At 50.2% G+C, this 67418-nt stretch overlaps 6 protein-coding genes and 1 long non-coding RNA gene across 10 annotated transcripts; 4 read left to right on the forward strand and 3 right to left on the reverse strand.

Annotated features, from left to right (window-relative positions):
* The first annotated feature begins 7156 nt into the window (after positions 1-7156).
* On the forward strand, positions 7157-13437 carry Mapk3 (mitogen-activated protein kinase 3). The gene is made up of 9 exons (XM_028775154.1): positions 7157-7410; positions 8325-8507; positions 10639-10828; positions 10997-11113; positions 11340-11454; positions 11806-11937; positions 12104-12213; positions 12293-12447; positions 12844-13437. Exons 1-8 carry the CDS (start codon positions 7238-7240, stop codon positions 12413-12415), a joined length of 1143 nt encoding a protein of 380 aa, XP_028630987.1. The 5' UTR covers positions 7157-7237; the 3' UTR covers positions 12416-12447; positions 12844-13437.
* A 130-nt stretch (positions 13438-13567) lies between these two features.
* Positions 13568-22018, forward strand: Gdpd3 (glycerophosphodiester phosphodiesterase domain containing 3). The gene is made up of 10 exons (XM_028775204.1): positions 13568-14231; positions 14527-14569; positions 14802-14937; positions 15018-15063; positions 15183-15301; positions 15379-15468; positions 16181-16314; positions 19004-19063; positions 19180-19231; positions 21821-22018. The coding sequence occupies exons 1-10, from the start codon at positions 14093-14095 to the stop codon at positions 21962-21964; spliced, it is 963 nt and encodes a 320-aa protein (XP_028631037.1). The 5' UTR covers positions 13568-14092; the 3' UTR covers positions 21965-22018.
* LOC114627414 lies at positions 20610-23030 on the reverse strand. Its single transcript, XR_003712364.1, has 3 exons — positions 22923-23030; positions 22765-22827; positions 20610-20808 (listed from the first exon to the last, which is right to left on the reverse strand). It is a non-coding gene; the product is annotated as an uncharacterized LOC114627414 (long non-coding RNA).
* A 171-nt stretch (positions 23031-23201) lies between these two features.
* Positions 23202-26715, forward strand: Ypel3 (yippee like 3). Of its 3 annotated transcripts, none has more exons than XM_028775151.1 (5): positions 23202-23430; positions 23990-24172; positions 24273-24316; positions 24530-24638; positions 26228-26715. In XM_028775151.1, exons 2-5 carry the CDS (start codon positions 24056-24058, stop codon positions 26315-26317), a joined length of 360 nt encoding a protein of 119 aa, XP_028630984.1. In that variant the 5' UTR covers positions 23202-23430; positions 23990-24055; the 3' UTR covers positions 26318-26715. The 3 variants fall into 3 exon arrangements, with proteins under 3 accessions (XP_028630984.1, XP_028630983.1, XP_028630982.1); XM_028775150.1 differs by having other exon boundaries at positions 23208-23330; XM_028775149.1 differs by lacking the exon at positions 23202-23430 and adding an exon at positions 23818-23836.
* A 974-nt stretch (positions 26716-27689) lies between these two features.
* Tbx6 (T-box 6) lies at positions 27690-31622 on the forward strand. The gene is made up of 8 exons (XM_028775152.1): positions 27690-27826; positions 27915-28149; positions 29071-29338; positions 29431-29577; positions 29656-29726; positions 30592-30665; positions 30746-30929; positions 31010-31622. The coding sequence occupies exons 1-8, from the start codon at positions 27709-27711 to the stop codon at positions 31221-31223; spliced, it is 1311 nt and encodes a 436-aa protein (XP_028630985.1). The 5' UTR covers positions 27690-27708; the 3' UTR covers positions 31224-31622.
* A 298-nt stretch (positions 31623-31920) lies between these two features.
* On the reverse strand, positions 31921-38556 carry Ppp4c (protein phosphatase 4 catalytic subunit). The gene is made up of 9 exons (XM_028775153.1): positions 38429-38556; positions 38068-38229; positions 35091-35142; positions 34462-34512; positions 34204-34305; positions 33515-33688; positions 33294-33420; positions 32436-32625; positions 31921-32356 (listed from the first exon to the last, which is right to left on the reverse strand). The coding sequence occupies exons 2-9, from the start codon at positions 38163-38165 to the stop codon at positions 32227-32229; spliced, it is 924 nt and encodes a 307-aa protein (XP_028630986.1). The 5' UTR covers positions 38166-38229; positions 38429-38556; the 3' UTR covers positions 31921-32226.
* A 2889-nt stretch (positions 38557-41445) lies between these two features.
* On the reverse strand, positions 41446-46715 carry Aldoa (aldolase, fructose-bisphosphate A). 2 transcript variants are annotated; one of them, XM_028775130.1, is made up of 9 exons: positions 46557-46715; positions 43882-44020; positions 43580-43791; positions 43092-43146; positions 42838-42998; positions 42416-42499; positions 42149-42323; positions 41814-42013; positions 41446-41729 (listed from the first exon to the last, which is right to left on the reverse strand). In XM_028775130.1, exons 2-9 carry the CDS (start codon positions 43991-43993, stop codon positions 41634-41636), a joined length of 1095 nt encoding a protein of 364 aa, XP_028630963.1. In that variant the 5' UTR covers positions 43994-44020; positions 46557-46715; the 3' UTR covers positions 41446-41633. The 2 variants fall into 2 exon arrangements, with proteins under 2 accessions (XP_028630963.1, XP_028630961.1); XM_028775128.1 differs by lacking the exon at positions 46557-46715 and adding an exon at positions 45293-45497.
* Positions 46716-67418: the final 20703 nt, after the last annotated feature.

Here is a 67418-nt window from a genome sequence, read left to right on the forward strand (position 1 = left end):
ATGTATATACAATTAAAAATAAAATAAGAAGGCTGGTTATGGTGGTGCAGGCCTTTAATTCTAGCACTAATGTCAGGTGGTTCACAACTCCCCATGACTCCAGCTTCAGGGCACCAAACACCCTCTCCTGGGCTCCGCAGGCATCTGCGCACATGTGGCATTCACTCACACAGACACACACACTACACATCCATGCATAAGTAATATAACATTGGTGGTTCTGGAGAGATGGCTCAGTGACTAAGAGCACTGGCTCCTCTTGCAGAGGACCTGGGTTTTGTTCCCAACACCACATGGTTGCTCACAACCACATACACACACACAGAGCCAAAACACTCTGTCTTGGTTACTTTACTATCGCTGTGATAGACCTAACTGACCAAGGCAACTCATAAAAGCAAGCCTTTTATACGCCCCAATTTGGGGCTTACAGTTTCAGTGGGTTAGAGTTCATAGCTGTAATGGCAGGGAGTATGGCAGCAATCAGGAAGCCATGATTCTAGAACAATAATGAGAGCTCACATCTTAAGACACAACCAGGAGCAGGAGAAGGAGAGAGGGAGAGGAAGTGGGAGAGAGAAAGGGAGGGGAGAGGAGGGAGCAAAAGAAGGGAAGAGGAGGGGTAGAGGAGAAGAGGGGAGAAGGGGAGGAGAGAGGGAGAGGGAGAGGCACTCAGAATGAAGCGAGTCTTTTGAAACCTCAAAGCCCACCCCCAGTGACACACTTCCTTCAACAAGGACACACCTTTTCATCCTCTCAAACAACCCTGACAACTGGGGACCAGTTATTAAAATCTATGTGTCTATGGGGACCATTCCTTTTCAGATCACCACTCTTACCCATGAGCCGCTGGAGAACACAATTCCCAAGTCCTTTTGTTCTCTGTAACTCAGTGTCTGCTTTCCCCCAGCTAAGAGTGAGTGTCATCCTTCATTTGGCTGGTGGGAGGATTGTAGGAGATGATATACATGAAGGTGACTGGTGGAGAGTAGATGTTCAGTCTACCTTAATTAATTTTGAGACAGGGTCATTTTATGTAGTCCTGACTGTCTTGGGACTCTCTGTGCAAACCAGTATGTCCTGGAACTCACAGAGAACTGCCTGCCTCTGCCTCTCAATTGCTGAAATTAAAGGTGACCACCACTATTTTAGTTAAGTATTGATCTGTAAAGGAGTCTGAGAAATTCCAAAATCCCAGCCCGAGCCTTGAGGGAAATTCCAATCTCAGCCACTAGGGGGAGAGCGCAGTCGCGCTCCCTTATCCAGAAGCCTGAGAGTGGTGGCATGAGCCGCCCATCTCTCCAACCTTGAAGCACAGGGGAACTCACTCGGCTCAAGAAACCTCACTTAAAGCGGGACCCCATGGTGCTTTCTGAGTTACTATATTCTCCTGCTGTAGCAATACGATCTGGCAAAAGTCCCTCCAGGGCTTTCAGTACTTCCTGAGGAGCATCCAAAGTCGGCCTGAAGCTAAGATCTTCATCAGTCTGGCCTGCCTCATTAGGGCTATCCTGGACCTCCCATGGATCCTTTTCTGCAGCTGCCAGACAAGACAAGCTCCCGCCTCTATCCCTTGACATATGCTCTTCCCTTTCTTCGACGTCCTTTCTCCATCTCCAGCTTCTGCAACCTCACTGATGTTTCAGTGACTAAAGGCCACCTCCACAGCCTTAAATCTCAGCACTTCGGAGGCAGAGGCAGGCAAGGCAGATCTCTGTGAGTGAGTTTGAAGCCAGCGTGGTCTACAGAATGAGTCCAGGACAGCCAAGGCTACATAAAGAAACTCTGCCTCTAAAAGCCAAAACAAATAAATAAAACAATAAAATAAAAGGCCACCTCCTCAATTCTCCTGAAAGTGACCTTGGCCCCTTCCTCCCCCAGCTTTTGGGGGTTTACTTTTGATATATTTCCTCCTTATATGACCCAACCTGGCCTTGAACCTGCCTCAGTCTCCTAAGTGCTGTGTTTATAGGCGTTTGCCACCACATCTGGCATCATGAAGTTTTAATCCAGCCAGTCTGGCTGCAGCAAGTTCCAGGTCTTCAGTAAGAGCCTGTACTATGCAGCAATCTTCCATCAGCCTAGCTTAGAATGTTGTTCAAAATGCCATATAATTAAGCCTATCAAAGCAATTACCAAAGAAGTCATCGATCTAATCTGTACTTCTTAAACATTTAGTGACTTGGGAGCTCTAGGGAATCAGTAGCTCAGCCTCATTGACCTGAGCTACATACAGTGCTTGGCCATAGGTCTAACTCTAAACACTCATGAGTTCGATTGTCTCTTGACCCGTAATTGTAATTCCCACGAGCACTTTCTCCCAATACCCTAGGGAGAAAGAAGACAAGCCTAGGCTCTGTGTGTCTGTGAGGCTTCCAGATCACACAGTTCTGGAAAATGGGGTGGGATAGCAGCGTCTGAGTGCGTCTTCCACGTGAGCTATCTATGGTTCTGAGACAGTATGGTATCTGAGAGAGTCTCTGTGTGAAAAGACATCATCTTACAGTAGTGGCCCCTCCTTGACTCAAGTTAGCAAACTTAATTCTCAGACTCCCCATATGTTAAATGATTGATTCATTTAAAAGTGCAAAGCTGGGAGAGATGGCTCAGCAGTTAAAAGCATGTAATGCTCACCCAAAGGGTCTGAGTTACCAGTACCCATATTGGGTGGCTCACAACCAACTGTATGTAACCCCAGCTTCAGGAGATCCAATACCTTCCAGCACCTGTACTCATGTATACATACACACTGAGAGACAAAACTTAAGAGCAATATATTTTTTTTTCCAAGACAGGGTTTCTCTGCACAACCCTGGCTGTCCTGGAGCTGCTCTGTAGACCAGGCTGGCCTCAAACTGTCTCCTAAGAGCTGGGATTAAAGTAGTGCAGCAGTACTACCCATCAATCAATCAATCAATTAAAAGTCACTGCAGCAGGCCAAGCATCAGAAGATTCTTGAGCCATGTTGTTCAATGTGAATCAATGGCTATTGACTTTGTGACCATGGTCATTTCTGTGTCTGTGAAGTTCACCACACGGACTACTGAGCAGTTAAAACTTAGCTAGTGCAACCAGGAAACTGGATTCTTTGAGACGGTGTCTGACTCTGTAGGTCAGACTCCATCTCTGCACCCTCTTGCTTCAGCCTCCAGAGTGTGGGCATTGTGTCATGTGTCACCACACCCAGCACTTTCCTCTTTAGCAGAATCTAAGGAGAAGGCAAAGGGTGTCTCCAAGGCAGAAGGGAGATGCGGAGGAGGGAAAGGCAAGAAGCTACCCAACCATGAGCAGCCCCCAAGCATCTCGGAAGCTGGCGCTGTGAGGACCACTGCCTGGGACCACTTCCCAGATGAAACACATCAACTGAACAGTTCCAGGCAGGGATGGGGCAAGAATCTTGGAAGTCAGATGACTTCTGGGGGATGCTTACTGAGTGTCCAAGTTATGGATAAAACACCATGCACAAAAGCAAGTTGGGGAGGAAAGGGTTTATTTGGCTTATACTTCTACATTGTAGTCCATTACTAAAGGAAGTCAGAACGGGAACTCAAACAGGGCTAGAACCTGGAGGCAGGAGCTGAAGCAGAGGCCTTTGAGGGGAGCTGCTTACTGGCTTGCTCCTTATGGCTTGCTTGCTTAGCCTGCTTCCTTATACAACTCAGGAGCGACTGCCCAGGGGTGCCCCAACCACAGTGGGCTAGACCCTTCCCCATCAACCACTAATTAAGAAAGCACCCTACAGCCAGATCTTGTGGGGGCATTTTCTCAATTGAGGTTTCCTCCTTTCAAACGTAGTGCTTGTGTCAAGTTGACAAAACTAGCTAGCAACTGAGTTATTAAAGACTGAAGATGGAAAAGGAAAAATAAGTAAACTTTTTTTTTTTTTTTTTTTTTTTTTTTTTGGTTTTTCGAGACAGGGTTTCTCTGTATAGACCTGGCTGTCCTGGAACTCACTCTGTAGACCAGGCTGGCCTCGAACTCAGAAATCTGCCTGCCTCTGCCTCCCAAGTGCTGGGATTAAAGGCGTGCACCACCACCACCCGGCATGGAGGCATTTTCTTACCCGAGGTTCCCTCCTCTCAAATGACAATAGCTTGTGTGCCTGCATGGTGTAGAGTCATGAGTCACGCAGGAGCGCCTGCCTGCACGGTATAGAGCCATGTAGTCCATTGATTGCTCAGGGGCCAGGGCAGGTCCAAATCCTGCGAGTGCTGCTGGTTACTGAGATGCTTGGTTCTGGATTCTCTGACTTTCCAGATCTGATGACACCACCACCACTCTAGCCTTGCTAAGCATACAGATCCCACCATAGCCCACAGGGTCAAACCCTGGTATGAATTTTGGACTTAACTGGGTATGAGGTTACAGGTCTGTAAGCACAGCACCTTCATACACATGCACGTGCAACACAGACACACAAACATGAAATAACAGAACACGTTTTAAAAATGTTTAGCATTCATATGACAGGCACTGGAAGTACAGTAATGAACACTATATGATCCCTGAGCATCCATCCACAAGAACCAGATGAAACCTAGACTGTGGGGTTTCTGTGGTACAGAATCAAAGGGGTGATTTTCATTTTATTTATGTATTTAGAGACAGGATCTTGGAGAGATGGCTCAGTGACCAAGAAGCTGCTCTTCCAGAGGTCCTGAGTTCAGTTCCCAACAACCACATGCTGCTTATAGTCATCTGTAATGTGATCCAATGCCCTCTTCTGCTAGGCAGGCAGACAGAACCGTCATATACATAAAATATATGAACAAACCTTTAGAGACAGGATCTCACCATATAGCCCAGGCTAGCCTCAAACCGACAGTCATCCTACCTTGGCCTTCTAAGTGAACACAGGATTCTAGTTGTTTTTGTCAAATCTAATTGTTTTATTACGTAAATACTGTGTCTGGGTGTGCCTGAGTGTATATAAGTGCATCAAGTGTGTGAGGAGCCCTCGAGGGTCAGAAGATGAAGCTGAATCCCCTGGAACTAGATGGTTGTGAGCTGCCACGTTGATGCTGGGAACTGAACCTGGATCTTCTGCAGAAGCTCTTATCCTCTGAACCATCTTTTCAGATTCTCAAATGCAAACTTAAAAATTACATTTTCAGCCGGGCGGTGGTGGCGCACGCCTTTAATCCCAGCACTTGGGAGGCAGAGGCAGGTGGATTTCTGAGTTTGAGAGTTCGAGGCTAACCTGAGTGAGTTCCAGGACAGCCAGGGCTACACAGAGAAACCCTGTCTCGAAAAACCAAACCAAAAAAAAAAAAATTACATTTTCAGTGCTGGGGAGATGCGTTAGCATTGAAGATCACATACTGCTCTTCCAGCAGACCCAAATTTCATTCCCGGCACCTAGATCCTAGATCAGGTGGCTCACAACTGCTTAGAACTCTATCTAACTCCAGAGGGTCTGACTCCTCCGGCCTCGGTGGGTACCTGTACTCATGTGCACATACCTATAGACAGACGCACACATAATTTTTTTTAAAGTTTATTTATTTATTATATGTAAATACACTGTAGCTGTCTTCAGACACACCAGAAGAGGGCATCAGATTCCATTACAGATGGTTGTGAGCCACCATGTGATTGCTGGGATTTGAACTCAGGACCTCCAGAAGAGCAGTCGGTACTCTTAACCGCTGAGCCATCTCACCAGCCCCCCACATAATTTTTAAAATTATATTTTATTTATTTTGTGTGTGAATCTGTATGTATCCACCTTCATGCTATAGCATACGTGTGTTGGCTGGAGGATAACCTGCAGGAACTAATTCTCTACTTCCATGTGTTGATCCCAGGGATCCAACTCAGATCCCCAGGCTTGTTCAGCAAGCATCTTTACCTACCCAGCCATCTTACTGGCAAAGATCCAGGGTGTTGATATTGCTGTTTGGGGTGTGTGTGTGTGTGTGTGTGTGTGTGTGTGTGTGTGTGTATAATGGAGAGAGAAAAGCTGACAGTGCATTTTAATTGATTTAGTTACCTCTGTTCACAGCCACCACCCCTTCCCACCTTCTCCTGTGAAGTGGGCTGTGTTGCATGTCCTCTGGGCAATAAGGCAGAGGGCATGTACAACACTGGGACCTCAGAACACACCTGAGCCCAGCTCCAGGCCTGCTTCTTCACACTGGAGTCAGGGCTGACTTCACAGCTTCCTAGTGCTGCCTGCCGTCCACCCTTCAGATTGCTTCCTCATTATAAAATGTAAGATGTGCTCCCCCAACACCACAGGGTGGCTCAGTGGATGTGGGCACTTCCTACCAAGTCTGAGCCTGAGTTGGATACCTGGGACTCACGTGGTGGAAGGAATCAGAAGTCCTCTGACCTCCACACGGTCTCTGTGACATACTCATGCCTCAACACACAAAATTAATAATAATGTGGCAAATAAATAAGAAATTTTGGAATCTGGGCATGGTGATACTGTCTTTAATCCCAACACTGGAGAGTTATGTTGAGGCCAGCCTGGTCTATGTAGTGAGTTCCATGACAGCCAGTTCTGTGTCAAGAGACCCTCTTAAAAAAGAAAGAAAGAATCCCAGCACTTGGGAGGCAGAGGCAGGCAGATTTCTGAGTTCAAGGCCAGCCTGGTCTACAGAGTGAGTTCCAGGACAGCCAGAGCTACACAGAGAAACCCTGTCTCAAAAAAAAAAACAAAAAAAAAAAAAAAGAAAGAAAAAAAAGAAAGAAAAAGGAAAAGGAAGAGAGAGAGGGAGAGAGAGAGAAAAAAGGAAGGAGGTGTGGCTCAGTGATAGGATGCTTGCCTAGCATCCTGAATCTGCATGATGGCTCAGGCCTAAAAGCAGAAGAATGTGTTCAAGGCCAACCTCCACCACATAGAGCCTTTGTGGCTAGCCTAGATTACCACTGTCTGTCTAAATGAAACAAAAGGTGAGAGGCAGGTCTCCAAAGGTTAACTGTGAGACATAGGTGGGTTCCCTTAGCATCACTGAGGGCCACTGGTCCCTGGGGGCTGCAGAACTCTCTTGGCCGACTAAAGTACCCTAGTGGCCATAACTGGGAAGGAACAGCGTAACTAGGCGGGAAAGCCGGGCGCGCGCCCAGAAGACCACGTGACGTCGCGGGCCCGCGCAGGCTCGCCGGGCAGGCGCGGGGGCGGGGCGCGCGGGGGCGGGGGCGGAGCCTGGCGCGCGGCCCCGCGGTGACAGGGCGGTAGGGAGGGGCGGGGCCGCGGGCGGGGCAGCGGGGGGAGGCGGGAGGAGTGGAGATGGCGGCGGCGGCGGCGGCTCCGGGGGGCGGGGGCGGGGAGCCCAGGGGAACTGCTGGGGTCGTCCCGGTGGTCCCGGGAGAAGTGGAGGTGGTGAAGGGGCAGCCATTCGACGTGGGCCCACGCTACACGCAGCTGCAGTACATCGGCGAGGGCGCGTACGGCATGGTCAGGTGAGGGGGCGTCCCGGGAGGGGGCTTCAGAGCAGGGACAGCAGGTGCGTGCCCGGGACATGGGGGCCCGGGGAGTGTCGCAGGGGAGGGATAGTGGAGTGACTTCTGGGGGACCAGGAGCTACTTTCTCTGGGGAGGGGGGTTGGAGGCTTTGAAGCCACCTTGTATTGTTAAGGGAGGAGCACCTGGGGGACCCTAGAGATACAGGTGGAGCTAAGAGGATGAGTATTCTTGGTGTAGGGGGAGTGAGGGCCCCATAAGCAGGTAGTGGGAGCCTTGGTTCCCCCTGATGAGGCTGTGACAGAGTTTGAGAGAGAAGAGCAAAGCTCAGGGTGGGGCAAACCTTTGCACCTCTGCCCCTAGCAAGGCTAGGGGTCCAAAGTAGGGAGGGGTCTCTAGAATGTGCCTTATTTTGTGGGATACGTGTTTGTGAGTTCTCGCTGCCTAACTGTGTGCTCCTGGCCTTTGTTCCTATGGGAACAGCTCTGACCCAGGAACCTCACAGGGAGACCTGCCTGCCCCTCCTTATCTCTTTTCTCCTGTCCCATTCCTGAATCCTCTAGGCTTCATCTTTCTCCATTTAACTCCTATCGGCTGGACCTGCCGTGGATTGAAAGAGTCCAGCTTGGGAAAGGGGAGGAGGGTGGGGGCAACTAGAATGTAAGAGGGTCCAGGAGAAAGGAAGTCAGTGAGTGGCCACTCTCTTCCTCTGTTTGTGAAGTCACTGAAAGGCTGCCTGGCTGGTCCCCAGCTTTTCCCCTGGAGATTCCAGGCCTTCACAGCAGGAAGGAGCCAGCATTGTTTACACTTGGCCTGAACCCTCTCCTGCTCTCTCCCGTCCCTGCCAAGGCCTGGGTGGGGCCACGAGGCCTGGATTCCCCCTTTGTAAGGCCACATCTCTCTGGCCCTCTCAGCTCAGCTTATGACCACGTGCGCAAGACCAGAGTGGCTATCAAGAAGATCAGCCCCTTCGAGCATCAAACCTACTGTCAGCGCACGCTGAGGGAAATCCAGATCTTGCTGCGATTCCGCCATGAGAATGTCATAGGCATCCGAGACATCCTCAGAGCGCCGACCCTGGAAGCCATGCGGGATGTGTATCCTTCCTTCACTTTAGCCAAAGCCTCAGAGCTAGGCTAGGGAGCTTGGCTTTGCTTTCTGTTGTCATCTTTTGTACCACCCTCCAAAAAAAAAAAAAAAAAAAAAAAAAAAAACCCCAGAAAATAAATTTAGCAGAGAGTCTACAGAACATAAGAGCACACTGGCAGGCCTTGGATCCTGGTCTGTTGCAGCCAAGTGGAGTGGCCTTGAACACATCCTTTTCTGCTCTGTGCCCCAGTATGGTGTGTGGGGAGGGAGAATGCTGGGCTAAATGATCTCTATGGGAGCTTTGTCTTCTGACATCTGCAGTTCTGTGACATGACCCAGTCTCTGCCCACAGCCCGTTCTTGCTCAACAGACTCACGATTCTTTCTTTAGAGACCTCACACTGGATGGAAAGCAAAGAGGAAAACCAGTATTGGACAGGCCTAGTGCTTTGATTCTAATTCAACCTTCTGACTTCTCTGTGTGATGAGCTTTACCACGTCCATTTTAAAGATGAGGAAACTGAGGCTCTTCTGTTAAGTTTTGTGGTGCCTTCTCAGGGGGTGGGCAGTACTTTCTCCAACATGGAGGGGGCTTTCAAACCACCTTGTATTATTAAGAGGGGGAACCTGAGGACCTAGAGTCACAGGGCAGAGCCATGCCTTTGCACTCCTGCCCCTGGCTAGGCCAGGGTCTCAAGCAAAGATGAGGGGCTCTGAGGGTCTTCCTATATAAGAAAGCCTAAATTCAGCTGTTCCTGTTTGTTGCTTCCTCTTCTCCCCTAGTTGGCTTTCTTGGAGCCTTCCCACTTTTCTGAGAGCCCCACCCTTATTACCTGTGGACTTGTACCTTGACCAGGGAGGGTAGTCCAGCCCTTGTTGCCCTTGCTTGACACTGCTTTCCTAGTTCAGACATCCAGTTCATTGTCCACATCTACTTCCTGCTTGGCTCCATTGTTAGCAGACGGTAGCACCCATGGCCTCTTCCCTACCCACCCCTCCCAATCCCAGGATTTGTTCTGCAGTCTCTGCAACTCTGACCACAGGAAATCGACACACTCCTGTCTTGCTGCGTGACCTTCAGCAGGTCTCTGTGTCCTAGACTTACCCATTTATAAAACAGCAGGGTTGGTCCATGTGTGTATATCTGCATGTGCTTGTTCTCTCTTTTTGAGAAAGGGCCTCACTATGTAGACCAGGCTAGCCCTGAACTTACAGAGATCCAATTGCCATTGCCTCCGGGGTGCCACCAGCCCCAGTTCACATGTCTTCTGTAAAAGACTGTTCAGACTTAGTTTTTTGAGAAAGTGTCACTGTGTATTCCTGGTTGGCCTCAGGCTATCTTTGTAGACCAGGCTGATTTTAAACTTCTAGGCAGTCCTCTGGCCCCTGCCTCTCAAGTGCTGAGATTATAGGAGTGAGGTCCTCTGCCCAGCTCCTGACTACTCTTCTAAAGATAAACCAGATGACATTTGTTTATGTTTAATCTTTGTTTTATCTTCAAGTATAAAAGGACTCTCAGTTCTCCACCTTCTGGTGTATGGTCAAGTGCTCTGTAGGAACACACTGCTGGGGAGTGTCTCCTCACTCTCCTGGCACGAATCATCCCCATAAGGCAGGCATTTATTTTTAAGCAAACAGTTACTGTGTGCCAGATGGTATTCGTGCGTTATCTCGTTTAACCCACTCTACGGCCGCATGGCTCTGCATGGAGTAACAACAGTGCTTCTTGTTTGCCGAGCGCTCTCCGCAAGCATCTTCTGCTCACAGCCACCCTCTGAAGAACACTTACTCTCCCTGTGTGTCAGACCAGGAGACCGAGGCTTGGACAGGTTAAGGACACGGGGCTGTGGAGGGAGCATGGGGACTTCGGGCATGAGTGGGTTAACTCGGAGCTCCTGCTCTTCCCACATTCTCCCACTACCCTCCCACTACCTTCCACAGCACCCTCATTTGCTCAGTAGGGAAACTGAGGGCCCAGAATAGATGTGCCTTGCACACTGTCAGCTCCAAGCCTTGTGAAGCGCATGAGGCCAAGGGACCCTAGCTGGAAGGAGTACCACAGCTCCTGGTCAGAGCCTGTTTTCCTTAACGAAGTGTCTCCTACTTCCCCCGACTCGGGGGTCTCTGGAGCCATCCTCAGTTACATCGTTCAGGACCTCATGGAGACAGACCTGTACAAGCTGCTTAAGAGCCAGCAGCTGAGCAATGACCACATCTGCTACTTCCTCTACCAGATCCTCCGGGGCCTCAAGTACATACACTCAGCCAATGTGCTGCACCGGGACCTGAAGCCCTCCAATCTGCTTATCAACACCACCTGCGACCTTAAGGTCAGAGGTTAAATGCCAGCCTCTCTCCTCTTCCCTGGTTGTGGGGCCTGTGGGTGGCCAGCAAAAGCAACCTTGGAACTTAGCAAGCAAGAACAGAATAGGCAGGGCAGGGCCACCTCCTAGCCTGTGGAGGCCTTGAGCCCTTCAGTGGCCTGGGTTTGATTCCAGATCTGTGATTTTGGCCTGGCCCGGATTGCTGACCCTGAACATGACCACACTGGCTTTCTGACCGAGTACGTGGCCACACGATGGTACCGAGCCCCAGAGATCATGCTTAACTCCAAGGTAGGAGAGTTACTCACGTCTGCAAGGGAGTCCTAGAGCCATCTCTGGGCCTTGGCACAATACCTCCAGCCCTTGGGCTCTAGGAAGATGTAGAGGTAGAGTTTTCCTAGCCTCTGTCCTCTGCCCTGTGCTGTGTTAGATCTAAGTTGGATATAGTGCATGTCCCAAATACCAGGAATGAGCCTGATGAGGCTGGCCGGGGAGCTCAGCACACTCTCCTCCCCAGGGCTACACCAAATCCATTGACATCTGGTCTGTGGGCTGCATTCTGGCTGAGATGCTCTCCAACCGGCCTATCTTCCCTGGCAAGCACTACCTGGACCAGCTCAACCACATTCTAGGTGAAAGGGCCTGTCTGTCTGAGAGGGTTGGAGGTTAGCTTATCAGAGGTGACGTTTCTGGAGGGTGAGAATTGGGTACCACATGTGGAGCCTCCCCAGCATCTCATGGTATTTCTTCCCATTTGAAAGCTGGGAAAAGCAAGGCTAAGCCCTATACCTGAGGAAGACTGGAGCGAGAATCTGAGTCCAGGGCTCCCTGGTTCTCAGCTCTTTGCTCTTCGTCACTTCCTGGAGTGGGTAGGTGGGCAGGTATGGTGGCACGTGGCTGAGCTTGGGATCCTGTGCTTGCTTCCTGACCTGTTCCCAGAAAGAGGACTTGACTTCTCACCAAGACAACTGGTTTATCCACAGGTATCCTGGGTTCTCCATCCCAGGAGGACCTTAACTGTATCATCAACATGAAGGCCCGAAACTACCTACAGTCTCTGCCCTCGAAAACCAAGGTGGCTTGGGCCAAGCTTTTTCCCAAATCTGACTCCAAAGGTGAGTGAGACAAAGACAAAAGGCCTGGGGTAGGCTAAAGCCCAGCGACAAAGAAGAGTGTGTGCCCTTACCTCCTGCCTCAGTAGACAGGCCCTGGGCACTGGACAGGGGATGTCCATGGAAGTCCTTTAGCCTTCCCCTGACTGCTGCCCCTGCCTCGCCTTAGCTCTTGATCTGCTGGACCGGATGTTGACCTTTAACCCGAACAAGCGCATCACAGTCGAGGAAGCTCTGGCTCACCCTTACCTGGAGCAGTACTATGATCCCACAGATGAGGTAGGCTGGCCACCAGCGGCTGCGAGGGGGGTTAGTATCTCAAGTGTCTAGCCTGTACCTTACTGTCCTTGCCCCCTAGCCAGTGGCTGAGGAGCCGTTCACCTTTGACATGGAGCTGGATGATCTCCCCAAGGAGCGGCTGAAGGAGCTGATCTTCCAAGAGACAGCCCGCTTCCAGCCAGGGGCATCAGAGGGCCCCTAACAAGAACAGAAACCCCTGTCCTTTTGGACCTGGTGAGTGGCTCCCAATGCCCCTGCACAGCCACATCCTAGTCAGAGGCTGCCCAGCCTGGGTGCTTCATCATCTGTGCACGTGTGTGGTAGCAACAAAGGGCCAGGGCCTGCCACTCATGTGTGACCGAGCATCCTCCAGCCCCATAAGTTTCCCTCTTGTCAGCATCACTGGAGACCCAAGGGTGAGGGACCCGCCCCTTGTGAGGAGCCATCCGGCCTTGGGGGCAGAGTGTACCATGATGACTTTGAGGGGAACCTGTAATCACCGTAACACTTGGTGGCTGCTCTTATTAGCTGCAGATAAAGAAGCCAAGAGCCACAGAACTCGACAGACCAGTGGCACTGGGGTCAAGGCTCACCCAGCTGACAGTTCTTTCCGTCGGCTTCTGTTTTCAGGTCCTGCTCCTACTTCCTCCTTCTCTGCAGATTGTTAGAAAATGAACTTTGCTCAACCCAGACCCCGGCAGCCCAGGCTGGACCACGGGTGGGCCTGGCCATCTTCTCTCACTTTGCTGGGGTCTCCTGCTTCAAGCAGGCTTCTCCCACTCCAATCCCCTGTCCCATCTCCCCATGGCCCGAGTGATGAGGTGGCCCCAGAGCTGATCTCTGCTGCTGTGTCTTTATCTACACTTGCTAGCCCCGGCTCTGGTAGACCGTTCTGGAATGGAAGGGCTATGAGCGCCCTAGGCTCTGTTCTACAGAGGGGTGGAGGGCACTGAGTAGGGACTCGGGCTAAGCTCTGTCCTACTTATCTTGTTGGAACCCCACCCCATTTTCCCTGACAGAACATTCCTAAGTTTCAAGGGCTAGTTTCCCTGAGGAGCCAGGCCCAGGCCTAACCCTCTCCCTCTCAAGCTGCCACATGTAACGCCCTTGCTGCTTCTGTGTGTGGGTGATTGGATGTGGAGGTGGGGCCCGTGGAGAGCCGGTGCCCCTCCCCACCTCCCGTGCCTGTATCTAATATATAAATACAGAGATGTGTATACGGATGACCCTGCCTCTGTCTGTGTGTGCCGACACGACCCCAGCACTCTACACTCACAACCGCCACCCCCCTCCAGTTGTGGCTTTACAGGACCCTGGTAGTCTTTGGCTCCAGCTGGCCAGGCATGAGGTTGGGTTCTAAGGAGTGCCAGTTCCCTGGGAAGGGGTCAGTTTCCCTTTAGTCACTGTCTTCCCTAACAGCTTCCTGTTTAGCTGCCTGGAGTGATTTGGGGTGACTCAGGGGTACCTTACACAACCCCAGATTCCTGGGAAGTGGCAAAGGTAGTAAGTTACAGATCCTGTCCACAAACACCTATGGGAGGCAGAGAAATCTAAAAACTAGAGGGTGGGGCTGCTTAATCCCCCCCACACACACATGGTCGAGAACAGAAGGGGGTGTTGAGATCTGTGAAAGGTCTCTGAATGTGAAACCCAGGGCTGCCTGCCTCAGTTCCGGTGCGTAGCCCCAGCTCTGGGCCATACTGCAGTCTGGCCATGTTCCAGCAGCACCCAGCAGGCTCAGCAGGTCCATGGGCGTGGCACTGCCCAGTGGTGGAGCCAGCCTACACTGGCTCAGCAGGCAGGCTCGGCCCGGGCATCAGATCCCTTTGGGACTGGGAAGGCTGTGCTTTTGACAGAAGCCTGCTGCGGAGCCAGGGCTATGATCCCCCTCCTGTACTTTGTTCTGCCCACCCTGGGCAGTTACATCATGCTCTCCATCTTCTTCCTGCGCCGACCTCATCTGCTGCACACACCCAGAGCTCCTGTCTTCCCTATCTGCCTGGCTGCCCACCGTGGAGGTGAGCTGAGTCAGGGAGTGAGAAGGGATGGAATCCATTTAGGGGGGAAGGAGCCTAACAAGACAGGTGCCATGGTGGGCAGCCCGTCGTTGAGGCGTAGGGCACTAGTGAATGTTGAAAAGCGAGGTGAGCAGAGTCACACGGGTTCTGGAGGGTGTGTGACAGGGAAGAAGAGGCTGGTTCAACTGATTGGAAGAGAGGAAACCTAAAGCAAGTGGGAGGCCATCGAGAAGAAAGGTAGGTAGACAGGAAGGTCAAGCCAGGTCCCAGGGACCCACACAAACTGCTTCCACAGGGTCTGGGGAGCGGCTGGAAAACACCATGGAGGCAGTAGAAAAGTGAGTCCGAGCCCCAGCAAGCTCCATGTAAGGTTGTGGGGTTATAGGTTGTACTCTGCAGGGCAACCAGGGATACTACTTAATCAATTCGTAAATTGGGTATCTGGAAGCCCCTGGAACTGTGTAGGTGGGTTCACATGTCTCATCATAAATTCTGTGCCAATATTTCTCCTCCACTACATGCCCTGGTCCTTCTTGTGTCCTCTTCCCCCACCAACCTTTGCTCCCATAGTTCCATGGCCCAGCGAGCAGATCTCTTGGAATTTGACTGCCAGCTCACCCGAGATGGTGTGGTGGTAGTGTCACACGACAAGAACCTGTCCCGCCAGTCAGGCCTAAATAAGGATGTGAACACCCTGGCCTTTGAGGTGAGCTTTGCAGCCCCTCATACTGAGAGCTGCATGACTTATACACATGCACCCTGATGACGCTTCTCTGTTCTCCACAGGAACTGCCCCTCTACAAGGAAGAACTGGAGATTTACTTCTCGCCGGGTAAGATGTTTGTAGCCACCATTGTACTGCCTAGCCACCTTCTCATGTACTCTCATTAAACCCCTCCCTCTAGCCTGTTTATCCTACTCTGACCCAAGTTTTTGTGACCCCCTGCCTAGGCCATTTTGCCCACGGGTCAGACCGGCACATGATTAGTTTGGAGGATGTATTCCAGAAATTTCCTAGGACTCCCATGAGCTTGGAGATCAAAGAAAAAAATGAAGAACTCATTCACAAGGTAGTACTGTAGCCCAGCAGGTGAGGGCAGGGTCAAGAGAGGCCTGGCTTCTCTTACTCCCCTTCTCCCCATCCTAGGTAGCCAACCTGACCAGGCACTTTGACCGGAGCGAGATTACTATTTGGGCTTCAGAGAAGAGCTCAGTCATGAAGAGATGCAAGGCTGCTGTGAGTCCCTCTTTCTCTGCCATGGGGTTAGAAGCCACCTTAGCCCAAGGAGGACCCCAGGAAGAAGCCTTCAGCACAGTCCCAAAGAGCAGGATTGGAAAAGTCAGACATGTGACTGTGTACTGGCATGGCAATGCCATGAGGACTGCTCTGGGAAACCTGCAGTACTGGCACTGCTGGTCAGGTGTTTGGTACTGTGACAGGCTTCAGGCCATACCTTATGGCTCATTGTTTCAGAGATTTTAACCCATATCACTTTGGCCTCATAGCTAGAGGTCAAGAGAGCACGAGAAGGAGGCCTCCTCATTAATTAGGAAGCAGAAATAACACCTGGACTCGTTTTTCCTCCTTCCCTATTGTCATGGGCCTGAGAGGTGGGAAGAGGAGAATAGATACCAGTTTGGAAGCAGATGCCAGGCTGCTTCTTCCCCTACGAGCCCTTCCCAGCATAGGGAGAAGCTGCTGCCCGCGTTCTGGGTGGGTCTCCACCCCTAGCTGAGTTTGTGGAAACGTCCTCAGGTATGCCCACAGGTACTTCCCCAAACTCCTAGGTACTACTTCCTAAGCCAATCGAATGAACAGAATTAACCATTGTACTGTTCAAGGTGTGACTGCGATGTCCAGCCCTGACCCTTTTGGTGAGTACCACCTCTCTGCTGTCTCGGGTGCAGACAGACAGCTCTACCTTCTCACCTCTCCCCCTGCCTCCCAGAATCCTGAGATGCCCATGGCCTTCACAATATGGCGATCATTCTGGATATTGGTGTTCTACTACCTGGGGCTGCTGCCTTTTGTCTCCATCCCTGAGAAGTTTTTCTTCTGTTTCCTGCCCACCATCATCAACAGGTACCAGTGAGATGGGGCGTAGAACCTCCCTGTTCAGGCTACATTGCCCAGGATTTGTGTGCCAGTGACCCGGGACCCCCAGTTCCCTAATTTCCTCAGAGCCCTCAAGGTTCTTTAAATAGTGTGTGTGTGTGTGTGTGTGTGCGCGCGCGCGCGCGTGCACACGCGCATTTGTACACCACATGTGTACAGTTCACTACAGAGTCCAGAAGAGAGTGTCAGATACCCCGGAACTAGAGTTACAGGTGGTTGTGAATCACCCAAGAAGAATACTTAGAACCAAATTCAGGTCCTCTTAAAGACCAGCAAGTTCTTAACCACTGAGCCATCTCTCCAATCCCAAAGCCCTTTAAATAGGATAGTGACTTCTTTTTTATTTTGTTTTGTCTAATTGAGACAGAATTTCATGTATCTTAAACTGGCCTGAAACAAAGTAGCTGAGAAAGACATTGAATTTTTAATCCTCCTGCCTCTACCAGGTTTTATTCAGTGCTAGAAGCGGAACCTAGGGTTTTGTAGGGTTTTGTGTATGCTGGGACACAATTTGTTATAGAGGGTGTGTGTGTGTGTGTGTGTGTGTGTGTGTGTGTGTGTGTGTGTGTGTGTATGGATGCCAGAGACAACATTCTTTCTGCCTTTAGGTAGGTTCCAGGGATTGGATTCAAGTTGCTGGGCTTTCATGGCAAGGACCTTTATCCACTAAGCCACTGGTTCTTAACCTGTGGGTCAAGACCCCTATGGGGGTTGAACAACCCTTTCACAGGGGTTGTCTAAGACCACTGGAAAACACAATGCTTATAGTTCATAACAGCAAAATTATAGTTGTAAAGTAACAATGACAATAATTTTATTGTCCTTGGAGTTGGGGGGTCACCACAGTGTAAGGAACTATATGAAAGGGTGACAGCATTTGGACGGTTGAGAACCACTGCACTAACCATGGAGAAGGCCTGATTTTAGTTTTTGAGACAAGGGTCTCATATATAGGCCTCAAACCCTCAATCCTCCTGCTTCTGCCTTCCCAGTGCTGGAATCATGGGCCTCCACCACTATAGTTCTTGCCTGGCATTTATGAACACTAAGGGGTTTGTGACATCACCACCAACAACAGCAATAACAACGTGCAGGCTAATATATATAATGCTATGCAGCTTTAGAACAAATTCATCCAAACCCTTAATGGAAAACCTCTCTGGTCAGTGCAGTTGTTGGTTTGTTTTTTTGTTTTGTTTGTTTTGTTTTTGTTTTTGTTGTTGTTTTGGTTTTTTGTTTGTTTGTTTTTTGAGACAGGTTTTCTCTGTGTAGCCCTGGCTGTCCTGGAACTCACTCTGTAGACCAGGCTGGCCTCGAACTCAGAAATCTTCCTGCCTCTGCCTCCCAAGTGCTGGGATTAAAGGTGTGCGCCACCACTGCCTGGCCAGTGCAGTTGTAATAGGACAATAATGAGGGTAGGTCAGCCTTGAAAAGAAACCTGACTTGCCTGAGTCAGGCCCTGGGGGAACAGCCAGGCTCTCTCACTCTAAGGTGACTTAGCCCACCCTACACTAGCCCTGTTAACAAAATAACTGTAGGAAGATACTTTCTTAGCTTGGGCCTGCCTCCTCCCTTTCCTTTCTGACAATGTCTCCTTGACTGTCCCCAAAGCCCTGGTTCTACTATGTGATTTTCAGGAGAGCTAGCCAGCCCCGCAGCCCCGCAGCCCCGCAGCCCCGCAGCCCCGCAGCCCCGCAGCCCCGCAGCCCCAAAGCTTTGTTTGCAGTAGTTTACACAGGGCTAAAGATTTTCACATATTGTGGAATATTTAACCTTTACCTTACAATGCCCCTTCCAGAAGGTAGAGCCGTGATCTCTCCCCCACCCCCCATTAGTATCAGAGATGCAGGGTTTCTGTGATTTGCCCAAGGTTACCCAGCTGAAAATACAGAGCCTGGGCACACTCCAAAATCAAAAATCATCCCTAGAATGGGATAAGTTGTGACATGTCGTCAACCTAGTAAGCCCTGTCTCATCTGAAAAAGCTGGCCAAATTTGGACACCACGGCACACTCCTGTAATCCCAGCACTCATGAGAGGGTGAGGCTAGAGAGTTGCAAGTTCTGGACCAACCTCTGCTATTCTTAAAAACCTACCCTTGGCAGGGCAGTGGTGGTGCATGCCTTTAATCCCAGCCCTCAGGAGGCAGAGGCAGGAGGATCTCTTTAAGTTTGAGAGTTCCAAGACAGCCAGGGCTACACAAAGAAATCCTGTCTTGAAAAGCTAAAAAATTAAAAAAAAACAAAAAACAAAAAAACAACTCACCCAGACTCAACCAGGAGGACCTCTGTGATATCTAGCTCTGATATCGAGCTGGTCACAGATATGGTTTTGACCTCCAGTGTGTTCCAGTGTCTAAGCCTCAGATCCTTGCCCTTAAGATGGGAAGAGAGATAAGCTCTGAGACCAAGGACTCGGGACACAGTCAGCTCTCACGAGGGTTGCATTTTCTCTCTAGGCACCTGCAGAGCTCCTTCAGGCTAGGCCAGCGTTAAGGAGTCATTACCACCACATGCCTCTGCCCCCCACCACAGAGAGGGAGGGAGGGAGGGAGGGAGGGAGGGAGGGAGGGAGGGAGGGAGGGAGGGAAGAAGAAGAGAGAGAGAGAGAGAGAGAGAGAGAGAGAAGGAGCTGACTCTGCCCCTTCTCTCCACAGGACTTATTTCCCATTTTCCTGTGGATGGATGAACAAACTGTCGGCTACAGTTACAAAATGGTAAGGTGGACAGGGCTGCTGGGTAGAGGGTCCACATGGGGACCTGCCACCACCCTTCTCCTTTGTCCTCTTTCATCACTGTATCATCGCCTTTGATGTCCCCATCCGTCCTCCAGGATCATCATGAGGAAAAGTCTGATCCGACACTTGCAGGACAGAGGGGTGCAGGTGAGGACTCAGCCGGTAGAATGTTGGGATGACGATGGTTCTTGGGGAGAGAAAGAACATCGGAGGCTGGCATCCACAGGCTAAAGCTTGGAGGAACAAGAGGCTGGGCTCAGAGAAACTGGGCAGATTCCCTAGGCTGAGGGCAGTGAAGGTCAGTTAGGCCCATTGGCCTCATGTGTAATAGGACCATGACCTTAGGGAGGGAAGCTTTTGAAAGTCTACCACCTGATCCAGATAAATTCACTGAGTGAAGTCCTGGATGTACAACATGGAGACTGAGGGGTGGTAGGTAGACAACAAGTGTCCTTAAGAGCCTGATACTGCCACGGACAGGAGTCAGACTTGGGTGACAGCAATGGGGACAGATGGAAGGGTTAACTCAGAGAAAGGCTTTGTCTACTACCTGTGTCTGGCATTGCTGAGGAAGAAGGACAGAGAGGTTTTTTCTTCCCAGCCCTCTCACACCTCTGATCTCCACATGTTTAAAGACTGGACCTTCATTTGTTCAACTAAGACATCCAGAGATCCTAAGGCAGGCATGGTTGGTTGACTCTGCTCGGCCCAGGGGGAGTGGCACTATTAGGAGATGTGGCCTTGTGGAGGAAGTCAGCACTATGGAGTTGGCTTTGAGGTCCTATGCTCAAGGGCTGCCCAGTGTGGAATGAGACACCCTGGATGATAATGGACTGAACCTATGACACCGTAAGCCAGCCCCAATTAAGAGTTGCCTTGGCCATGGCGTCTCTTCACAGCAATGGAAACTCAAACTGAGATACCATGCCAGCCAGGTGCAGCAGCCCATACATGTGATACTTGGGAAACAGAGGCAGGAAGATAGTGGGTTCTAAACCAGTTTGGACTGAGTTACACTCCCTGCCTCAAAACAACAAAGATAAAACAAACAAGGAAGACAATAAAATGATTCAGTGGCTAAAGGCTTCTGCCATCAACCTGATGACCTAAGAGCTGTCCTCTGGCCCACAAACTTGGTGTGATGTGCACTCGCCCCCTCATAAATAAATAAAATCAAATTGTTAAAAAATAGAAGCCAATGGCTGGGGATGTGGCTCATTTGGTAGAATACTTGCCTAGCAGCCCCAAAGCCCTGGGTTCAGTAACCAGCACACACAAACACACACACACACACACACACACACACACACACACACACACACACGGAATGGGATGGGAGAGATGGCTCAGCAGTTAAGAGCATTTGCTGCTCTTCTAGAGTGTCCACGTTTGGTTCCCAGCACCCATAATCACTGGCTTACAATCATTCATAACTCCAGCTCCAGGGGATCAGATGTCTTAGCAGACATCTGTTGGCACCCGACGTATATGTGGTAAACAGAAATACATGTAGACACATCACTCATCCCTATCAAACAAACACATACATTTTTATTTTTAAAATAAATACAAATAAATTGTAAAAAGAACAATAGTAAAGGGGGGGAAAAAACAGGTGTAGTGCTATATACCCGTAACCTGAGCACTAGACATGGAAACAGGACAGAAGTCCAAGGTCATCATCGGCTAGAGAGAGTGCGAGGCCAACTTGGTTACATGAGACCCTAAGAGAGAAGAGAAAAGAAGAGGGGAAGGAAGGGAGACGAGAAGAGACCGTAAGAAGTTATAAAGTAATTAGTAATGGGCTTTTTAGTACCTAACTTTAAAAATATATTACATGTGTTTGTGTGTGTGTACACCGGGTGGGGCACACCCCACACTGTGCTTGGAGAGGTCACAGGGTGTGTGTGTTGTAGGGATCAGGGATCTTCTACCTTGTAGATTCTGGGGACCTATCTCAGGTCCTCAGGTGACTTTACCTGCTGAGTCATGTCACTGGCCCTTGTTTGTGTTTTTGTTCGATTTGTTTTGTAGTACTAGGAATCAAACCCAGGGCTTTGCACTTAAGTAGCCAGGACTAAACCATTGAGCAACAGCCCCAGTTCCTGGATTGTTTGTGACAGGTCTCATATAGCCCAGGCTGGCCCTTGAACTCCCTATGTAACACAAGATATCTTTGAATTCCTTTCCCTTCTATCTCTTGCCTCTCGTTGCTATAAAAACAATCATGCCCCACCACAGTGCTACTTTACCTTTGTTTTTAATAGAATTTCTTGTTTCTTTTGAGACAAAGTTTCACTGTGTAACTCTAGCTGGCCTGAAATTTACTATACAGACTTAGGCTAGATCTCCCAGAGATCCACCCACCTCTGCATCCTGAGTTCTGAGACAGTTCAACTGCAAGTTCATGTAGTTACATGATGTATGTATTTATTTTTGAGGCAGGGTCTTGCTATATAACCCTGGCTGGCTGCTACTCTGTGTAGCTCAGATGGCTTCCCAAGTGCAGAGTTACAAACATGCATGGCCACACTTAGCTCTAAGATCATATATTTAGGTTTTGACAGTAGCTGTGCTTAATAACCAATTTGGAAATTTCTAAAAAGATAACCATCAGCTCCAGGACACCACTGCTGGGAAATCTGTGCAGAAGGAGGGGCTGCCACCTCCTGGATGTTAAAGGAAGCTTTGGGTTGGTGTTTGGAAACTAACCTGTCCCTTGTTTTCCCTGTTCAGGTACTATTTTGGTGCCTTAATGAAGAATCAGATTTTGAAGTGGCCTTCAACTTGGGAGTCAATGGTGTCATGACTGATTACCCCACAGCCCTGAGACACTACCTGGACAAGCAGAAAGGAAGAGACCCAGCCTCCTCAGTCTGAAGCCCTGTCCTTTCTTTCTCTTAAGAAAAATAAATATTTTCTTGTCAAAACATAGTTCATCTTTAGATTCCTAGAACATCTTTCACCTCAGCACTTGGAAGGCAGAGGCAGGTGGATTTCTATGAGTTATATTCCAGGGCTACAAAGTGAGACCCTGCCCACTGACACCCCTCCAAAAAGAAGCCTGGGGGCCTAAGTAGGCTGGCCCACTTGTTCCACTACATTCCAGACCCAGTGGAGTGGCACCACACCCTGTGCCAGCTTGGCCTCCACTCTGAAGCATGCTAACCAAGTGCCCGAGACTCTAGAGATCTTGAGATGAGTGGTTTTCCTGAAACCATTAAGAGACCCAGACACACAAAGGACTTGATTTTCCTCATGTTACTGATGTTGGTCACCTTATACACTGAACTGCAGCAGGCAGGCATGGGTGAGCTCACAGGCTCCCCCACTGTACCTGCTGTCCTCTTTCTGATCTCCAACACTGGGTCCTAATTCATTTAATGAATATTTCCAATGCAGTACTTTTCAAGCCTACTGGTTACTGAGACTCTGCAGTGAACTCAAGTCTAGGTATACCAGACATGAGTTTAAACAGACATTTTCACTGGGGTCAGACCTACAGAAACCTGGAGGCCAGGCATACCAGAGGATGCCTGGAGCAGATGACGCTCAGCCGTAGAGATTTTTAAAGCCTTGGTTCCTGGGAGTCTAGTAGCAAAAGGACACCTTTAGCTCTTCCTTTCTAACAATCTGTCCACGTGCTTGGGAAAAGTGAGAATTCCAACTTTAACTCTTACCATCTGGATAATCTCTGGAGAGGATCTCTTCTCCAAGCCTCAGAACCTGGTCAAATGGAGAAACTACAGGATTGTGAGATAGTGGTCAGTGGATAAACGAAGACAATTACGACGAGATTTCTCAGGGGTTTGTATACAGACAACACCCTCCTACTAACCCCACGCCAGGTTAGGATCCTTGTCTCTTCCAGGACCAGAGATAGCAGAGCACCAGAGGTGCAATCGGGCCGAGTTAGCCTCTGGGTTAGGCTGCGAGTCGCAGCCGCATTTCCGGGCGAGCTGGCTAGCGGGAGCCGGGAGGAGGGGGAAGGGCAGCCCAGCCTCTGCTGGCCGCCGTATGACGCGCCCCCTCATTTGCATGCGGCACTCCGATTGGCTACGGCGGCCGCCGGGACAGGAGGCCGGCCCCCTCCCCCTCCCGCCGCAGCCGCGGCAGCAGCTGGTCTCGGTGTAAACAAGTCGAGGCGGCTGCGAACCGGGCCGGGGGGGACGGCGCCCATCAGGAGCGCCCCCCACTCCCAGGCCAGGCCACCCCGCGGACCGGGCCCTCCACGCGCCCAGGCGAGGTGAGGCCTGGACCGACGTCTCTGCGCGTCGCCCCGCGCCCCCGCCCCGCAAGCGAGGACTGCCCCTTCCCCCGCGCACGCCCCCATCCCCTCGCCCCAGGTGAGCCCCGGGGTCTCAGGTAAGGCTTGGCGATGCAGGTAAGATTCCCCTCAGCGGAGATGAGGCTCAGCGCCTGCAGGTAAAAACCCCTCTACCCCCTAGGGGACCCTCTTCCTTTGGGGAGGCCTCCTGCCTCCTCCAGGTGAGAGACCCTTTCCCCAAGCGAATTCCATATACCCCACATTTGCCCTATCACTAGTCCAAATAGGGTCCCAAGGACAAGTCAGTTTCTTATCCCCCCCCATAATCCCCCAAAACTGAAAACTGGCAGCCCATCCACTCTGAAGCCCCTTCTTCCTGTTTCAGATGCCAGCTCAGCAAGGGTGAGGCCAGAAGCAGGTGGGTGACTCACCTAGAGCTCCTCCTAGCCTCAGTTTACCCGCTGATGCAACCTGAGGCCTCCTCAGTGAGTCAAAACTGAGATGACTCTGGTCCCTGGTGAGACTGCTGGCTCTAGGGAAAGGAGAGAGCAGCCAAGTGTGACAGAGTCCCCATAGTTCTGGGCTTGTCTACATGTGTGTGATCTTGGTCCTGACAGTCCACCTCTCCTTCCTGGCAGGCACTGGGCTCCCTCTGCTCCCCGTGGACCGCTCCCCGCGTGGGGCCACTGCCCTTGGCCCCCGCCATGGTGCGGATTTCAAAGCCCAAGACATTTCAGGCCTACTTGGATGATTGTCACCGGAGGTATAGCTGTGCCCACTGCCGTGCTCACCTGGCCAACCACGACGACCTCATCTCCAAGGTAAGCAGGCCACATTTTTAGTCCAGAATGGCAATGGGCTGCCTGGCAACTCCCCACCAATAGCCCTAACCCCTCCTCTCGTCTCCCCACTACCCTCCAGTCCTTCCAGGGCAGTCAGGGGCGTGCCTACCTCTTCAACTCTGTGTGAGTATTCATCTCCTTCCTTTCTTTTCCTGACCTCTGTTGTGACCTGTGACCCCTGGCATCATGCCGATGATATTCCCAGAGTCCCTTGTTTCAGACAGAAAGCCATCATCAGGCTCCTCTTAGAGGCTAAGATCAGACACTGAACATACTAGCTAGAGGGGGGTCTCTGTGCTGCTGAGACCCTCCCTGGGACTACCTTTGTTCCCACAGGGTGAATGTGGGTTGCGGGCCAGCAGAAGAGCGGGTGCTGCTGACAGGTCTTCATGCTGTCGCTGACATCCATTGCGAGAACTGCAAGACCACTTTGGGCTGGAAATATGTGAGTTTGTGATCTCTTAACCTAGGCTGGCCTTTGACCTAACCTCATCCCTTCTTCCTTGAAAGCATATACCTTTGCCTTTCAGAGTACCAGTGACCCAGCATACCTGTTTTTCCCCCCAGTGACTGGTGTCTGTCCATTGCATTCTGCAGGGCTTTGAGGTTGTTCCTCTTCCCTCAGAGGATTAGCACCCCTATCTTAGATGATTAGTAGCAAATAGAATCATCATTTATTGAATGCTTATCTGCCATGCATGTTAACACACGGCATATAGTCTCTTAAATCATTACAACTCTTCTGGTGGCAGACTCTATTACAGAAGACAAGGAGTCTGGGACATTTGTCCAAGATCACACAACTAAGACTCTGTAGCAGTGTGGAAATTAGGTCCCCAGGTCTTTGCACAGTTCCTGTAGCTTCTGATGCTCTCTAGCATCTGGTTTCACAATCTCAAGTCTCATTTCCTTACCTGGCATGGGAGCATAAAGCCACTACCTGGCACAGAAGATCATTATGAGGCTCAGATTACATTTAGCAAAGTTGTTCCGTATACATGTGGAGAATGTATTAGGGAATTGGCCATTTGGCTTGTCTCTAGGAGCTGGATGCCCCAGGAAGAGACAGAGAGTCCTAACCTGACTTTACCTCTGACCCTGCCACAGATTTGCTGTGTGTCTCTGGACAGGTGGCTTGGCCCCTCTGAAACTCCTACAAATATAGCCTAGACCAGAGGTTAAAAACTCAAATGTCAGCAGTGTGTGGAGCTGCACACCTTTATTATTTTTTTATTTTTTGAGACAGAGTTTTTCTGTATAGCCTGGGCTGTCCTGGAATTCACGCTGTAAACCAGGCTGGCCTCGAACTCAGAAATCCACCTGCCTCTGCCTCCCAGGTGCTGGGATTAAAGGCGTGCGCCACCACTGCCCAGCAGCTGCACACCTTTAATCTCAACACTGAGGAAGCAGGGGCAGGTGATCTCTGAGTTCTAGGCCAGCCTAGTGAGCTCCAGGACACCCAGGGCTATGTAGACCCTGTCTCAAATTAAAACAAAATCTGTCAAATGGCTAGAAGGCCAAGCAGATACTGTGGGCTTATAAATGAGTAGCATAGATTTACGGCTGAGAAAGCAGGCTGGTGCAAAATGGAGTGAGCATGTATATCTATCACTTAGCTGTACGTTTTATTGTATTTTTTTAATGTGGTGCTTGTGTTGAATCCAGGCCCTCCCACATGCTAAACATCCCCAATCCCTAAAGTTGTTTATATGAAGTTCTCTGCTATCTAAACAAAACTGCTTGTAGGCTGAAATGGCCCTTAGGCCACCAGTTTGTAATCCCTGGACTGTGAAATCTTGTAGGTACTTCCATATCCTCCCTATTGGAGCTGTCATTAATTTTCAGAAATACCCATGATTCAAAGTTCTCTCTATTCCCAGGGAGAAACAGGCCTGCCAGTTGTGTTTGGACAGGTAGCTGAGCTTCCCCGGGCCACAGTGTTTTCATATATAAAACAAGACCGGTCATTTCCAAACCCCACTGCTTAGCAGTAAGAGTCTTGTCTGTGACTGGCAGCCCTTTCTCTCCTTTCAGGAGCAAGCCTTTGAGAGCAGCCAGAAATACAAAGAGGGGAAGTACATCATCGAACTCAACCACATGATCAAAGACAACGGCTGGGACTGACCTAGCTCCTGACGCATGTGGCTTCAGCCTGGCCTGGCCGCCAGGGGGAGCCACTGGTCTCGCTTCTCCTTAAGGGAGCTCTGGACCCTCAGGGTCCCCACAGGGGAAGGATCCAGCTCCTGTACATATATTTTATTGCATGCACTGTGACCTTGGGGGGAGACAAGGAGGGGGATTGTACCCCCCCCCCCCGCACCTCCCTGCGATCTGACTGGCTTGGATCTCATTTTTTAACCCCTTCCTGTCTTGCCTGTCCCATAGATATGGCCTGTGTGCTGCTCTCATGGCCCCGGTGCACCATCTTTCTGTGAATCTCTCCCACTGGATCCCTCTTACCTGCAACGTGTCTGTTCTTGTTCTGTAGCGTTTGTAAATAATAAAACAATGGAATGGAGACAGCCCCTGGCTCACATGGAATACAGAAAGGGGACCTGGAATACAAGTTCCTTCCCTATAGATGGGTTCCATTCAGAGCCTCAGCAGGAGGAATGGAGTAGGAACAGTAGACCAAATTGGTCTAGACCCCGACTTCTTGCCTGTGTTTGTCTTGGTGTTAGTGCCTTAGGGGGCAAGCATCAGGAAAGACCACCAATTCTCTGGCTTTGCCGGCCTGGTCTGAACTACAATTCCCAGGGACCCCAACACAGCTTGCCTGTGGCCTTTACGTGCGACTGGCGCAGTGCCTACTGGGAAATGTAGTTGAAGTGGTCTCGGCTTAAGACCTTGCGCCTTGCACGAAGTACCACAGACTTGTAGCTGTGCACGCCCCTCAACTTTTGAGACTTGGAGGAAGCTTTTTATTCTATAAACCCGGGAGGACTCTAAGCTTTAGTCGTCTGCTGCGGTCTCTTGAAGATGCCCAGTGTCTGTCGTATCAGCTCAGACACCAACCCTGCACTTGTCCTCGCGTTCACTTAGAAAGGCTAGTCCTTCAAGTGAAGAAAAGGGAGGGGTCACCTTCCAGAAAGTCTGGGGCTTTAGGGTCTAACCCGGGATCCTAGGCTCGGTGCCAGGATCCAGGTCCCACCCCTGCCCCCTAGCCGGTCTGCCCCCACCGTGGGAACAGAGACCAGCTGGCCGGAAGCGCCAAACTGCGTCCCTGTCTTAGCCCTAGGGATCAATCAGGCCGAGGAGTTAATTATGTAATGAGGGGGTAGGGGGTCGGGACTAGTGAAGCCGCGAGGGAGAGGGGAGGGTACCCAGGTATCCGGCCTCCTCTTGGACCCCTTCGAGGCCCCAGGGGTCTCCATTCCAACCCACCTCCAGGGCCCCAAGGAGGGGAGGGGCTGTGATCTCTGGTTTGGAAGGGGCTGTGCTGTAAGCTATAAAGGGGGCATCCCTTAGACCCCGGTTTCTAGCAACCGGGACACAAGGCCAGAAGAAACTACAACATGTACCATCCACGAGAGTTGTACCCCTCTCTGGGGACTGGCTACCGTCTGGGACACCCCCAGCCTGGGGCAGACTCCACCTTCCCACCTGCCCTGACAGAGGGCTACCGCTACCCTGGTGAGCGGTTGGATTGGCTCTGGGTAAGGGGCAGGAAACTGGGAATATGTGGCCCTCCCCTGGATCCTCATTCTTCCCACATCTCCAGATTTGGATACTTCTAAACTGGATTGCTTCCTCTCTGGGATTGAGGCAGCTCCCCACACTCTGGCTGCACCCCCTCCTTTGCCCCTTCTCCCGTCTGCTCTGGGCCCTGAGACAGCACCGCCACCCCCAGAGGCCCTTCACTCGCTTCCTGGGGTCAGCCTGAGCTTGGAGAACCAGGAACTGTGGAAGGAATTCAGCGCTGTGGGGACAGAGATGATCATCACCAAGGCTGGCAGGTGAGGGATGGCCAAGTCAGCTTTTAGAAAAGATAGAATCCCTGGGGACAGAGCTAGGTTTAGGGGCCTCTCCAGGGCTAGTATAACCCAGACAGCAGAATCTAACTATGGCCTGACACTATCTGTGACCCTGGGTGAACAGGAGTTACACTGTGTCGAGGTTCAAGGATCAGTCTGGAGAGTTTGTGACTGGGTTTAGGAGCGGTTCTATCAAGGGTCAAAGAGGTCAGTCTGGTTGGGTTGTAGGTTGGCATGTGGCCTAACTCAGAAACAGACAGACTATGAGAAGGATCAAGGACCAGTCAGTGACCATTGTCAGGAGAATCTGTCCAGAATCAGGGTCAGTATGTGGCTAAGTCCCAGCTCACCCTCTAAGAAGGTGAATGCTCAACGTGTGAGCTCTGGCAAGGTCTCTAAAGCCTGAACCCCAGGATAAATCCTGTCCCCAGGGCCCGGCACCTATTATTTCTGAAGAAAGTTAGTCTTCGCAGCCACAGGGGTCAGTGCTGCACCAAGGCAGGGAGCGGGAGGCTCCTAAGGCTTCAGGAAGAAAATAGTCACCATTGTCTCTGTAAATAGAGTTACAGGGGACAGGGAGCAGGAGCCTGGACAGGAAGTGGCAAGGGCTCTGAGACAGGCTTGCACCTTGTTGTAACTAGAATAGGGAGTAAAGAAGCAAGTGTGGAGGAGATTAACCTGCTGTGCCTGTCAGATCCTCAAACCTGTCTGTTCCTTTTGCCCATCTGTAAAATGGAATAAACCTTCCAGCTCTTAGCCTCTGTGTTGGAAAACCTAATCACACCTCTCTGGCTTTACTGTGCCAAAATTGAGGTGCCTGTTGCTAGTTTCTTTGCTGGTGCTGGGTTCACCCGTGGTAGTGGGTAGCTCCAGGCCTCTCTTCCCTCTCCATCCCCTGTGCAGGCGCATGTTCCCTGCTTGCCGAGTATCAGTCACTGGCCTGGACCCAGAGGCCCGCTACTTGTTCCTTCTGGATGTGATTCCAGTGGATGGGGCCCGATACCGCTGGCAAGGCCAGCACTGGGAGCCCAGTGGCAAGGCTGAGCCCCGCCTACCTGACCGTGTCTACATTCACCCCGATTCTCCTGCCACCGGTGCCCACTGGATGCGGCAACCCGTATCCTTCCATCGTGTTAAGCTCACCAACAGCACACTGGACCCCCATGGCCACGTGAGGCCCGGGCTGGGACCCCTTGATAGGGTTTTAGGGTGGTACTGGGAGGAAGGTGAAGGCTGGGAGTCACCTCATTTCTTCCCTCCCAGCTGATCTTGCACTCCATGCACAAGTACCAGCCACGTATCCACCTGGTGAGAGCCACCCAACTTTGCAGCCAACATTGGGGGGGTGTGGCCTCCTTCCGATTTCCTGAGACCACATTCATCTCTGTGACAGCCTACCAGAACCCTAGGGTGAGTGACCTTGCTTGAGGGAGGGGCAGTACCTGTAGCTCAGGCTACAGGGGCTTTGACCTGGATGTGTGTCCTCAGATCACACAGCTGAAGATCGCAGCCAATCCCTTTGCCAAAGGTTTCCGAGAAAATGGCAGAAACTGTAAGAGGTGGGCACCATTCATTCAGTGAGTGTTTACTAATTCCTGTGTGCCAGGCACTGTGCCAGGTTACCAGGAACATGAGGGTGAGTAAAACCATGTATCCACTTCTGATTCAACAAATACTTAAACTTGCTCAGTCCTCATACAATTGACAGACTAGTCGGCAAGAGAGACCTGTAAGATTCTAATGAGCAATAAGGTATGAAAAAGGTGGCAAGGCTGGAGGGAAATAGTGGAGAAAAGGCACCCGAGGACAATTGACAAAGACCTTTAGGAAGGGGAGGGGAAGGCTGGTGTCTGGAAAAACACAAGTGCAAAGGCCCTGAGGCAGAAGTGTCCTAAAGTGAGAGTGAAGGGAAGGCAGATAATTGCTTTCCAAGGAAGGACTTGGGCATCTGTTCTGAGTACAACCCAAGAGCTGACCTAGCCCTGGGAGAGCTTCTAGTCTATCCCAAAACAGTTACTGGTTCACTAGCTCAAATATAGAATGAGTTGTGAAGGCCATGAGGGAGGTGTGTGATGCCACAGAAGGTCAGGGAGCCCTTCCTGGAAGAAGTAAAGATTGTCAGGTGCAGAAATGCTGTGAGGCAGCCATGAAATTGGGCAGATATTGGACCTTGCTGCTGGGAAGGTGCTTTCTCAGATTCTAAATACCCAAGGAGGAAAGAAAGCACTGAAGAACCAAGTTCCAACTCTGAGAGGAACCTCAGCTCTGCTGCTTTTTAGTGGCTTCTCTGGTCCTCAGTTGCTTATCTGTAAAATGGGTATAATATAGGACCTGCCCGCAGGGTGCCTGGGAGGGTGAAATGCCTAGCACCTGGTAAGTACTATCAGTGCCATCATCACATCATAATCATCATCCATTCCCCAGGGAGCGGGATGCCCGTGTGAAGAGGAAACTTCGGGGCCCAGAGCCAGTAGCCACAGAGGCCTGTGGGAGTGAGGGTGAGTGCTGTCCTGGTGGCATGGGGCCAAACCTGAGACATGGAGCCCCCCCAGCCAACCTGTGCTTTTCGTCTCCTCAGATACGCCAGGGGGTCCCTGTGACTCCACCCTGGGTGGGGACATTCGGGACTCAGATCCAGAACAGGCTCCAACCCCCCGGGAAGCTGCTTCTGCCTCAGCTCCCCCATGTGGGGGCCCCAGTGCTGAGGCCTACCTCCTGCACCCTGCAGCTTTTCATGGGGCCCCCAGTCACCTACCAGCCAGGTAAAGTGGGCAAAGGCAGAGGGCTGGGTGCTCTAGGAGGGGGTGGCCCTGTTCCGTTCTTATACCTCTCTCCTGACTAGGACACCTCGCTTTCCCGAGGCTCCAGATCCTGGGCGTCCAGCTCCCTACTCAGCTGCATTCCTGGACCTACAGCCTGGACCAGGGGGTTCCACCTGTCAGGCAGCTCCACCTGTACCGTCCTTTGCCCCACACTTCATTCAAGGGGGCCCCTTTGCTCTACCATACCCAGGACCTGGGGGTTATCTGGACATGGGAGCCAAGCCAATGTACTGAGCCATCATGTAGTACGCCAAGATGGCCTATGCCATCTTCCCTTGATCCTCCAGCTCCCTTCCCCCAGCCTGGTAGCATCTGCATTGAAGTGGCAGCCCCCTCCCCCCCACCAAATGGCTAGCTTGGGCCTCTCTCTACCCTTTAGTTCACACCTTGATTTCACTCCACCCCCTCTGGCTTCAAAGCTCAGGCAAGGCGGCTCTGAGTCCAGCTGGGGCCAGCTTCCCCTCAGCTCTCACCTCAGTGCGAATGGAGGGAGACTCTGCCTGGCCAAATGGGGCCCCAGCCAAGTACCCCCACCTCCTGGGGGCCTCGTCACTAGTGTAAGCCACACCAATTTGTTCTCAGGATCAGAGTATTTTTGTTAATAAAACTCCAAAGACATGAGTGCTCAGGAAACTTGAGCTAATGGTGTTGGCCCTGGGCGGGGCTGGGGAGCCACAGCTTTAAGGTCCAGATGCTTGCCCCTGTGGATAGGAAGGAGCCTGCTCTGGGCATGTCCCCTTCAACAAGATGGATTAGTCTCCTCACAGTGGTTGCTTTAAGAATCAAGGCTTGTCCAGGAACCTAGATTTTAAGCAACACTAAGAAAGCCTTTGGGAAAGATGAGCAGATGGAGCCTGAGAACTCTGGGCCATGGACAAGCAGGGCAGGTCTCCATGTCTACCTCAATCAAACCTGACAGAAACCCTAAGACTATTTTTCTTCTTTTATTAGAATTTTTTTCTTTTTTTCTCAAAATGTTTTATCTAAAAACAAAACAAAAAAAAAAGAGAGAAATAAAAGAAAAAAGAAAAAGGAAAAAAGAAAAACAAAAAATGACTGGAAACTTCATGGATCAAGTGGGAGAAAGGAGAGGAAGCCAGGAGCTAAGGCTCCAACCTCTCCAGAGCAAGTCCGCACCCTGGGGCAAGCAAAGCCAGGCAGCCCCTCATACCCAGCCTCCGTCTGGGCAGAGGGCAGTCACAGTGGTCCAAGGGCCAGAGGGGCTGGGGCCAAGGAGTCACAGGAAATAGTCGGCCACTGGCTTTTTGGAGGGGATACCACGTGTCTCTTGGGGTGCAGCCTCGAAGATGATGAAATCTTTCTGGAGGTGCTCATCCAGTTCTAAGATGGCTGCCACATTGCCACAGCTGGATTTAAGAAAAGCACAGTTAGCAATGGCTGGCCCAGATACCTACCCTCACCCGGCTCCCAGCCCTGCCAGCTCACCGGTAGCAGTAATTAGGCGCTGACCACACAGTAAGCACGGTCTCATTGAAGTGCCACTTGTAACCTTCCATCACCAATTGGTGGGCACGGCAGATCATATCAATGTCATTGGCTGCATTGAACTGGGCGACCACGTCACTGCCAAACAGGTAGCCTGCCCCACGGGGGCTCACTCCCCAGCCTGTTGTGTCTGAGACAAGACAAGGACAGTGTGTGGGCTCCTCTGGTTGTCTACTATACTACAGAATTAAAAGCCTGTGCATCTTTCCTCATCAAGCAGAGGCTTGTTGTAGGGGATCCTGGGAGACAGGATAGCAAATGCTAGAGCAGAGACGCTCCAAGGAGAAAAATGCCCAGAGTACCACTGTGATCAAGGTGTTTCCTGGCAATAAGGTCATTTTCTGCCACATGGGGCAGTCTGGACTAACACTGATGGAACTGGAGGGTATGCTTAGGACTGGTACTCGGAAAGCCTGGCTTTAAATCTTTATTCTGCCCCAACTAGAGGGGAATAATAGGGGCCATCATTCTAGGAGACTGGTCTCACCTCCCAAGAAGCTACTGTCAAGGTCTATGACCTTTCCTACCCAGGGAGCCAATGATTTCACCCTGAACAGACCCCCTGAGCCATGAATACTCATGAGCCAACCTACTGTAGTAGGCCTCAGAACAGCATCATCCATGGTTCCTGCTCCTTATAGAGCATCCAGTCACGAAGGAGAAAGGCTAGGGCCAGTGTGGACCAACCTTGCTTTCCTCTCCCCAAACTACCCTGGCCTGGCTCTTCTTCCTTCATACACTTGCTTAAATCCAGTCTCCACAAGCTAAAAGTAAAGCCAGCTCAGGTATTGCCCTTACCTTCAGGGTCAGACCACAGGAGGTCACACATGGGTCCATCATGGGGTACCTCTTGCTTTCGGTCAATTGTCCGGATCTGGTCCAAGGTCTGGATGGAAGGGGAAAGACCTCCATGCACACAGAAGATCTACAAGGGAAAGTGATATTAGAGAAAGGGAGGTGGAAGCCCAGAGACCCAACACTGCCCCACCCACCCCTAAGGAGATCCACAGCCAACCTACCTTGCCATCAATGATGGCAGACAGGCTGAGGTAGTCAAAGATCTCAGTACAGTAGCGCCATACAGTCACCGAACCGTATTTCCGTAAGCACTCATCATAGAATCCATAGACCTGGGTAATCTGGCGACTCTCATGATTGCCCCGGATCAAAGTGATTCGGTCAGGATATCGAACCTGGGGGAGCATCAAGCCAGGGCTGATTCTAGTCTGTTTCCCACTTAACCCCTCCCAAGTGTCTACTAGCCTCACTCAGCCCTCACCATGATCAGTGTAGCCCAGACTCTCGCTGTCTCTTACACAATCATGGCGTCCCTGCCTCACAGGCTCGGGGGCTTTTTCTAGAGCTGCACTATAAGACTAACGATTCCTCTCACCGGCAGACGGCCACACAGTCTCCGGCTCCAATCCTTAGCGCCCCATCCCCACCCTACTGTGGCCCCTCACCAATGAACTTTCCCAGTTTACTCAATTTCTGCTGCTTCCTGAGCACACGGCCTGTCTACTTCCCAGAACTCACATCACCGCCTCTTCTCAAGGGCTCAGGAGACGGCCCCACTCATGGCAGCAGTCATGACCAGCCCCGCCAAGCACACAGTCCACAGCCACAGCAAAGTTCCAAGGTGACAGGAAAGGTGATGAGGGCAGCGAGCAGTGCCAAGGCTCGGGCTCCAGGGGCCAAGGGTCCTCACCTTAAGAGCCAGCAGGAGGAGGAAGGTTTCAACACTGTAGAAACCACGGTCCACAAAGTCTCCCATGAAGAGGTAGTTGGTCTCAGGGACATCGCCACCTACCTGGGAGGAGGGATATGGCTCTGCTTGGCCCCAAACTATCTCTCCTCCCACTGCAAGGCCAAAGAGCTGAGCCCCTTCTGTCACCCAAAGCCCGTGCAGCCTAAGGCCTAACTTCCAATCACCCCCAGTTTACAGGCCCAGTGTTCCCTGACTCACTCTGAACAGCTCCTTGAGGTCATAGAATTGTCCATGGATGTCACCGCATACCTGGAAAAAATGCATGTGGATTGTCAGAGTGGACAAAGGCATAAAGAGGCCTTTGTTCCTAGAGACTACCCTTCAAAATACCTGTTACTTTCCGTGCCAGCCAAGGCTGTATTACTCCACCTCAGGATTACAGTTCCACCCTCTAGCCCCAAGTGACCCTGTTCTGGAGTCATCTATCAGCCCACTCTGCTCTGGTGCAGGAGATGTGTTTCTTGGGAGATGCACAGCTTCAGAAGACTGGCTTCATCTCTGTTTGCCCATGAGCCCAGCAGAGTTACCAGCATACAGGCAAGACTCACTTACCAAATCAAATTCTCCTGCCTTAGCTATGAACATCACCATGGTATATCAAAACTCCTACAGCATCCCTTCTTTCCTTATAGTCAGGAGGCTAAACCCATGGTCTCGAACACATCAGGAAAGCATCTGACCACTAAACTGCAACTTCTGCCCACCATCTAATTCTTGTATCAAGGCTCACCTGAAGACTGAGGAGAGCAGAGACAGGGGAAGGAGGGTTCTAGCCTCTCATAAATTCAGGACCAAGTCAGAGGCTCCAGGGGACACAGAGTACTCACTGTGACTGGCGAGTCCACCCTCTGCACGTTGCTCTCTTCTACCAAGATCTCTCTGGAGACAGGAGAAGACCAGGGTCACCACAGCCAGGCCAGCCCAGCCCAATTCCTGACCTTTTTTGGAGGGAGGGAGGACATGAGGTAGTCCTTGAACCTCCATGGGACAGGAGGAAGTATGCACTGTCCCCATGATTTTGGTCAAAAAGCACTGACCTCTGCCACTCCACACCTCAACATTCAACACCTGCTCATGGCTCCTTGTTGCCAACTGAACAGAGTACAAGTTCTCACCCACCTTTCCCTGGTTAAGCCCCTCCAAGCAGGCTGGGACATTTGCAGCCTAGACTCTCCCTGTGGTTCCTTCTCATGAGTACAGCACATATTCCTGAAAGGGAGATCCCTTTCCCTCAGAATGCTGAGCTCTGACCTCACTCCCTTCTCCCACACTATCCACAGTAAGGCCGAGGTCTAGGGCATGATGATTCCCAGATGGATCTTCAAAGGGTTGTGCTGTCCCTTCCTTGTCAGCATTAAATTTTATTTATTTGTTCTGGAGACATAGCCTCATTATGTATCCTCGGCTAGTCTGGATGTGTAAACTTGATGTGTAAACCAGGTTAGTCTCAAGCTCAAGAAATCTGCCTGTCCGTGTCTGCCTCGTGTATGCAGGGATTAAAGGACTGTAGCACTGTAACAGGATCTGGTGTAGCTTTTTGCTACTCTGTGGGTTCTTCTAACAGTATCTTCTCTGGCTTAGCTCAGAAGAGCACTGTGGCCGGGCGGTGGTGGCGCACTCCTTTAATCCCAGTACTTGGGAGGCAGAGGCAGGCGGATTTCTGAATTCAAGAGTTCGAGGCTAGCCTGGTCTACAGAGTGAGTTTCAGGACAGCCAGGGCTACACAGAGAAACACTGTCTTGAAAAACCAAACCAAACCAAAAAAAAAAAAAAAGAAGAAGAAGACGAAGAACACTGTCTTTCCTAACCCTACTCCTACGGTGATTTTCCCAAACACTGCCTTCTAGAACATCGACAGGATCAAGTTGGAAACTTGCTGAACCTGGGAATCCAATTTCCAGAGGAGCAATGCCAGCCGCTCTCATAGACCTCAAATCAATACCAGGAACACACACATGGAATGTGAGCACTTGGTAGGTAAGGCAGAAAGATCAAGATTATGCTTGGCTATATAGAAGGTTCAAGGACAGCCTAAGATGTGTGTTCCTGTTTAATAAGCAAAACCTGAAACAGTCAGGCATAACGGCATGGTGACTGCAGCAAAGGAGTCCACACTCCAGACCAGCCTAAGAGACAGTGAGATCCTGTCTCCAAAACAAAAGCCCCAAACCAAACAGGGCTAGGGATATAGCCTAGCAAGAGAAAGTAAACTAGGACAGCAGCTGTCACATCCTCAATGGTAACCTGCATCAAGTCACTGGTATCCAGAAGTCATGGCTTCCTACTCTGTAAAAAGAAAGCATCACTTGAGAGACAGAGACAGATGGATCTCTGTGAATTCAAGGCCAGCTGGGACTACATGGGAGGAGAGACAGACAGACAGGCACACACACATATACTCTCCTAACATCACAGGACTGGTGGGGAAGAGTGAGGACCAGGTTACTGTCCATTCAACAGGGTGGAAGTCACACTGAAACAATTTCCAGATGAGGCAGGTAATCAGCCTCAATGCTGCCTACATATTTACTCCCTGCTTGAATATTCCTTCTCACTGTGCTCTGTCAGCTGGTCAAGAGTGCATCCTTCAAGGTCTACCCTTTCTTAGAAGTACCTTGGTCACCCAAGGGTGGTAGCACATGTCTTCAATCCCAGCACTTGGGAGTCAGGGGCAAGTGGGTCTCTGAGTTCAAGGCCAGCCTGGTCTACAGTTCCAGGACAGTCAGGTCTACACAGAGAAACCCAACCCTGTCTCAGAAAAGAAAGAAAGAAAAAACAAAAAAACAAAAAACAAACAGCAAAGCTTCAGCTAGCTTCAATCTTTAAATACACCATTATTGCCCTTCCCACCATAAAGATACCATCTCATGGCTTACAGTACCCAAACATCATGCTAAATTCACTTCCAGCTCAGATTCACTGAATGCTCACAACCATTTTACTAACTCCTAGACACATTAAAACCACCACCACACAAAGTGGCAGAGCTCAGATTCAAACTCACAGTCACTGAACCCCCAAACGGGGATCCTGACTTACAACCTCCTCCATCTTTCCATATCCACAGCATGCTTAACTCTTTTTTAGGTTCAATTCCTGAGCCCTTGAGTCTGACACAGCGGCCTTGACCTAGATAAGGGTGACCCTAAACCCCTCACTCTCCTCTTCGACCAAGTGCTTGGGATTAGAAGTATGTTGAGGCTGTGGGTTTGTTTGTTTGTTTGTTTGTTTTGTAAATCTTCCTTCTGAAACTCATGTTCTATTCTAGCTTATTGTTTTTCTTAGGACCCTAACTGAACAGGAAAGTGGCTCGACTCCATCTTCCAGATTCATAACTAAAAGGATCCGTATTCAGAGAACTGGCTTCAGGTTCCATTCCTTCCTTGCTGGTGATTTTGAACAATTGGAGTCCTTGTTTTGTTAAAGTGGACACAAAACCACTTTCGCTCTTAAGGACTGATGGGATGGAGAGACTTTCGCAAGTCACGTTTTGTTTTCTGGCCTTGAATCAGCTCATTCTTCAAGAGCTATCCCAGAAACTCAGTCCCTAAAAGAAACTTTCTCTTTCACCCCAGCAGGGCAAACCGCTTTCCCTGAGTTTCCGAGAACTTCCTGCCACTCACTCTTACTCCACTAGAAACACACACGTACAGCCGACCCCGTGGTTCCTGGTGGGAAGTGGCTCTCGAGACATCTCTCCGGGGACGCTTCCGGGATAGGGCAAGCCCTAAGTTCTCGACTGAGTTTGCCCAGCCGAAACCCCTGGGCGACGAGTTGGCCTCCCTCCTGCGGGCCTGCGCTCACCTGGCCTTAGCACACAGAGCCTTGACTTCGCTCTCTTTGATAAGCTCGCAGCGCCGCAGCTGCTCGATCTGCCGGTCCAGGTCGCTGATTTCCGCCATGGCCCACCCCCCGGCGCGGGTCAGAGTCGGGGCCGCCGCCCCCTCCGGACCGCACAGGGGTCTCCTGGGAAAAGCGAAGGCGAGCCCGCCAATCAGAGGGTCCGTGCGGGAGGGGGGACTCGATTCTGGGACCGCCCCCCCCTCCCCTCACGGCGGTCCAGGACCCTCCGCGTCCCGCTGCCCTGGCCGCACCCCGCCAACTCCCGTCGAACCCCGCGGGCCCGCGCTAAGGACGGTGGCCTAGAGGGGCCTCGGACAATTACCGCCGCTAAGACTCCGGCTGAGTCTCTCCGACTCCCCACTTCCCTCCGCTTTGGGCCTCCGCCACCACCGCCGCTTCTACTTCCGGCCTCGCCGCGGAAGCAAAGGGAAACCAGTTCTCTCGCGCGCCGGAAGTGACATACAAGTCACGCCTCTCTCGAGGCGCCCGGAAGGAGCCGGAAGTGGGCGGGCGAAGTAGGTTGGAGGTAAGTATAGCTGTGCTTCAGTTTTGTACGCCCGGTGACGTGAGCTGCGGTAGGCTTCTCATCGCACATTACACTTTTCCCTTGGCTGCTTTCTGTCCTGCTTCTATTACAGATCTCACGGATAAAACTACCTTGTCATCATTGCCTCTCCGGTGTTTAGAATAAGGCCAAGCATTGCAGACATGCATAAGTAGTTGTTCAATGAATGGGCCTATCCTACTCCACATTTGTTGCCACGGTCCCATAGAAACCTTGACATGGAGGAGCTCCGAACCTGGGCCAGACATGGTGCCACACCCTATTTGTAATCCCAGAACTCAGGAGCCTAAGGCTGGATTGTGGATTCTAGGCTGTCAAAGCCACAGAGCAAACAGGGAAAAAAAGAACACCAAAACTCACCAAGATGGCATATCTGATAAAAGAACTTGACATGTCACCAAGTCCGACTGGCTTGATTTGGATCGACAGGACCCATATGGTGATGATAGAAAACACACAGACGATTAAATCTAATTGGAAAAAAAGATAAGTGCCCACTCTCTGGACCTTGTTTTCGACTCCTGTAATTTCAAAATAGTTGATGTTTTTGACAGGGTTTCACCATAGCTCAAAATAGCCCAGATGTTAAGCAACCACACCCAGCATTACTTCCTATTGCCTGAACATACTCCTTGAAGGTGGCAATGGGTTCAAAGGCTAGCTTGCTCACAGTTGAAAGCTGAAAGTCTGGAGTTTTTCAGTTAAGGCGAAAATATGAATCCAGGAAAAGTGGTTTTCAAGTCTGGCTTTCACCTTTATTGTTGCTGAAACTCAAAGCAACACAAACACTAAGACTCGACACTCCCCAAGTTTAGTGCATGCACTCTGCTTCTGCCTCCTTTCTCTTCGACTTTTGCTGTAGGCAGAGCAGGTTATTAATCTTTCTTCTACACACCATACTCCTCTTTTTCAGTACTCTATTGTCCCTCTCAATTTTAAACAATTTTTATGTGCCCTAAGATTGTCTTATAGTGGATGGGAGAGATGGCTTAGTGGTTAGCAGACTGCTTTTCAGCCGACCACCTGGGTTCAATTCCCACCACCCACATGGCTGCTCACAACTTTAACTTCTGTTCCGGGGGTCCAACACTTCCACACAAACATACATTCAGCTAAAATAGCAATGTACATAAAATAGAAATAAATTTTTGCCGGGCATTGGTGGCACATTCCTTTAATCCCAGCACTTGGGAGGCAGAGGCAGGCGGATTTCTGAGTTCGAGAGTTCGAGGCCAGCCTGGCCTACAGAGAGTTCCAGGACAGCCAGGGCTACACAGAGAAACCCTGTCTCGAAAAACCAAAAAAAAAAAAAAAAAATTTTTTTAAAGAGATTGTTTCACAGAAGGGAGTAATAGCACATGCCTTTCATCCCAGTACTTGGGAAGCAGAGGAAGGCAGATCAGAATTCGAGACCAGTGTGGTCTACACAATTCCAGAAAGCAAGGCTACAAAAGTGATAAGCAGAAAGGCCAAAGTTTGTTTCCCCAAACACTAGGGATTTAATCTTCTCCTGAAGTGCTGGGAGGAAACCAGAGCCGTATAAAGTGCTCAGCCACTGAGCTTTGTCCCCAGCCTGAGCTTTGATTACTGGCCATACATGGAAATATTCAGACAGTAGAGAGAGACTATGCTTGGATACTCCTAGTATAAGTCAATTCTATCCAGATCACTGAAAACTAAAGTGTAAAAGATGTTTAGGAAGGAAAACAAAACAGAAAGGACAGAAGGCAGGAAACAGGAAATGGTTAAGATCAAACAAGTTCCTATTAATCTCCAGCAGCACTATACAGGTATATAGGGGCCAGAGAGAGAACTCAGTATAGAGTACTTACTGCCTTCCAGAGAACCTACACGACTCACAACCATGAGAAACCTGGCACTCTGCCACTGAATTACAGTCCCCAGCTCTCAGTCCTTAGGGTTTTCTATCTTGCTAAAAAGTATTTGATGCCTTCCTTTTGGCCTTCAAGGGCATCAGACACTGTATACAAACATACATTTATGCAGAACAATTTGAAAGCACAACCACACTCAGTGTAAGGTGGCAAGAACAGATGGCCATTGGCTTGGTGTGTTGCTCATTCTGTCAAGGATCCGTCAGTTCTCATGGAACCTGAGAGTTCTGCAGCTGAGCTGTGTGCATACCTATGCCAATGCAGGAGAGGATTCTGGATTTTCCAAAAGGCTCCATATTCCCAAAAGAGCATAAAGGTGTTAATTGTATTTCCTGTTACAATGGGAAAACAGCTGCATAAATTTAAAGTAATAGTAGACTTCACCCTTGGCAAGGTAAGAACGCCAGTTAGGAATGTGAGGGCTGGGGCTGCCTCGCAGAGGCCTAGAGCCCTTGCCTAGCATTCATGAAGTCCTTGGTTGGATCCCAGCCTGGTTTAGATTGGGCACGGCACCCTACTGTAATTCCAGCACTCGGGACGTAGAGGCAGAATATTAGGTGTTCAAAGTTACCTTCAATTAGATGTGTTCAGAACATCTCACAATACTCTGCCTTTCTCAAAGCTCTGGTCAAAAAACATATACTGACCAATAAAACCTTCCTCCAGCTTTCATGTCTGCGTGACACCCCCAGAGTGAGTTTACGTGCTCTTTGCTGTTTATTATTGAACCAAAAAAGTTTGTGAACCCTAAAAAAATAAAAAAACAAACAAAAACAATCCTTCCTCCATCCTTTTACTGCCCAGGAAGAAGGAACCTCAAGTACGGCTCTTTGCTCAGGCCCTCCCTCCCCTATACCCTACAAGGAATGAACAACAGACTCCCCCTTAAATAGTTGTTTATTGGCAGTGGACTGGAAGGGATGGCAGATTTAGCATTCACAGACAACACCGCACGCACGAGGGCAGCAAGAGTGATGGGAAAGAGGCTGAAGGCCCCTCTTCAGTAGCAAGTGGGTAGGTAGGCAGGGGCCTGGAGTGTTGATGGAGCAGCCTTAGATCAGCTCTGGTTAGTAGGCATGGTTAGAGATGAAGAGAGATTCACTGGCTGCGGCTCCAGACTGGCCACTTGGGGTATACTTTCCTTGACAAGCGAGGCTGTTGGCCTAAAGGGAAGAGGAGTCAGAGGAATTCTCTTCTGACTGCCCCCCACCCCTGCCCAGGCCCCTGTTCACACTTCCACGCCTTACCAGGGCTCGCTTGATATACTCCTCCTGGGCTGCCTTCAGGTTCTCCTTCTTCCCACCCCAGGCCTTCAGAGCAGAAGCCTGCAGGGCTCGGCCATAGGAGAAAGTCAAGGCCCACGGCTTCAGCAGGGGACACTTGTTGATAGCGTTGAGGTTGATGGATGCCTCTTCCTCACTCTGCCCTCCAGACAGGAAAGTGACCCCTGGGAACAAGTGCACAGGAAAGGGTGCTTGCATTAGATGCAGGGCAGGACAGGGCTGCGACAAGCTACCCTGGACACAGTCAAATGTGACGGCACATCCACTTCACCAGGCCAAGATGAGGGAGTGGGCCTCACCAGGGACAGCAGGGGGCACTGTGCGACGAAGGGCTGTGACCGTTGCCATGGCAATCTCCTCATTGGAAAATTTCTGAGTGCAAGCATGGCCAGGGGTGACCATGTTGGGCTTCAGCAATGTGCCTTCCAGGTAGACATGGTGGTCACTCAGAGCCTTATAGACAGCCGCCAGTACCTGGAACACAGCAGGAGAAGGTGGAAAATCAGGGACTACCTCAGTGGGGCCAGCCCACCACATTACCCTGACCAAGTAGATGGGCAACCTACCTTCTCAGTTACATACTGGCAGCGCTTCAAGTCATGGTCCCCATCAGGGAGGATTTCAGGCTCCACAATGGGTACAATGCCATTCTGTGGGAAGGACAAGATAATGAGGCCTCCTGACCAGGAACCTCACCTACAGCTCTACCACCATTAGCCATGAACTTATCTTGATGATGGTGATGGGAATGAAGCATCAAAGGCCTTAGCAGGTTACAAGGACAAGCAAACCTATCAGATTTACCCATACACCTATTCCCACCCCTGCTTTGCAGAGTGGCCTCCACTCAATAGCCTGATGCATAGTGGGTATCGAGAACAGTTGCTCTGGGGGAGGTAGATATCCTGGCAGATGGACAAAAAGCTAGCCCACACTGCACCAAATGTGTTAGGAAATGGCCTACTGCCGGCCTGTAGTCCAGTCCCACCTGCTGGCAGATGCTGGCATAACGGGCCAGAACATTGGCATTTTCCATGATGGCAAGGGCCGAGGGAGTATGTTCCCCAATCTTTAGCACACAGCGCCACTTGGCAAAGTCAGCGCCATCCTTCTTATACTGGGCACAGCGTTCAGACAGCCCATCCAGCCCTGCAGAGGAGGAACACAGTGAAGTTTGTGAGCAGACTCACTCTGGAACGCTGGTGAGCTGGTGGAGAAGGGAAGGAGGCAGATGATTCTTACCTTGGGTAGTGGTCTCGCCATTGGTTCCTGCCAGGGGCACTACACCCTTATCTACCTGCCAGGGAGGACAGCAGTCAGCCTGCGGCCCTTTGCTCCTCTACCCAGCCCCAACCTCATCCCTCACTACAGCCTCTCATGGCCTGCAAATATTTTTACGAGGAAAGATACGTGTATTATTTGAGAGGAATGTTAGCTGGACTAGAGGGACCTGGTGCTACCTCTCCCCCAAGAAAACCATTTCACTTTCTGACTTTAGTTTTTCATCCACAGATGTGGATCACATCTTAGAATCACAGGGGGACCATTAAATTATAACAGAGCACTTGCATAACAAGAGTTCCATCCCAAACACTGATTCTGCAAGCACACCCGCACTAAGTCAACCATACCTAAGTCTCTAGGCCTGCTAGCCCAATGTTCACCCCTCCCTACTAATCCTTTTCTCCAGATCCATCTCTAATCTTACACCCCAGAGCCCCTCCCCTTACCTTAATGCCCACAACACCACCCTTGGACTTGATAACTTGGGGGAAGGGACGTCCATCATCTGCCTTCTGGTACAGTGTCTCGTGGAAGAGGATCACCCCCCCAATGCAGGGATTCACACGGTCATCGGCCGTCAGCAGCAGCTGGCGGTAGAAGCGCCTGTTCTCCTCTGTGTTCTCAGTGCCAATGGACTGCAGGCGCTTGGCGATGCTTCCTGAAGGGAGGGTCATGTGGGAAGATAAGGGATCAGTCGACTACCTCCAACCTCGGGCCCTCCTCCCCCTTTTTTCTGCCTGTACCGCACCAGTGGACTCATCTGCAGCCAGGATGCCCTTGCCCGGAGCCACAATTCGGTGAGCGATGTCAGACAGCTCCTTCTTCTGCTCCGGGGTCAGTGCTGGGTATGGGTAGGGCATGGTGCCAGTGGTAGTGGCAGCACTTTCCTGGGTGAGGAAGACAGACAGGGACAAGTGTTTAATTGGGCCATCCTATGGTCTCCCCAGGTAACAAAGCTCCTTCCCTGGAGGCCAGGGCAATAGCCCCCACCTCCCCTGCCCCACTCCCTGAGGGTCCTGGGATACTTCCTGTCCCAGAGCTCTCCCCTACACCCGACTTCCCTATACTAGACCTGCCTCTTCCTGTACCTTTCCTAACTCTGTCTGTTGCTGGGTGTTGCCCAGCTCAGAGTGGGGTTGCTCACTGGCAACTGGGGGAAAGGAAAAAGCCAGAGCCAGGGACAGGCGGGTCATGTTGAAGCTGGACCCATCTGGCCTGCGCGTTGCCATGGGTCACCTTGCCTAGAAACAAAATTGAACCGGGAATATTTTAGAATTTAAGGATCACGAGTAGGGCAGAGAGCCTAATACCCTCATCTGAAAGAGCCCAAGAAAGAAATGATCTGTGCTTAAAGCCACATTGCAACCCAAAGGGGAGGGCTAAGAGAGAACCCAGATTTCTCGACTGAGGTGGGGTGCCCCTTCTAATCCACCCAGGGCCGGCCCAGGCTTCAAGGACACCCCAAGGTCAGGCTTCTCTCTTTTCGATGGTTGGGGGGCAGGGGAAGAGCGCATGGAAAAGGATATTAGGAAAAACACAGGGCCATCAGAAACACAGAAAAGGGGCTACGGAGCCCAGGTAGAAGGAAACCTTTGCCTCCATACTGTTAGAAGGGGAGGGAAAGGATGTGCGAGGCACGTGCGGATCATACCGCTACAGCGGTTCCAGGCTCAGAATCAAGGTCACAGATAAGGAAAGATAGTTAAGTGTTAATGGGCCACAGAGTGCGGCAGCTGAGGAGTTTAGCCTTCTCCCCAGGGTTTCCCTGAAAGGAAACCAAATTCCTCCACCCCATCGCGGAAACCCTGAGACGGTGTAAGAGCCTATCTCCCCCTCTCCCCATCGCTTTTCGAGATCTCTTAAATAGGCAATGGGACCCTGATGCTTTGCCTAGCGGGGAGTTTTTGCAAAAATAAAAGAGGGGTCTGTTTTTCCACCTCATCTTGCTTCCTCCCCCGGCATGACTCAGCGCGCTGAGCTGCTGCGTGGCGCAGCGAACCGCCAGGGCGCAGGCCGGAGAATCTGGGCTGGGGGCAAGCGTGGGGGCAGAAAAGGGAGAAGTGAGGGGCCGTGGGGAAGACGGCTCCGCACTGCTCGCCGCCGGCCCAAGATCCTAACCCCATAGACCCTTCCCCGAGCACGTGTCAAATGGCGCTCACCTGGCACAGGACGGGGTGGGTCTGCCTGGTACGCCGGTGGGTAGGCGAAAGGACTAAGGAGCGAACGCGGCTAGGGTCACCAGAACCTCGTTCTGCGGCGCGTTCCAAGAGAACGCAGCCTATTCAGCAGGGGGTGGGGGGGACGGAAGGCGGGGCCCCGGACATTTAAAGGCGCCGCTCCGCCCTCTGCAGGTTTTTTCCTTGCAGGGACGCGAGCCGTCCAATAGCAGGCGGGCACTGTGCGGGGCGCCGCCCCAAGATGCTAAGGTTGGAGGCGGCGCTGGGGAGGAGACAAGAGGCTAGAACTCCATCCCTCCTCCGCCCCGCTAGGACGTGACTCGAGCCACATCCTGCAGGTCACCAGGCCCTTCCCCCAGCCTCCCCAGCCCCCCCCCCCCAGCCCCTGCCTGGCGCGCGCGCGAGCATCGTGACTCAGACGGAATGTGGGTTGGAGAGGAGTTGGGAGGGGGTCAGTTAGAGTGAGATGATCAGACTGGCCTCTCCTCCTAGACCCCTGGCTTCCGGCTTGTGCAGTTGCAGCCTGACGTCACTGCAAAGAACGCAGAGGTTCCGAGCCTGCCTGCCTGACTCGGCGCTTGACTAAAAGGCAGGGCGCGTTCGATCTCTCCCTGGCCAGAGCACGCACAGGGAGAGGGAGAGGGCGCGCAGCTAACGTGGTATGCAGGCAAAGCCTCCCCGGACTAGTGTGCCAGCCACATCGCCGCAGAGTGGCGTAGCTTGGCCTGGCCTTGCCTAGCTGATTGGCGGGAGTCCTCACCCGCGAGCTAAACACACCCTGTTTGAGGAAATGACCGAAGAGGACTGGCCCAAGCCAGACCGGTCTTTCCCGAACCTGATTTTCTTCTCCAAAATAAAAAATCCGTCTTGGAGCTCTCTGTCACCCTGTTACTCTAGGAGCACCCAGTTCCCTCAGGCCCCAATCCGCAACCCCCATCCTGCAATCCGGCTAGCGGCCCACCTGTGGCGCAGTGAAAGAAGCCGCAGAGCCTGGTCAGCTGCGAGTGAGCCCGACAGTCCAGGGCTGGGTTATAAGACAGCTCCTACCCTCCACCCCGCCCCTACACACCCCCGCACCAGTGTCCCAGACCTTCTCGGTAACCCCTGCCCTTTCCCCACCACGAATCCCGCGACGGGGACCTATATTTAGGGAAACCTGAGGCTCCTGACATTCATCCCTGCGTGGGGGTTGGGAGGAGGAAGCTTTAGTTTGCCTTGAGAGGAGGAGGTGCCACTGCTCACTCACCGGTCTTTAGAGGAACCTCTTCCTTGGAAATACAGTGAAATTAGTCGAGAAATCAATCTCGGGTCTGGGATCTGTAAGGCAGAACAAGAAGGGAAAACATCTAATGTTGCCTCCCACTGACTCCTCTGGTTCCCTCCTACCTTAACTCTGGTGCCTGCTGGTGGTTGTACTTTTTTTTTTTTTTTTTAAGGAGAGCAGATGCAGGCAGGATACTCACCTCTTAAAATAACCAGAAGTCTATAGACAGGGTGTGGCTGGCCATCCCTTTATCCTGATAGTCCAGGTTGGCGGAGCCCGCCCACACTGTTGCCTGGGTGAGCAATGTCCTGCATCCTCACCTTCACATACAATAGTTTATCAGGTTAGGGAGGGGAAGAGAGGCAGGGGCACTGGCCAGAACTCCAGGCCCTTTTCAGCTGTCCAAGGTCTCTCAGAATCCTGCCTTTCAGGGAACCAAGCCCTCCAGTCAAGGTTCCCAGGCTGGGCCTGCCATCCATAACTCCAGTGTCCTAGTAGTGATGTCCTGAGGGTCATTATAGAGGGGGCCCTGGGGGCTGGCCACTCCCCAAAGAACAACGCCCCCAGCCCCATCTCTCATCTGAGCTTGATCTCGAAACAGAGGCAGTTGAGGCTCTGGCAGTCTGGGAGCTGGCAGGCACAGGCACAGTCACACAATGGGCAGCAGCGAGGGCATCGAGGGGCCCAACCCTGAGGGAGAAGAGAGATGGATAAGCGGAGGGACTGAGGAGGACAGAGCAGCCCAGTGGGCAGAGAAACAAAGCAATCCTCCATGTTAAACATCAGCAGTGATACAGTACCCTATCTCACTGTGTTCCGAGATGCAGGCTCTAGGACTCAAGGGCTCTGTCCCTTTTCCTACCACATGGGTGAGAGCAGTGGACCACTGAAGAATTAGCTTTAAGTCTGGCTAGTAGGTACAGGCTACTCTCAGAGCCCTATGCAACCTAGAGGAAGTCAAGACTGGAAACATGTTTCCATCCTCATGAAGATAATTTCTGGGGTTTGGACTTTCTTGCTGGCATGAAACCAAACTATAGGATCTCTTTCTTCCTTTCCTTCAGAGACAGGCTCTCATTCCATAACTCAGGCTAGTCTGGAACAATGAAATGCAGGCTGGCCTCAAAATCATGACAATCCTTACTTCAACCTACCAAGTACTGGGGTTTCTCTTGTCCTGTTTTGAGACAGGGTTTCACTGTGTGGCCTGGCTGTCATGGAATTCACTCACTTCCTAGTGCTGAAGCAGGCAGATCTCTCTGAGTTTGGACCAGCCTAATCTACATATTGAGTTCCAGGATAGCCAGGGCTACACAGAGAAGTGGTTCTCAACCTTCCTAATGCTACTGCCTTTTAATATAGTTCCTCATGTTGTGGTGTCCCCCAACCAAAAAAATATTTTTGTTGCTACTTCACAACTGTAATTTTGCTACTGTTATGAATCATAAATATCTGGGTTTTTTTTGATAATCTTAGGTCAGCCCTGTGTAAGTTAATACCCACTCCTCCCACCCCCCGAAAATGGTCACAACCCACAGGTTGAGAACCACTGACAGAAATGGACCCTATGTAAGCCAGGTGTCCTGACTTGAGCCTATTTTAGTCCCAGCACCAGGAAAGGTAAAGGCAAACAGATGAGAAATCCAAGCCAGCCTAAGCAACAGAAGACCTTGTCTTTAAAGGACAAGACAAACAAACAACAGGAAAAACAAAACAAAACCACCCAAACAAGCAAAAAACCCCAGATGGCTGAAGTGATGGCTCAGCAATGGCCGCTCTTCCAGAGGACCTGAGTTCAGTTCCCAGCACCCATATGGTGGCTCACAACCATCCTGGCTCCAGATCCCAAGTTGTTGGGGATCTGACACTTTCTTCTGACTTCCTCAGGCACACACATGTTTTACAATCAGGCAAAACATTCATATAGATAAAATAAATCTTAAGGGGGGGTGCTTTTTCATCAGTGCTGAATTGAACTTGGGATGTCATGAACACAGGCAAGCACTCTGCTTCTGAGATACCCTGAACGGGGGTCACACTCTGGGATGGAGGGCTCTTCACAAAATAATGAAATAGAAACTCAGTGATTTGCCCATAAGAATACAACCAGCAAGAGAAACTGGTTTGGACCAGAGCTCCTTTCCCCAGGCCTTGGATTCTCGGCGCCTGCCCTCCCAAGGCCAGGAATGTCGGCTTCACTGTAGGGCTTCAAAGGCACGACAGCTGGTCTCCTGTTCTCTGCTTAGTGTGGGGACTCATGCTCAGTGGTGCCTGAGACACAGACAAGTGTTGAGCGTATAAAGTAAGCTAAGCATATCACTTTACTCTCTTTAGGCAAAGGCAGAAGGGGCCTCTTCTGTCTCATGGACATAATGTCCTGAGATATAGGAACACTCATCCCTGTAACCCAAGGCTCCTCTAACCTGAGACAGAAATGATCTGCAACTGCCCCAGGCATGGATGGGAGGCAAGCCAAGGCCCTGGAGTAGACACACCCGAGATGGCTATGTGACAGAGACTGGCTCCTTGAGGCCACTAGCAAAGCTAGTGACAGCCACAGTTGCACAGTTCAATCAGAGACCAGGGCCAAGCCAGGAATAGGGAAATGACCTTTCCAACAGCTGAGGTTTCGGGGTACAGTGTCAGATGGCCAGTGAGATCAGCTGTCAGCAAGGGGGGGAGACCAGCCAGGGAAAGGAGTCTAACCTGGGCCAAGTTACCACCAACAGGGGGAGAAGGCTGTAGGCACAATGGTGGGAGAGTGAAGTGTTTTTCTTGTGTGTGATAAAGAGTGGTTTGAGGGCATCTCTGAAGATCAAGTCGGGTCTGTGGGTTTCTAGAGGACCACACCATCACTCTGTGTACAGAGCCACTAGCCAGAACACTTCACAGCCCTTACCTCAGAAAAGAGGATATTAAAAGCATTTCTTGGCTCTGTTCACAGAAGGGTTTAGTCCAGCCATTAATAACTGGCTAATGGATTTCTTGACTCTCACAAGCAAAGGTTTCTGGAAGAACTCCACTGTTTAAGTACATTAAACAAGGACTCTGTAGCCGGTTAACCTTGTGTTTCTATAGGCTCTTGGGTGGGGTTTATCTTTGGACCTTGGGAGGACCAGCCATTTTTACTGGCTAGTTAGTGCTTAAGCCCCTGAGTCAAAAATGCCTGCGTGTGAATTCTGCCTGATGAAATCATGTTTTGAGCTTCAATTTCCTCATCTCTGAAACAGACACGGGACTCCTGCTTCAGTGTGTCAGGGGGCAGAGCTGAGCCCTTAGTGCTCAGTGATGGGAGCCACTGGACATCACAGTTCTGGTCTCCCTCTGCAGTCTGTCTCTGTCCGCTCAGTGTGTAGCCCTGGTTGTCCTGGAGCTCACTCTGTAAACCATGCTGCCCTTGAACTCACAGAGCTCCATGTGCTTCTTCCTCCCGAGTGTTGGAATCAAAGGCATGAGCTACTATGGCCAGCTTTAGCAGTAGTTCTTAATTCTAATGTGCATCAGAATTATACAAGCTTATTAAAAAGTACAATCTACAGGCCCACCCCAAGGTGACTGGTGAGAAGCCTCGGAGGCAGTAACATGCAAGGCTTCCTTCTGATCACCTCGCTGGATGTCACCCCCTTTCCTGACTCCTCTGTCTGCTTATTTATCTATCTCTGCCCTTTACTACAATATAGGTCCTTGGAGCAGAGGGATATTGTCTGGTTTATTTCAGCTGAGCCCCCAGGGTCAGCACACAGCCTCACACACTGGCGCTCTATGTACTTACTGTACACAGGAGGGAGGGAAGAAAGGAAGCAACCCCATCCTCCTATCAATGCAGTTCAGCAAGCAGGGCTCTCCCACAGAGAGGAAGAAAACCCTGGGTTTGTGGTCTGGCTGGCACATCTATCTGACCCCAGGCAAGTGAGTCACTCAAGCCTCTGTGGGCCTCAGTGTCTACACTGGCCAAACAGGCAAGCTCTGTGACCTTTCTGCTGTCATTGTTACTGTAAGGAACCTGGAGAACAGAGGCACCTCAATGTACTTTGAGGAAAGACAGATCAAGGACAGGACAAACTTGCCTATCCTTGGTCACTCTACATCTCTTCTTGGATCCAGCAGAAACTGGACAGGACCAGATGCATATGGTTCTGAAGCTCTGGGCCAACAGATGAGAGACCTGACCTTCTCACAGTCAGCCTCGACCAGCCTTTTTCCTAAGAAGTTTGCCACTTCTTGCCACTCCATGTAGACACACAGGAAAGGAGACAGGGGCTCAGGGCCATAAATCATTCTGTAACTACTTAAGATAGGAGATCTTAGAACCTAAGGTCTCCTTTTTCCCTAACTTCAACCTGAGAGGCCACCCCCTGGCCAGTGTGGGGAACTAGAAGCAGATTACTTGAAAGAAGGCAGTTCTCACTATGAAGCCATAGCTGGCCTTGCATTTGCCTCTGCCTCACGAGGCTAGGATTTAAGGTATACACCACCAGCCTGGCCCTACTTACCATAATAATTTTACAGCACAGATTTGCATTTATTTTAAATTTATCTTGTATGTATGGGTGTTTTGGCTGCCTGGGGGTCTGAGCACTATTTGCTTGACTGTAAAAACAGAAAAGGGCTTCAGATCCCCTTGACCTGGAGTTACAAACAGTTCTGATTTAGAAAATGGGTGCTGGCGATCAGACCCAAGTCCCCTGGAGGAGCAGCTAGCACTCTTACTTACTGGGGCCATCTTTCCAGCCCTCAAACTTATTTTTGAGATAGGAAGCTAACCTAGACTGATCTTAAACTTTCTATGTAGCTTTACTTTGAACCTATGATTTTTTTTTTAAATCTTTTTATTGCATGTGGATGAGTGTTTTAACTGTGTATGTTTGGATACCACGTGCATGCCTACCTACTGCCTGTGGACCAGAAGGCGGCATCCATACGTAGTTTACGCGGTGCCGGGAATCAACCCACTGTTTCCCAAACGCTAGGCAAACATTCTACCAACTAAGCTACATTTCCAGCCCTCAGAGTTTATTTTGAAACTCAAAACATCAGCCAGGGATTTGTACCAAGTACAACCAATCCAAGTTATGAATTTGCTTCGGCTTAGTCTGTTAACCCTCCCTGCTAAGGAAGGTCACTACTCCAAGGACAAGAATTCTGCTGTCTAAATCTATGCACCTAAAATAATCACTGTCTAAGAAGGTGGTTCATCACAGCAAGCATTTTTAAACCCACAAATGTAAAAACTGTTCTCTTCTGTGAATCAGACTGTCCCCCCACACCCCCACCCTCACCCCATGATTCTGTTGCAGCTTAAACAGTGGAGTAATTTGCTAGCCAAGGCTTCACTGGCCTTACACAGCAAAACTACAATCATCCCTGCCATCTCATTCCCCTGCTAGAGGGGCAAAATAATACATGCACATTTCCACTACCAGGCACGGATGCGTGGCCATGTGCAGTGTGGTGGTGAAGACGCAGACTATGTGGTGGGGTCCATCTTTGCCAGGGAAGTGGTAATGCATGCTACTACCAGCAATGCATGTATGTAACACACAAGACAACTTTACAGAGCTGATCTAAAACAACTGGACCTTCCTCACCTCTCTCTGCTCCCCCTCCTTCTCCTGGCTTCTTCTGACAATAGCCAAGAGCTCTGCTGCTTTACCCTGCTACATGAATATTTTGGAAACAATACTTTTTGTAATACAAATGTAGGTTTCTATTGCAAAACCCACCTGTAATCCCAGCACCAAGCAGGCAGAGGCAGGAGGATCGCTGTGAGTTTGAGGCCAGCCTAGTTTGCACAGAAAATTCTAGGCCAGCCAGGTATACAGTTAGACCCTATTTCAAAAAAGCAAAGCAAAACAAAATAAAAAGACAACCAAAGCAGCAAAAATCCAGGTTGCTTAATAATTAGTATAACTTAATTAAAACAAAAGAAAGAAAGAAACTATACTTTCTTGCCATCTTGGCACCTGTGGATGCTGGCTAGGAACAGGACCTCTAAACAGCAAATATGTCTGGAAGGCTGTGGTCAAAGGCCATTCTTCTGGCTAGAAGCAAGGTCGTCAGGACCAACGAGAGCGCATGGCTCTTCTTGAGACTGAAGGTGGTTATGGCTGAGATGAAATTTAATTCTACTTGGGCAAGAGATATGTTTATGTGTATAAAGCAAAAACAGCCCAGTTGACTCCTAGGAGCAAACTGAACAAAGCCAAAGCAATCTGGGGAAAGGTAACACAGACCCATGGAACAGTCGCAGGGCCACGCCAAAGTCCAAAGGCACTCTCCTGCAAGTCTATTGGACAGATTCCTCTCACAAACTCATTTTGTTTATTTGTTTTATGTTTTTCTCAAGACTGGGTTTCCCTGGGTAGTCCCAGCTGTCCTGGAAGTATTCTGTAGAGCAGGCTGGCCCAAAACTCAGAGATCTGCATGCCTCTGCTTCCCAAGTGCTGGGATTAAAGGCATGCACCACTACCACCTTGCTTTTCTCTTACAGGTTTAAACTAGTCAAACAGGATAATAAAATAATAATAAAAGAAACAAAACAGAAAAATTGAAAAAAAAAATAAAAGTTAAAAAAATTAAAATTAAGCCAGGTATGTTTTGGTGCACACCTATAATCTAGCACTTGGGAGACAGAAGCAAGATCAGAAGTTTAAGGCCAGCCTAGTTACAAGATCCTATTGCAAAACAATACTTTAAAAGTCAAGTAATGCTAGATTTAAACAAATCCTCAGCTCCCAAGAGCTGCTTCTGGAAGCAGGCCGGTATGTGCAATAGGGCTCATCTCTGGGATAGAATACTCGCCCAATGGATGGAGGGCGTTTTCTTGAGATCTGAGCCAGTGCCTACCCCACAGCCAGGCACTTTACTTGAGGCCTGTTTTAACTGCCTTGTTCAGAAGTCCTGACTATGGGGCTGGGTGTGGTGGCACCTTTATTACCAGTGCTACAGAAACAGAAGATCTTGTGAGTTCAAGGACAGCCTAGTCTACATAACAAGTTCCAAGACAACTAGGGCTAAGTAATGAAGGAACCTTGTCTTCAAAAAAAAAAAAAAAAAAGGCCCTGATTATGTACCTGATTATGTACTGGGCTTGTGGGCTTGTCACACAAATCATCTTTCTCTAGCCATCACCCTATATTTACTCTTCTTTCAAGTACCATTCATCACCAGAAACAATCTGATATGTTACGTTGCTTTTAGCTGTCTTCCTATGACTCAGTACCTGGAATAGCGCCTGGCCTAGGGTTACTGCTCAGTAATAAATGTGCTGAACACAGAAAATGAAGGCTCAGATCATACCTAGGTCAGAAGGAGCAGTCTGGGTTAGGAATGGAACTCACAGCTTCACTGGAATGAGGGCAGCAGGCATCCAGGTAGTGGGCGGGGCTGGGCAGAGGGAAGTCGCAGGCTTCTGCACAGGTCCAGCAACAGTCTTGGGTCTCTGAGGCACCTTGTTTCCTGCAAGGGGAGCTGCAGTCTGTGCAGCAGCCCTGGGCCTAGGAGATGACAAGACTCAGGATCTGGGCCAGACAGCGGGGAATGGACAACTCTCCACTTTAATTTACGGAGAGGGGCAAGACAAGGGTTAACTGGCATCAAGGAGGAAGACTCCCCTGCTCTGCTGCTCTGACTAAATGGCAAAGGCATCCCAAGATAAAGGCCTGCAGGTGAGGGGGCACACTAATCACCAGGTTCCTCTTCCCCAAGGACTACCCTCTGTTCCACACCAGGCTCCTCACCAGCAGACAGCGCCTAGTCAGCAGCACTAGGCCCAGCAGCAACAAATAGATGCCCACAGCGATGAAGACGATAGCAGGGGTGGGAAGAAGTAAGGAAGGGCTGCTGATGGAAGCCGGGGCCGGATTCCACGGGCCAGAGGTGGTCTGGGGAAGCACAGAGGAAGCCGTGAAAAGGAGAGTCGCCAGGAGGGACGCAGAACTAGGTGAGAAGGCAATGGAGTAACACCCTGACTCATCATCCTGTCCCCCTGCCACCCTCATTTACTATCAAGGACCTGCTGTCGCTTTAGAGTCATCAGGGAAATACTGCTCTTTGAAGAACGCTTCTCTACAGAGTTTTGTATCTGACGCCAGCATAACTACTTTCCCACCCTTCAGCCCTAAGCCTTGGCCCCTCTTCCAACTTGCTTCTCTCCACACCAGCTGCCCTGGCACCTCCACCCACGGCTCCCCAGACAACTGTTTCAGGGACAAAGCTTCTCCACCCCAGCCCCTGGCTACGCCTCTACCCCCACCCCTTATCCAGCAATCACAATGAAGTCTAAGCAATTCCCAGAGGCTCCGTCCTCTCTCTGGCTCCTGGGCTTCTGACGGTACTGCTCTCTGTCTCCCTGACTGGTAGTAAAAACTATCTTGCTAGGAATCCCGGAAACATGCCACCTCAGGGAGAAGTCCATCCTGGGCACTGTCTCACACCTCTTATCCTGAGCCAGAAGACTTTTTATTGGATAGAAAACCCCCTCCCCAGTCCGAGCTCAGAGGCGGACGAACACAGAGCACTGGACTCACGTCCATGGGGCTGGGCAACGCCAGTCTGTCCAGGAGCTGCAGAAGAGAGAAGATTCTGGGCTCAAAGATCGAGTACCCTTAGGCCGGGGTGCCCAATCTCTTTCTCTCGTTCTGCGGACGAAACCTGAGGCCCACGGATGGCGGCTGGCAGGCGGGGGTCTGGGGAGCCAGCGCTCTCCCCTCCGGCCTGGCCACGCCCTCCACGGTCCCCAGGTTCCTGCTCCCTCGGACCACGCGGCCACAACTCCTACAACCACCGAGCGGCGGGCAGTTTACAGATTCCGCGCCGCCTAGGGTCCGAACCGCCAAGGCACCAGCACCGCCCAGAAGGTTGGCGCTGCTTCTTGCCGTTGCCATGGGGACCGCGGGCTGCGACTATGGCGGCCGCAGAGATCCAAACACTCCATTCCCGCCTCACTGTACTGGCCCTGCCTTCTACCATTTACCCTAGGCAATCGCCATCTCCCAGCTTTCCTTCCGGAACTAGACAGAAATAGTGCATTTCTCACCACCGCTGGCCCAGGACAGATGCTCATCGAATGCTGGATGTCAAAGGATGCGGGCTGGGTTCACTCCTTCTTCTGCAAAGGAAGAACTGCCTTCCTCAGATATACTGTATTTTTAAACTTTACTCTCTGGAGAGGAACCAGGGAAGGATTAACTGGGGACAAGGAGGAGACCTCCCCTGCTCCCACGAAAAGGACAGATGCTCTAAATGGCAGCAGTGTCTCAAGATAAAAGCTTGCAAGTGAGAGGGCACGCTATGCACCAAGTTCCTCTTACCCAAAGCCTACCCTTTTTTAATTGTACGGAAATATTTTTCAACCCATCTCACTTCGCCAGGTTTACTCTCCTCCCCACCTCCCAGCCTTTTGCATTATTTTCTTTAAATTTTTAAATTTTTAATTTTTTTTTGTTTTTGTTTTTTTTCGAGACAGGGTTTCTCTGTGTAGCTCTGGCTGTCCTGGAACTCACTCTGTAGACCAGGCTGGCCTCGAACTCAGAAATCCGCCTGCCTCTGCCTCCCAAGTGCTGGGATTAAAGGCATGCGCCACCACTGCCCGGCTTGCATTATTTTCAAAGTGATTTCTGTTAGCAGGTAGTTTCCTGAGTTCAGCCATCTCAGGAACGAGTTCCACCTTGATGGCAGAATCAACACTTAATTCATGTTCCGGGAACCCAACCCCTATCCTGCTTCTTCCGATGTTTCTAAACTGCCCACATCCCTGCGTGCTCAGAAAATAAACTTCCATTTTTAAGCTTCCGTCTCTAAAGTGAGATTTCTTGGCTTCCATTCTGAACCCAACAATGTCCTACCAACCACATCATACCTCCTCTTCTTCTTCTTTCTCTTCCTCCTCCTCCTCCTCCTCCTCCTCCTCCTCCTCCTCCTCCTTCTCCTCCTCCTTCTCCTCCTCCTCCTCCTCCTCTTCCTTCTTTGTTTGTATTTTGTTTGCTAAGACAAGGTCTCATTCTGTAACCCAGGCTGGCCTAAAGCTCACACTGTAGTGTAGTCTGGTCTGGACCCTGAGTGCCGGGGTTACAGGCGTGAGCAGCCAGGTCATGTTCTCACCTGATTACACTCCTTTTCTGTTTTGAACTACCAAACACCACTGACTGCAGGATAAAACAACTTTACAGACTCAACACCATCCACTCTGAACATCCTCCAAGAATAAAGCAAATTTCTTTCCCTCCTGCTGACATTCTATGGGCGGACAGGGCCCACATGCAATATAAACAGATATAATTTTGTGCCTGATCAGGTCTTTTAGTACCCCACATAAGACCTATTGAAGGGAGGCTGACCCCAAGCAGAGTCTTAGCTCTATAGCCTTGGAGATGGTGAGACCTCTACCTAGAACACCCTTCCCTTTCTTTCTCTTGAAGAACTCCTTCCTCATCCCTCAGGCCTGTGCTCAGCTTTGCCCTTTCAGAATCTGGCTGCATACTTCAGATACAAGTTGCTGAGTTGAACTCTGTACTCCCCAGCCTCATCGCAGGGTACAGACTTCTCCATGTCTGCCTGGCCCCTTGGTCAGACTGCTAGTGCCGGGCTGCTTCTGATCTGTTTTCACAACCAAGCTCTAGCACTTGGGACCACCCAGAAAACAACACTCACTGACTCTATGAAGCACTCAAATCCAAATCTGACTGCCTGCAGATGAAGTGTTGTCCGACACTCTGCTCCCTTGGCTTCTAATGCGCTCAGCTTCCCTAAGTCACTCCTAACCTTTCTGGTTGTACATGTGTGCTTGCACATGGATGTACATGCACATGTAGAAACACAAGTGTAGTGGAGGCCTGGGACACAGTGTCACCATGACACAGTGTCACCATGACCTGCCTCCTTCTCTCCCCGGAGAGCTGAGTCCCTTGAGCTTCCTTTTATGTTTGTTTATTGTTGTTTTGTTTTTCCCAAGAAAGGGTCTCACAGTGCCACTCTAGCTATCTTGGAACTCATTCTGTGTACCAGGCTGACCTCGAGATCAGTCTGCCTCTGCCTTCCAAGTGCCAAGACTAAAGGTATAGGTCACCACCACCAGGTCCTTTGGTCTTTCTTTTACTGAAAGAAAGCTAGGGAAATCGTCAGGGATTGTGCTTGAAGGGTCCAAAGCATTCCATCCTGCAGGGAAGCTCTTTAAACAAGAAGATAAACAACTTACAACAGTTTCAGGAAGTCCCTGAATCTGACAAGATTCACTAGCCCCCCCCCCCTTTCCAGAGTAAGCAATAAAAGCTGAGAATCCCTCTCAGACCAGACAAGTTGTGAAGAAGATTGGAGACCAGTAAGTTTATACCAACTGAATCATTTGGAAAGAACACTCTCCAAGTGGCTGAGCTGCGTACAGGCTGTGCAATGTGCTCCAGGTTCCCAGCTTTTGTGAGCTGTCACCTATCCTGGCGTGGGCTTTGGTGATGCAGGTGTCTTTGTATTGTTTCTGCTCCTGTAAGTAACCTCAATGAAACTGATTGGTTCACCAAGCTGAACTTTGGTGGTATCTGTACTTTTGTCTATCCTGGGATCCCTCTCTGGGATGAGTAGACGTGCATGTATTTTCCTAGGAAAAATTGTGCCACACAACAGCCCCTGGGTCCCGAATCCCCCTTCAGCTCTCGATTATATTGACAGGGTCCCAGCATTCCTCCAGCCTTCTCAGGAATGACTGAGCATGAAGAACAAGTGCTCAGCTACTCCCTGGTGTAGCCTTGTTCATCTGAAGTAGGATCAGATTGCCTCCTCGAGATTCTTTTTTTCTGAGTCTCAAGGACCAGGATAAGGCCATTTTCCATCTCTACTATAGGAAAGACCTCTAATGATACAAGCTTCCTCCCTGCCTGTCTTCAGCCCCTTCCAACAGAGAGATGCAAGCCTTGGCAAGGGCCCCAGGCACACCCATGGTCTGCAGTGGCCAGACGCACTGCTGATGGTATTCTGTTCCTGCCATTGGTTCCTCCAGTGTGTAGGAGGGCAGACACCAGAGAAGCCAATAAGAGAGGTGATATATGTGCCTCACATTGCCAAGGCCCTATTTCTACCCACATTATACCATTAGAAGGAGGCACTGATTTTACCATAGCCAATAACTGCCATGACTCCTTCTACCTGAAGTTCCAAGCTGGGGATGTCAGAGAGCATCACGGGGTGTGTTGAACTGACCCAGAGAAGTGAGAAAAGGATGACACCATGTTCTGTCCCCAGTCATCATGACACGGGTGAGAGATGGGACATATAGAAAGACCAGCATGTGAGAGAAGCTTGGATAGGACCCTGAGAAGAGAGCCAAGCAAGTATCATTCTGATCGAATAATTTCAACCCTTCCATTGGCTATTAGATAAAATTGTCTTCTAGATATTAAGAAAGGGCTCCTGGGCTGGTGAGATGGCTCAGTAGGTATACATATGGATGTCTGACCCCAGAAATCTACGTAAAGATGGGAAGGGAGAACTGACTCCTCTGATATCTACATGCATGCACACACACAAGCACACACACAAATGCACATGACACAGGCACACGCACACGCACACGCGCGCGTGCACACACACACACACACACTGTAGCAAGGTGTATCTACACACCCACAAATGACCCAAGCATACAAGCACACACACACATACATACTGCACACATATATACCACACACACATATATGCCACATAACCACAGAGAGAGAGAGAGAGAGAGAGAGAGAGAGAGAGAGAGAGAGAGAGAGAGAGAGAGAGAGGTTTTCTCAGCATTCCTAATATGAAAACAAAGGCCTTTGCCTAGGATCTTCATCCTCCATTCCCTAGGGGAATGAAGAAGCCACACTTGCACTGGGCCAAGTTAGCTGGCTCTCATACCTGTGGTCCCAGCACATAGGAGGAAAAGACAAGAGGGCCTTTAGTTTGGGAATAGTCTGGGTTTCACAGTAAAACACTGTCTTACAGGCTGGAGGCAGGGTGGCTCAATGGCAGAGTATTTTCAAAGCATTTACAAATCTCTCTGGCTTTAATCCCAAGTCCCACAGAAAACAAGCAATCAGACACTGTTGGTGACTACTCAGTGAGCTCTCAGCTGTTGGTGACTACCCAGGGACATCTCACACAGGAGCATGCTTTACGCCTACCTTTTTGAATCATTCCCAGAAGCCCTTTGTAGAGTTGCTGCTAGTGTCTCTATGTGTACATAAGCATTCCAAGACTCAGGGGAGTTGAGTCACACAGGTATTCCTGGCACGGTAACAGTGGCAAAGCCAGGATTCAGACCCAGGTCAGATGACAGAGGCTCAGAAAGGTTCTGAAACTTAGCCAAGATCACATAGACAAACTATGGAAGAACAGATTAGTAAATCCACAGTTGTCTGTCTCCATCTCACCAACCACGCAGCCTTTTCTGGTGTGAGGAAAAAGGGGAGGACTTTTCTTGCTTGGAACTGTACTAACTTAGGACAGGTTAAAAACAAACAAACAAGAAAAAAAACTCTAAATAATGAATACTCTGGCCCCAGGCCACTGTGTCAGGTGGGAAGCAGACACCACAGGCTGCTCAGTGGTTACTTATTCACAGCCTTGGTGACACCACAGCTGCACGCTCTCCGATCTGCCATCTGCCTAGGTCCTGAGGATGAACCCGGGAGCCTTTGGACAAGGGAACCCAAAGCAAAAGGAAATGGTAAACCCCAGACTCAGAGAAACCTGCTGGCAAGGTCTGCAAGGATGGTAAAGCCACCATGTAAGGATGAGAGACCCCCTGGTGAGTTAGACTGAGGGAGGGGAGCAGGGTACTGAAGTCACCTGAGAGGAGGAGTTCCGCCCAACTGCCTCTTCACAGGCTATGCTGAGCGGGCAGAAAGCTTCCTGGTTCCATTCCCAGGCTGCTGGCTACTCCCTGCCTTTACAGGCATACATGGCCAAAGATTTCTGGAACACTTGGACTGTACAGTGGGTGGAGTGTACCCCATTTAGAGTTTATTTTAGGTGGCATACTGGTTCAGCAAGAACACACACATAAATATACTCACACACTCAAAGAGACACACAGTCACACATACTCAAAGACACACACATACTCAAAACACACACAGACACACGCACTCACACAGAGGCCAGTTCAAATACACTATCTTCCTTCTAGTTTTCTTTCTATCCTTTTGCTTTTTCTGCCCCTTTAAAAAAATATTATTGTGTAAGTGTGTGGTTTGTGTGTATATGAGTGTGCATGTCTCTGTGTGTGTCACAGTGCGAGTGTGGAAGGCAGAAGATTACTCTGTGGAATTGAGTCTTTTCTTTCACCTTTGTGAGAAATCTGGAGACCAGCTCAGCTCAGCAGCTTGACAAACAAGCACACTTTACCCATGAGCGAGCATCTCCAGCCCCTCTTTTTTTTTTTTTTTTGAGACAGGTCTTGCTATGCACCCATGCTAGCTTTGAATTAGCAATGACCCTGCTCACTCAGCCTGCCAAATGCTTGGGTTACAAGAATGAGCCAGCGGCCTCTGTCTATACTTCTCTTGTAGCCAGGAGGAAGTACCTCTTTACCACCAGATTTGGCCCCTTATCTGGCTTTTCTTCTCTCTCTCTCTCTCTCTCTCTCTCTCTCTCTCTCTCTCTCTCTCTCTCTCTCTCATTTCTCTGTGTGGCCCTGACTGTCCTGGAACACTCTCTGTAGAGCAGACTGGCCTCAAACTTGGAGATTCACTTGAGTTGGGACTACAGTGTGCACCACCATGCCTGCCCAGATTTACAATGGTCTTCACAAGTGATTCTGGCATTCCATTTAAAAATACGTTTCATTATTTTTTTATGATATGAGTGTTTTGTCTGTATGTATATGTACTGCTTGGTGCCTTGGAGCCCTTGGAGACCAGAGAGGGAATGCAATCTCCTGGAACTGGAGTTACAGTTACGGGCCGCTATGTGGGTGTTGGGAATTGAACCTGGGTCCTCTGGAAGAGTAGCCAGTACTCTAACCACTGAGCTTCTCTCCAGCCCTGTCATTTTCAACAGTATTACAGTTTTCCTTTTGGAGGTTACAAGATTGTAATCTGGAATTCACACACCACCAGGCTCAAATTCCAGCTGTGAGAACAGACCTGTTGGTACACATAAGAGATCTGGAATTTACTGAATAGCAAGTTTAAGGCCAGTCTAAGACACTTGAAACTTTGTCTCAAAGAATAAAATGGGGGGTTCAGTTCCCGTCACCAACATGGCAGCTCACAACCACTTGTAAGGGCAATTCCCAAGGATCTGTGCATTATCATGCCTGGCTCATACTATTATATATTTATTTGTATGTTATTTATTTGTAGGAGGACAGAGTCTCACTCTGTAGGCCTGACTGACCTGGATCTCACTATGTCTCAAACAGTAACCTGAAACTCATGACAATCCTCTTATCTCCACCTCCCCTAAACAGGGGCTAAAAGTTGACCAACTTGAACTGATTCTGTCTTATTGGCTGTCAGACCACGTATGGCTCAGCACCTGAGTGTCATGGTGTTGTCCTGTGCGTTGTTAATGGGCAGCATCGACCCTGTGAAAATACATTGTTTTTATTGGCATGTGCTCACTGTAGGCAAAGTTGGAGTCCATAGAGATCCTCACACCAATTATCATGACCTTTGACTACATTCATCCTCCTCTGAGAGTCCCCTTCTCCCCTCCCCCTCCTTCTCTGGCTATTTTTTTTTTATTTATTCTTCATTATTATGGACTGGAGCTCAGGCCGGAGTGGCCTCAGAGAACCACCTTGTGAAGTTGCTTCTTTTCTTCTACTTTACACTGGTTCTGAGGACCAGACGAAGTCATTAGGCACTCATGACAAGGATATTTTACCCACCGAGCTGCCTCACAGTCTTTTGTGTTTCTGAAACAAGTTCTCACCATGTAGCCCAGGCTAGTACGAGCCTCTCAATCGTCCTGTCTCAGTCTTCTGTCTGTTCCAGTGTACAGTGGTGAACCACCACACTAACTAAACTTGGTTCCATTTAAAGTCCTACTGAAACATTTCTGAAGCGTTCACACATACACACAACCAGAACTACAGTATTTATATATGTTATTATATGTTATTAGAATTTTTCTTATAGTCAGTGAAAAATTTGGGGAAAGTAATGAAAGGTTCCTTAGGGATGTAGGTGATTGCAATAACCCCAGATTTTCCTAAGTGGGTCATTGCCCATTGGTAGGTTGCAAAATCACCCGAACTACATTTGGCAGGGGATGTAGGAAAAATCCCAGGACATTGCATGGAAGGGGCAGTCAGAACTGTGAGAAAGTTAACTGGGCTGGGGGTAACTCAGTGGTGGAGCACATGAGTACTATGTCATAAACAGATTTCTGTGGCTCCCTGAAACTGTAGTGAGCTATTGTGTTCCCATCTTTTATATCTCAGACAAGCCTGTGTAGCTGTGGACCTGACTGATGACAAGACTGTGGCAATGAAAGCATCTAGAAATTTCCAGTGACAATCGGGTCTAACCCTTCCAAGGTCCTGGCCATTCACTTCAGGGTAAGCTACATGTCCAGAAGAAAACAGCTGTCTTAGGGCATGGAGACTGCCTGTCATGGGTTCAAGCCCCAGGACTAAACAATAACAAAACAAGCAAACAATCAAAACTCTTTCCAGTTCCTTTTGAGTATTGTCTTTTATGTCTGCATAACATTATAACAACCAACAAATGTAGCTCACCTTTAACCCCAGCACTTGGGAGGCAGAGGTGGATCTCTGTGAGTTCCAGGCCAGATAGGGCTACATAGTGAGACCCAGACTCAAAAATCAAAGTCACAAAGAAAATGTTTAGACATGTCCTCCACGCAGGTGCACAGTGTGTGCATCCAGGATTCTGAAGATTCTCTGGGATCGCCTACTCATACCTCTCCTGAAGCTCCATGCTCTCGTGTGAATTATTTGCTTGGATTTGTGGTGATGAAGCCATGCTGCAGGCTGGTCACTGGCCCATCTCCCTTGCCCACCCCTCGTTGGTTTGGTTTGGTTTGAGGTTTTTCAGACAGGGTTTCTGTGTAGCACAGGCTAGACTAGAATTTGTGATTTGCTGCTTCAGTTCTCCAAGTTCTGCAACTACGGGCAGGTGCTGAGGAGGGAACACAGGGCCTTATGAGTGGCAGGAAGGGTTCTACCACTGAGCCACACTCCCAGAGCCTGTTTATATTTACTTTAAGAGACGGGTTTAGGTGCTGGAGAGACAGTTCAGTTGTAATGTCAGTCATGTCGAGGCCTGGGCTCTTTCCACTGCTGCCAGAGATGGTCCTGTCCTGTAATCCCAGCACTCGAGAGACAGAAGCAAGAGGGTCCGCCACATGATGATGAAGTACACGATGAGGACAATCTAGGCTACATAAGATCATATCTCAAAAAAAAAAAAATCTCTTTTAAGCAGCTGAGACACAGGCCACACCCCCCACCTCCCAGTGCTATATCTTTCTCTGGCCATCTGTAGAGTCTGATTCTGAGATGTAGACCCTCCCAACCTTGAACCTGCCAACCTTACTCATCTCACTCTTGCTTGCGTTTCAGCCCCACCTCTGAAATGTAGCTGTCCATCAAATCAATGAATTCTCGTTGGTCAGTTCTACCTCTTTAGGCACAAGAATGCCTCACCTTTCCTCAAAAATACGAACACATGATAGGGCATGTGTCAGGAGATTGGACAATGGGAGGACAGTATAATCCCATCAGTCCACCAATGGGAGGCTGATATTCTCACCTATCCAACTGCCTCTGTGGAGCAGTTTGACCCCTTCCTTCTATCGTGGGACGGTCCCTTAAAAGCCACTCAAAAGATGCAGGATGGCAGGCTCCAACTCGCTCCACTGCTCCTGGAGCTCCCAGAGTCACCGTCTCCTTGGAGTGGACGGGAGGAGAGACTTTTCCAGGCGAAAATAATTTATAAAAGTATGCATCCCAGGATCTCTGCTTTCTTTTTATTTTTTATGTATAATAGTCTTTTACAATTCCGTTTAATGTTTTAAAATTTCAAGTATTTTGACAATTTGAACACCCCCTCCCTTCATCTTTTGCAAGTTTGGTTGCTGAGGAGAAACATCAGCCTCCCCCCTGCCCTCCTACCTTTGTCCCAGAGAGATGAGGCCTGTGACAAGTGTGAGAGGCGACCCAGAACTGGGTGTGAGGCTGCAGAGGCTGCAGTCGGGCAGAGCTGTAGTGCACATACATCAGGAGTATTACGGGAAAGAAGGATTTGGTTGTGGAGCTTTTCTCCTCTCTCTCTTTTTCTCTCTGTGTCTGTCTGTCTCTCTCTGTCCCCCTCCCCCCATCTCTATCCTTGTCTCTCTCATCTCTCTCTGTGTCTGTCTCTGTCTCTATCTCTGCCTCTGTCTGTCTCTCTGTTTTTCTGTCTCTCTCTGTCTCTATCTTTCTGTCTCTCTCTGGCTTTGTGTCTGTATGTCTCTGTCTCTCTGTCTCTCTCCCTCTTTCCTTCTCTCTCCCTCTTTCCCCCTCCCCCTCTCTCTCATCTCCCTCTCTCCCTCTCCCTTTCCTTCCCCCCAACTCTGTCTTAAAGATTGAACCCAAGGTCTCCCAACCCCTGAGCTGCAGCTCTTTTTCAAGATTAGCCAGTCATGGTGGGCCACACCTTTGATCCCAGAATTAGGAGTCAAAGGCAGGCAGATCTCTATAATTTTAAGACCAGCCTGGTCCGCAAAACAAATTCCAGGAGAGCCAGGCTTCATAGAGACCCTGTCTCCCCTCAAAAATATGTCTTTTGTTTATTGTATGGGTGTTTTGTCTGCATGTACATGTAGTACCCAAAGAGGCCAGAAGAGGGGCATCAGGTCCCTTGGAACTAGAGTTACAGATGGTTGTGAGCCACTATATGGGAGCTGGGAATCAAATCCAGATCCTCTGCAAGAGCCGTCAGTGCTCTTAATCACTGAGCAGTCTTTCCAGCTCTCTGCTTTGTTAATTTTGAGACAGGGTCTTGCTATGTAGTCCATGATGGTCTCCAACTTGTGATCCTTCTTCCTCAGCTTCCCAAGTTCTGGGATTGCTGTTCTGTGCTACCACGAAAAGCTAAAATATGATCTGTTTTGGAAGTATGGACCAGCTCCAGGATTATAGGGAAAACTGAAACAGTCTGAACTGGGTTTAAAACACAGTGATAGGATGTGTAGATACACACCTGTAGCCCCAGCCTGGCGGAGGTGGCTGTGGAGCGTAAGTCGTTCAAGAGCAGCTTGGGGCACATAGGAATTTCAGGGCCAGCCTGAGGTATACAAGGCCCTAACTCAAAGGAAAAAACACACAAACAAGTGTTATGTCCAGTTACTTTGTATAAATGACATGAAAGTACGTAAAGGCCAGGCATGGCACACAGGTCTGGGCCCTTAGATCTTAGGTAGCTGAGACGGGATGGTCAGGAGTTCAAGGCCAGACTAGAAGATATGGCAAGACCTTGTCTTAGACCAAACAAAAAATATACTATGGAGCCAAAAGAGATTAGATTCCAGACATGCCTGGTGACTTACAGTGATGACTGAGGAGTGGGGCTCATGGGCCCGTGTGTCTTTGCAGTGACGGTAGCTGGGCGTGCGGGGGGTGTTGAAGGATATTGTTCTCATGGCACTATTTCTCTTCTGCAGACAGGCATGGCCCTGCTCTTCATGCTGGGGTGTGTCTTCTTCCCACTGTGCTTTGCTGTCCTCTGCTGGGGGCTGCAGAACCAAACCCGTTTGCGGATGGAGAGGGGAGCGGCCGTTCTGGTGGCATCCAAGTAAGATGGGAAGGCGGGGTGTCTTCCCTGGGGCCAGAGCTGCTGGAGCAGCTGAGCATCTGACTGACGAGGAGCTGGAGCGGACTCAGGAGGACACAGGCAGTGTGGGTGGGGTCCCGTTAGTGGAATCTTTTGCAACAGTGTAATGACCGAGGTCCAGGTCCCTCATTTGGAAACAGGTCTGATCCCGATCGTAATTTCTCTTTTGCATGGAGACGTGTGAGGATCACGTATCTAAGGGCTGTGGGCATTGAGGAGGTGCGGGGGTTGGACCTACCTGACACCCTGGGGTAGAAGAAGGGCTTTGTCTCCAGCCAGGCAACACAGAGCCAGCATGTGAACCCAAGCCAGGACCTGTGGGCCAGACAGGTGCTCTCCCACCCAGCCGCATCCCAGTCTCTCCCCTGAGATAGAACTTTCCTTTATAATACAACCTGGCCTTGGAACAAGGATGTTCCTGTCTTGATCTCCCAAGTGCTAACAGTTGAGTATTTCTTTTTTTTTTTTTTTTTAGAATTCATTACATTTAGTCGGAGGGCGTGCACATGCTGTGGCTCACATGGAGGTCAGAGGACCACTTGTAAGAGTTGGTTCTCTCCTTCCTCCATGTGTTCCGGGGATTGAACTCAGTATTGGCAACAGGCACCTTTACTTGCTGAGCCCTCTCATTGGCCTGAAATTGGTTGCTTTTTAACTGATAACTCAGACTAGAATTTAAGGAGATACTATCTTCTGCTGGCAACATCATACTAGGAAAAATGTGTTTGTGGGAGAGGTCAGGCCCTCGGGTTGTTGATATAAAGGTGAACAAAGCCAGGGCGGAGCTGGGACAGGGTGGGAGCAGGGTGCAGAAAGTAATGCTTGGGGTTTTTTCTTTTTCCTTCTTTTCAATGCTGGGTATGGAGCCCTGCGCCTCTGAAATGCTAGATAGCCACTGAGCCCCCAAAGGCAGAGTTTACCACCAATGTGTCTGTATAAATCCCCATCAGAGAAAACGAAAATCAAAAGCACAAACCCCGAATCCCCGTCTTGCTCTGCTGCAGTCTGCACTGTCCACAGTCAGCCCCCAGTCCCTTGA

Source organism: Grammomys surdaster, unplaced genomic scaffold (genome assembly GCF_004785775.1).
Source record: "Grammomys surdaster isolate TR1022 unplaced genomic scaffold, NIH_TR_1.0 253, whole genome shotgun sequence".
NCBI classification, from domain to species: domain Eukaryota; kingdom Metazoa; phylum Chordata; class Mammalia; order Rodentia; family Muridae; genus Grammomys; species Grammomys surdaster.

Coding starts and splice junctions, on each gene's coding strand:
- Tbx6 (XM_028775152.1), top strand. CDS start 27,709: ATGTACCATCCACGAGAGTTGTACCCCTCTCTGGGGACTGGCTACCGT. Junction 29,339..29,430: donor CACTGGACCCCCATGGCCAC/GTGAGGCCCGGG, acceptor CTTCCCTCCCAG/CTGATCTTGCACTCCATGCA. Junction 30,930..31,009: donor CCCAGTCACCTACCAGCCAG/GTAAAGTGGGCA, acceptor TCTCCTGACTAG/GACACCTCGCTTTCCCGAGG.
- Aldoa (XM_028775130.1), bottom strand. CDS start 43,993: ATGCCCTACCCATACCCAGCACTGACCCCGGAGCAGAAGAAGGAGCTG. Junction 42,324..42,415: donor GCCAGTATGTAACTGAGAAG/GTAGGTTGCCCA, acceptor GCTGTGTTCCAG/GTACTGGCGGCTGTCTATAA. Junction 41,730..41,813: donor AGTATATCAAGCGAGCCCTG/GTAAGGCGTGGA, acceptor TCTTCCCTTTAG/GCCAACAGCCTCGCTTGTCA.
- Ypel3 (XM_028775151.1), top strand. CDS start 24,056: ATGGTGCGGATTTCAAAGCCCAAGACATTTCAGGCCTACTTGGATGAT. Junction 24,173..24,272: donor ACGACGACCTCATCTCCAAG/GTAAGCAGGCCA, acceptor ACTACCCTCCAG/TCCTTCCAGGGCAGTCAGGG. Junction 24,317..24,529: donor GCCTACCTCTTCAACTCTGT/GTGAGTATTCAT, acceptor TTGTTCCCACAG/GGTGAATGTGGGTTGCGGGC.
- Mapk3 (XM_028775154.1), top strand. CDS start 7,238: ATGGCGGCGGCGGCGGCGGCTCCGGGGGGCGGGGGCGGGGAGCCCAGG. Junction 7,411..8,324: donor GGCGCGTACGGCATGGTCAG/GTGAGGGGGCGT, acceptor TGGCCCTCTCAG/CTCAGCTTATGACCACGTGC. Junction 10,829..10,996: donor ACACCACCTGCGACCTTAAG/GTCAGAGGTTAA, acceptor GTTTGATTCCAG/ATCTGTGATTTTGGCCTGGC.
- Ppp4c (XM_028775153.1), bottom strand. CDS start 38,165: ATGGCGGAAATCAGCGACCTGGACCGGCAGATCGAGCAGCTGCGGCGC. Junction 35,143..38,067: donor GCTCTGTGTGCTAAGGCCAG/GTGAGCGCAGGC, acceptor TCCTGTCTCCAG/AGAGATCTTGGTAGAAGAGA. Junction 34,513..35,090: donor GGGTGGACTCGCCAGTCACA/GTGAGTACTCTG, acceptor CATTTTTTCCAG/GTATGCGGTGACATCCATGG.
- Gdpd3 (XM_028775204.1), top strand. CDS start 14,093: ATGATCCCCCTCCTGTACTTTGTTCTGCCCACCCTGGGCAGTTACATC. Junction 14,938..15,017: donor TGAACACCCTGGCCTTTGAG/GTGAGCTTTGCA, acceptor TGTTCTCCACAG/GAACTGCCCCTCTACAAGGA. Junction 15,064..15,182: donor GGAGATTTACTTCTCGCCGG/GTAAGATGTTTG, acceptor CCCCCTGCCTAG/GCCATTTTGCCCACGGGTCA.